Source organism: Trichosurus vulpecula, chromosome 2 (genome assembly GCF_011100635.1).
Source record: "Trichosurus vulpecula isolate mTriVul1 chromosome 2, mTriVul1.pri, whole genome shotgun sequence".
In the NCBI taxonomy this organism is placed as follows: Eukaryota; Metazoa; Chordata; class Mammalia; order Diprotodontia; family Phalangeridae; genus Trichosurus; species Trichosurus vulpecula.
In genome coordinates this window covers 15351303-15412250 of record NC_050574.1, presented here as the reverse complement: position 1 = coordinate 15412250, position 60948 = coordinate 15351303, and the positions used below count along the sequence as shown (strand labels likewise).

Genomic DNA, 60948 nt, shown 5'->3' with positions numbered 1-60948 from the left:
TGACAAGTGGGTTTTTCCTATTTTTACATTGCCTTCTGGTTCTTATAGATCTGAGAAGATTTCTTTTATGGTTTCTTGGAATATGGAAGTCAGATTTTTGGTTTTGTTATAATTTTTGATAGTTTGATGATTATTAAATTCTCTCTCCTTGACCTGCTTTCTAGACCCTTTGCTTTTTATCATAGATAATCCATATGGTCTTCTAATTTTTCAGTCTATTAACTTTCTTCTCATATGTCATCTCTCATTGAGTCATTGAGTTTTGTTTTCTCCATTCTATTTTCCACTATTTGTATAATGTTTCCACTTTCTGTTCTAAGCTATCTATTTTCCCACAACCCCCCCCCCTCCGAGAAACTTTAATAATTCCATTAAAAATTTCTTGATTTTTTTCTTCCATTGAGTGTTGAAGTCCTTATGGTCAGGCCTTACCTTTTCCTGAGACTCTACTTGTACCTATTATGTACTTCGTTGCTTCTTCTGTGTTTACCTCGTTGAATTCTTTAACCAACAGTATTTTCCCACTATACTCAAAGTTTTCTTCTGTTTACTTATCTTTCCAAGCTCAGGTCCTAGATTGTTGCTTTGAGACATCTTCACCCCCTCCATCCCTCTTGGATAGGAACGGGCAGTCCTTGCCTCAATCTGTCCACTTTTCAATTTGTATGCTGCTGCCAGAGTTCTAGATGGGGTCACTGTCACCAGGTCCTGCCCTTTGCCAGCATCAACCTCCTGTTGGTTTCAGCCCCAAATCTGCCTTATTCTTCTTGAGCAATCGCCGGCCCCGGGATGTGGCCCTGACAGGTCTTGACTGGATATCAGAGACTGCCTTGGTTTCATGACTCCTGGAGGGCCCTATGGTACTGGCTGTGTAGGCACAGCATTGTCTTCCTCCCTGCTTAATTACCCTCCGGGAGTTGGCCCTTTCCTCTGCTGTGGCTCTGATATAAATTCTGGCTTTAGTTCTCTTAAAGGGCCCTGAGTCTTATGTGCTCTGCCTGGTCTTATTCCACAGTGAGAGGGTAAGTAGGAGGTGACACTTGAGATTAAATGTGAACGAAGTTATGTTCCTGTGCAGCAAAGGTAAGAGGAAACATATGTGTTATGTGGGGGCCATTTGGACTGATACATGGAGGGAGGATATGAGATGTTGTTTATGAGCAACAGTTTGGAGGCCATTTTGACTAGAATAGAGAGTAAGTTAAAGTAGTATTATGAAATGCCACTGAAATGGGAGCCAGATCATGGCTAAAAGGTTGCATTCCATGGGGAATCACTGGAAATTTTTGATTGGGGGCTGGAGGGATAGGGCATATCTGTCTGTAAACTTTGCACAGCCTATTTGCTTTTCAAATATTCATCTTCCAACTTCATAAAGCATCCTGAATTTGCATGAGGAGATAATTCTGGACTAATGGCCCACGTTGTTTCTTTCTGTAAAGATAGTATTTCCAATTTCTGTGATCCTCTCTTTTCTTTCTTCAACTACCATATGTGATCTTTATTATATTTTTGGGCTAGTTTCTTCAATTACTGAGGCAGTTTGTAATGATCTCCCCCCCCTTTTCCTTAGCTTTTTCAATTTTGACTGTGAGAGTCCTGTGAATTCTTTCTTATTGCATTTTGCCCATGTTTTGGGCCAACCCTAGCAAATTTTCTGTAGCTATTTCTTGATATATATATATATATATATATATATATATATATATATATATATATATATATATATATATATATATATATATATATATATATATATATATATATATATACAGAGAGAGAGAGAGAGAGCAGGGAATAAGCATTTATTAAGTGTCTACGACGTGTGCCAGGTACTGTGCTAATCTCTTAATATTGTCTCATTTGATCCACCTAACATCTATGGGATGTACATGCTGTAATCACCCCCATTTTACAATTGAGAAAACTGAGGCCAAAAGTGGTTAGATGACTTGACCAGGGCCACAGTTAGTAAGTGTCTTAGGATGAATTTGATCTCAGGTCTGCCTGATCTCAGGTCAGACAAGATTTTAGGCCCATGCTCTGTCCATTGCACCACCAGCTGCCTTGAGATTCTCTGGGATGTTAGTAATCCCGAGTCTGCTATAGGACAATCCATCTTCCAAGTGTGGCACAAGGATCTGGGGGTTTTCCGTAATTGAGTGATCTTTTGAGCCTGCATTTTCAGCTGCTTTGCATTGTGGACAGCCTCACCACCCCCTTTTTATAGTTAGCCAAATCACACAATTAATAGTGTATTCTCTAGGGCCTTTCTCTTCAGACTCCTGTTGGAACTAACAACATGGGTCCCCAGGGCTCAGCTGCTACTTCTGCCCTCAAGGCTCTTGGAGTAGTCTTGAAAAGTATCTCTTCTAGTACTATTGCTCCTGGGGTCTCATCAATGTGCTTCCCCTGTTGATCAGTGAAAATCAATCAATTCACCAGATCTAATTAGCTTTAGAAAGGGCTACTTACTAAGGTGGTTTGATAAGAATAGTTGACACAAAAATTTCCTTCCAGAATTCTCTGGATATACCTACAGAGTCCAGGGGGAAAGTTGGATCCAGCTTAGGGAGTGACTGTGGCAAATGGGTAAATTCACAACTCCTGATCTAGGAAGTCCCATTGCTGGAGTCTTCAAGCTGTTCCCTTTAGTTTAATGCAGCTTTTCTGCTGGGTTCATTGCAATCTTGAATCCACCATTTCTCATCACGTCCAGTCAGTCTCCATTATCCAGTGAATCCTCGATTCCCAATACAGACATCACAACCAACTGCCACTCTTCTGGAGACTCTGCTTAGGATATCAATGAAAATGTTCAATTTTCTGTCCCTCTGAAGGGCCTTCTCTATCAAGGTGGCAGAGGGAGGGGGTGGGGGGAAGTCACCAAGGTGCTTTCCTCTTCTCTTCATCCCAGTGATTTCTTCTAAGAGGCCTGAGGAAGGGAAGGGAATAAGCATTTATTAAGCGCCTTCTGTGTACCAGGCATTGTGCTAGCACTTTGCAAATATTATCTCATTTGAGCTTGAGCAGGAAGGATTCTATCCTAAGATACCAGACACTCAAATCAAAGGGGTTCTAGACCGGCTTATTAATTATATGTCACACACAGAATGTGACCAAGTAGTATACAGAATTGTAAAGTGCATACTGAGTTTCCTCAATAATCTGAACATACTTCCTGCACAAGGTCATTTCAGTTCATTCAATGACTCTCCAGGTTCTAATCCACATTAATTAAGGACATTTTTCCACAGTTACTTTAAGGCCTATGATTTGATTTAATGGAGATATGTTCTCACCGGATTAATAGCATATTATCTCTCATTTTTGGTGTGTGAGATGTGATTTGATTGATTGACTCACTGGAGCCCTACCCCATCAACACCCAGATTTTCAAATCAATTAACCAACATTTACCAAACATTTACTATATGCTAGGCACTGTGCTAAGCACTGGAGAAACAAAGAAAAGGTGAATCTTTTGTGACAGTTTTGGGTTTTCCACAATTTGGAGTGAATTCCTCATGCTAGTTAGTTCCTTCCATCCTTAAAAAAACATTTCAGAATCACAGAATCTGAGATCTGTGCCAGGTTGAGGGACTTCAGAGGCACTTAGCCCAACCCTTTCTTGACCAAGATTTGCCACTGTTATATTTGACCAAAAGTTATTCAGCCTGGCTTGGGGACTTCCAAAGGAAGGGAAACCTTACACCTTCTAGAACACCCCATTCTACTTTAGGATAACTAATTGTTAAGAAGTTTTCCTTAAACTGAGCCAAGATCTTCCTTTCTGCAATAAGTTTCCTGTAGCAAAGTTTGGAATGAAAGATGCTTAAATTTAAACATTTTCATGGTAATCAAATTTGGAAGCTATACACATATTTGTAGCTTTCTTTCAGTGGAGGGAATTAGATCCGTGGGAGGGAAAAGGACTCCAAAGTGAGATTTAGGGAGTATGACTCATTTTGATCTTGGAGATAACCAGATACCAAATATTGTTTCTAAATGATAACTGATACCCAACTTATTTCAAGCAGTCTCCAATACAGTACAATTTGAGGATAATAAAAGTTTTATAATTTCTTTCAAAAAGTTTGAATGACCTTTGATCCATTATGGGAAGGGAAGGGAATAGGGGCATGAATAAGCATTTATATAGCACCTACTATGTGCCAGGCATTGTATTGAGTGATTTTCACAAATATTATCTCATTAGTATCTCATTATCCCATTAGTATAATATGAATAGTGAGCAGGTGAGTTGCATCAAAAGGCTGCTCAAATAACACATACATTTCACAAATTTTATTCATCTCAGCTTACTGAGGTCATCTCTGGGCTCTTTTGGTCTCTTCTTTGCAGCAACTATTCTGCATCGCTCCTCTGAGAAATAGTGATTGCCACAGGCATGTCTTGACCTTTGTCCATTTCTCATTTTTCAGAGTCAACAACTTTTTTGTTTTATTAGGTCTCTTGGAAAGGCAAACAGTGTCTTCTTATCTTTGTCTTTTATCCTAATTGGGTTTATAAGTGTAGGGAGTCTATTAAATCATCTTAGACCAAGCAATCAATTCAATTGTAGAGGCTTGTCTGGATTTAAATGCCCAATTCCAAACTACCTTGCTGGTTTTATACAAGTCCCATGGGGAGTGACCAAGTATCTTTTCCATCAATTTGAGATATTCTTCCGATGCAGACTTTTGCACCTAGTATAAAGGCTCTGATTCTTTTTACCTGGTTAACATAATAAGGGATCAGTGGGTTGGGCTGACTGTTCCATTGTTTCTCCTCCCCTACTCAATAGACATCAATTTTGTCTTTTGTTTTCACCATTTTTTTTCTTATCTGTGAGATAGTCAGTTCCACATTTTTCTGTGATATTCAGTACTTGCCTTCCAACTGTCTTCTGGAAGGCAGTATTCATGATTTACAGAAATGGAACTTTCAGATCTAGATCATTCTCCACAAAAGTTTGAATGAAGTCTCTATGATTTCAAGGAGCTTTAAAATGAAGACACTGAATCCAGTTATCTTACACATTCCTAGTTTTACACTTGGCATTATTGCGGTTGTTCAGTCATGTCCAACTCTCTGTGACCCCATCTGGGATTTTCTTGGCAAAGATATTGAAGGGGCTTCTCCAGCTCATTGTGAAGATGAAGAACTGAAGCAAACAGGGTTAAGTGACTTATCCAGGGTCAAACAACTAGTAAGGGTGTGAGGCCAGATTCGAACTGAGGAAGGTGAATCTTCCTGACTCCAAGACCAGCACTCTATTCTCTGTACCACCTGGCTGTCTTTGGCACAGCAGGCTTCTGCAAATGAGTGATTATACAATAGATCAGCATGCTCACTGGGGAAGGAAAAAGGAGAAAACCCACAAATAAGACTTAAGTGTCCAAATGAGATTTATTAAGGAATACTCCATATAGTTTACCAAAGCCTCCATGGGACTGGAGACATGAGGTAGGCATGATAGGGTTCGACAAGTCTGCATCCAGATTGCGGTGGAATAAATGGGACCTCTAAAGATGCCTGTCTAACTTTTCACTTCTGTATATGAAATGTCCCATATCTGACTTTTGTTAGGGATGCTCTGTCAGCTTTGGAGGGTTGAAGGGCAGTGATTCATGGGGAAGCAAGGTATTATCTGTTACCTCTCTTTCCAGACCTACATTTTATGATTTTTGAGCATGCTAATGAATTGATGGGACAAAGAAGGGAGAAAAAGAAGCTGACTCATTCCATGACTAATTTAGGGTGTGTCCTTCTTGAGATAAGACATGACTCTTCTTCGAGGCCTTGAAAGATTTCTGAGAAAAATCTGTCCTGTACAAATTGTCATGAGATCATTAAAAAGAACAAACATGTCAATCATTCCTGAGTTTTTGATTTACCTCTCTACTCTTCCAAAGAAGTTGCCAGATTATAAAGTGAGTTGGTTTACCTTCATAGAATCTCAGGATGCTAGGATCATAGACTGAGAAGTAGGAAGTAACTTAGAGGCCACTGCATTCAACCCCCTCATTTGATGGATTCTATGGATGAAGGAAATAGTGCGGAGGAAGGAAGTGACTTGATCAGTGTCATATAGTGAGTATCTGCAGTAGTATTTGGGTGCAAATCTCCCAGACTGCAAAGTTAGTGAACAAAAGACTTTCTGTTTTTTGTGTATTTGTAAGAATATAGCAAAACATGGCTTTCACAAATTGCTTGGTTCAGTGTTTGATGGGTGAAATTTCCATGTGGAAAAACAAACCACAGAATATATCTGAGCAGAAAAAGAACACTTGGGATGGAAGTGTTTGCTTCTTAGAGATTTTCGCTATCTGTATATATGGGGGAATAAACCCTTTCAAACTTTGAGAGGCCAGGTTAACAGAGAAAATGACGTTAAGTCTATCTTCTTTTTAATTCTGGGTGTCCTAGACTGTAGAAACAGCTGAAGCTGCTTTATCTTTGGCACATAGTTTCTACTTTTAAAAGTTTAAGAGGTGGAAGGTGGGGGGTGGGGTGGGAAGAGAGAAGTAGAGACACACGGAAATGCAGATACAGAGGAAGACAGATAGACCCTTTTAGGAAGCTTCTGTTTTCCTCTCCACCCTCCCCCCCTTTTTTTTTGGCTCAGATCTTTCTGTGATCAGTGGAGGTTGCGAGGCCAGCAAGCATGGCTATACCCCAGGTACTGTCATAATTTCTTGGTCTACTTGGTATCTTCCAGGTAACTTAATGGGATTGAAATGGGCACCTTGGGGCAGAGGAGTGAGGATAGAAATGAAGTGGTTGGAGATGTCAAATAGAGCCTTAAAAGCTAAGGGGAGCTGTCAGGGGTGTGACTTTAAGGAAGTGGGGGTTTATGGCTCCATCTATGTGGACATTGGCTAGGGTGAGGGGTTACTGGGTAGAAGGCAGTCTTACTAATGGGCCTCTATAAAGGGCCTCTACTAGCCTCTGTCTTTTGCAGCAAGTTGCCTTCAGTGCCCAGAGTCACCCTGGCCCATGTGATGAAAGGTAAGAGGCGGGGTCGCAGGCAGATGTGATACCCAACTTGATATGGGGGTGATTTGGTAAAAAGCAGAGAAGGTTCAGGGCCAGGTTGATCCATGGGTGGCAGATTGGGAGCCTGGGCTAGAAACTGAGAAGATGAGGAGTTTCAGGCTGATGCTGGAACTTCCAGAACTAGCCAGTCAACTCAGGGTGAAGGGCTTGAGCCCAAGGAGCTGGCCATAACAAGCCTCTTAATATTCTGGGCAGTTCTGATATCAGTATCCATGTTGGAATCTCAGATGAAGAGAAAGCAGCAGTGAAAAAACGGGGTGAGGTGGTCCTGAGAACCCTGAAGAACTTGGACCTTGATGTCAAAAAGGTATGGGGCCATGGAGGCCATGGTCTGGGTAGAACCCAGGAGCATCTGGATGCTTTGCAGAAGGTTCCCTGAAGTAGATACTTGGGACTTGCCTGACTCTTTATTGGACTCAATTCCAGCCTTTGCCTCCTTCCATTTCCTGCTTTACTGATCCCTGATCCACTGTCTTTCCAGGGTGTGGACCCTGGTATCTTCCCTTCTGGTACCTTTACAGGTCCTCCTCTTTCCCAGGAGTAAGTCATTAACCTTTTTCTCTCCTCCTTTCAATGGGAATTCTATCACCCTTTCTCCTCTCTTTTTCCAGGGTGTGAATTCTCACTCTCTTCCTACCTCCTAGAGTATAATTTTCTCTATACCTTACCCAGATGTGCAGCCTACCTACCATTCCTTTCCCCTGATATAACATTTCCCTCTCTCATGTCCCTTCCCAGGAATGAACCCTAGTAAGCTACTTTCACTTCTCCTTCTACTGTGCCTAGGTCCCTGTGGCTTCTGTGCTGGTCTCTGGTGGGGGCCTGAGAGCTGCCATAGCCTGCCAAGGTGTCCTTAGTGAGTTGAGCCGAGAGGGGCTCCTGGACATGGTCACATACATTGCAGGGGTGTCTGGCTCCATCTGGTAAGAACCTGTCAGTGTGTGTGCTGTGTCTGGGGAGGGAATCCAGAGCTCCACTGGGAGGAAGGGAACCTGGGTTCACAGCCAGGCTCTATACTCCACAAAATCCCACTGCCCAAACCCCTGAAGTCTCCTGGTCACACTTGCTAAATGCTAAATACTGAAAGGGTTTCTGTGGCAATAAATGACAAGAACTTGAGTTTGAGAGGAGGAATGGGCTTTGTAGATGACAAAGCAGAGTTATACTATAAAGCACTTTGGAAACTAACCAGCTATGTAAATAATGCATTGGGTTAATAGTTTTCAGAGTGGAGGGCCATCCAGGCCTTTGTGAACTTCTAAGCACTTGGAAACCACAATAGAAGGGAGGAAGGAAGGAAGGAAGGAAGCATTTCTTGAGGAACTATTGTGCGCCTGGCACTATACTAAGCAGTTTTACAAATGTTATCTTATTGGATCCTTACAACAACCATGGGAGGTACATTCTATAATCCACATTTTATAGTTGGGGAAATTGAGGCAGGCAGAGGTGAAATCATTTGCCCAAGGTCCCATGGCCAGTAAGTATCTGAGGTCGTATTTGATCTGGGGTCTTCTTGACTCCAGGGCTGGTGCTTTTTGCAACTAGGGTGCCCCATTATGGTCTAATGGTTTGTAACAGATCTTTCACCAACTAGGCAGACAGATTCTTTTCTCGTTGTTAGGTGCATGTCCTCCCTCTGCACCCAGAGCGATGGGTGGCAAGATCTGGAGAAGGCAGAAAATGAGCTCAGGAGGCGGCTTCAGGAGGATTCCTGGAATTTCTTTGTTGCCCTGGATGGGCTCTGTGATGCTGCAGAGAGGGATGACTATTCTCTCACTGACTTCTGGTCCTATTCCACTGTCTACTACCTTACAAAGGAAGTAAGCTCTCCATGAGGACCCAGGGGAGCTGAGAGCAGGGAGAGGTTTCATATCAGGGTGAAGGTGCTCCCATTCTATCCCCCTGTTTGGGTGGCTGCCCCAACCCAGGTCTCCTGCTTGCTGGAGCCTAAACTAGCATTTATTAGGCACCTACTATGTGCCGGATACTGTGCTAAATGCTAGGGCTCTGTTGGGAGACCTCAAGTTAACTTTTTGGTGGTAAGGCAGGGAGTATCCCTTCCATCCTGAACATAGTCAAAAGAGCCCTAGTTTTATAGTCAGGAGACCTGGTTTCAGATTCTGTCTCTGCTGCTGATTCTCTGTGGGTTCTTGAGCAAATGACTTTCCCTCTCTGACCCTCAGTTTCCTTACTTGAAAAATGACAAGGTTGGGGTAGCAATAAGGTTCTAAGATCCTTTTCAGTTACAAACCCTGTGAATTGGTAACCTCTTGGCACCTCCTAGCTCCATGGGGGACACAACTCTCTGAATCCTTTTTCCATTTCTCTGTGTTGAATCTCTTCCTCTTAACCCTATCAGCTTCCAGGTACCTGTCTGTCCCACATGAGAGAGAAATCTGAGATGGGGACCATGCCATATCCCATATTTGCCACCATCAATCATGACCTCAAGTCCAGCGAAAAGGAGAAGACTCCAAGTGAGCATGGTCCTTGCATCTCCCCTGGAGGAGACTTGGAGGGTGGCAAGATATCTGTCCAGAAGGCCTATTTTGGGGAGGCAGGGTATGGCCAGGGCAGAGACCTGGGAAGATCTCCATAGCCCATGGACCTGAGATATTTTTGAGGAAAACATTGCAGAATCTTCACAGAATTTCAGAGTTGGAGGGGTTCTCAGTGACCATAGTCCAACCTGTACCAGAACAAGAATCCCTACTTCACCCTTCCTACCCAGTGGGTACATTCCCCTGATTGACATGCAAAGTCCTTCACCACCTGGCTCCTTCCTACTTTGCCAGCCTTGTCATATTTAACTCCTCTCCACATACTCTACAATCCAGTGACATTAGGCATCTGAAACACTCACGTTTTTGTTACCCAAGCTACTGTCTCATGAATCATGCCTCCCACTCATTTTGTGTTTGAGAAGCTGGCTTTTGCATCTCAAGTATAGGGCTTTGCATCTCCATCAAATTTCATCTTCTTAGATTTAGCCCAATATTTTTGTAGGTAGCCTGCTCAAAATTTCTGGGATCTTGACTTAGTTGTCTGTTGTGCTGACTGGCTATCCCTCCCAGGTTATGATATCTGCAAATTTGATGAGCAGGTCATCTGTGTCTTCAGGTAATTGATAGAAATGTCAAAATAGTACAGGGACAAGTGCAGATCCCTGAGGGACTTCCCTGGAGACCTCATTTCAAGATAACATTGAATCATAAATTACCCTTTGAATCTGTCCGTAGAAATAGTCCTGAATTTCTAAATTATATGATCACCTGGGACACATATCTCCATCTTTTCCCCAAGAATACTTTGTAAAGTGATTTACTAAAGTCTAGGGAAACCTATTTAAAACATTCCCGTGATCTGCTGGTTTAGTAACTGTTCAAAGGGATTGAGGTTAGTTTGGCACAATCTGTTCTTGGTAAAGTTATACCTCCTTAAATTTATGACCTTGTCATAACTTCTCCCCTCTGTAGATCTGTTAGGTATTGCTAACACTATTATTATCCTTCCCCTCCTCCTCCTCCTTTAACCATCTCTATTAATCCATCTAGCATTTTCCCCAGAATCAAAGTTGAATTCTCTGGACTATATATACTTTATAGATTATTCCTTGTACCCCACTCCACTTTTAAAATAAATCCTTATCTAGTACTGTGGCCTTACTCTCATTCTCTGCAGTCTTTAAGAGATCACTGAGAGGGCCTCAGCCATCCCTTCCAGCAGTCTTTTTCAGTGCCAAAGGATTCAGGGTCAGGAGACCTGAATTCACTAAGTTCAGAATGGTGTTCACTTACTATCTCTCTACATATGTTGAGTATCAACACTCTATTAGAAATTTTCATTTTGTCTTTTATAGTGCAAAAAAATCTTTCTTTGGCAGAGAAAATAGAAGGAAAATAAATGAGCCATCTCTTCTTCCTCTCTCTTGTCAATTATCATTGTGCCATACACCCCTAGCCAGTAGCGATGCCATTTCTTTGATTTTCCTCTTCCTCCAACATAGCTACCAACTTTTTCCCCCATCCCATCTTTAGGCTCCTTTGCCAATCTTTGTTCATTCTGAGCTGTGACACTCCTGACAAAATTCTTACAGACTGTTCCATGACCTTCTATTCATCTTCTGTTGCTTTTCTGTTGCTTCTCTGCTTTTATCTGCCATAAATATATTTTACAAAACAAGGTACATAGGTTACTTCCTTGTGCATCCATGGTGGTCTCTTCAGATGGTTTTTTATTATTCCTCCTCGTCAAAATTGTTTCCTTTTATCTTCAGAATTTTATCCCTGCGATTGCCCATGGCTCCAGGGCTGACTTCCCCTGTAGTATTTTAAGCATCCTACTCATCTTTCCTCAGAACCCTTGGAGATCTGCTTTTCACAAATCGGATGTGCATGTTGGAGTATGTCCGACTTTCCTCTCCTCTATCACAAAGTCCAGGAGGGAGTGGTCACTTTTCAGCAAGGATCCCATCATTTCTATGCCAGCAACTACTTCCTTCCTGTTAGTGAGAATCATTTCCAGCATAGAATTTCCCCTTGTTGTTTCCTCAACCTTTTGAAGGATGAAATGAACACCAAGGTGAGTCAAGAGTTTATGAGCTCCTCTGTTTTTGGCAGAGAGGAAACTCCATCAGTGATCCATATAATCGAAGTCCCCCATCACCACAGTATCCTATCTTTGTGCCAGGTTTGTGATCTGTTCCCCGAGCTCCTCATCTATTTTCTCTTTCTGCCCAGGTGATCTGTAGTATACTCTCATACAAATATCTCCTTTTTTTCTCTCTCCATTGATTTACATCCAAATGCTCTCCACCATGTTGTTCTTCCTCGGGTTTTCTTGGATTCCCTCAAAAGGACATATGTTAATATATAATGTTGCTCCCCCACATTTTATTTATCTTGTTTTTTAAAATAAACATTGTATCCTTCTAGAACCATCTTCCAGTCAGGGATCTCACCCTGCCAAGTCTTAGTTACACCTATGAGTTCAGATTTGCCTTCTTGCATAACTGTATGACCCTTGGCAGATCACTTGATCTGATTTATTTATATACAAATGTCCAAAGATAAGTTACTACTGATGTTTTTTCTTGGATTTTTGCCTCTTCTGGACTTTTGGGTGCCTCAGTTGCTATTCTTCATTATAGCTACTCTCTTGGATATCTAGCTTGGAGAAGTTATCTATACATATATATCTATATATGTATAGACAGACAAATGCATGGGTATGTAGCCAAGTTTCTCCCTCCCCTATCCTTTTCTGTTGGGAGCCTTTTTGATTATATTTACAATGTACTGGAAAATACATCCTTTTAAGCTTTTTTAGGTATATTTTATCCCCAGCTAGTAGCTGGTCATTCCTATATTAATTTATGGTCCAGAAATTCAAATTTCATTCTTAGAGATCAGCTTTGTCAGTTGTTTATTTCTCACATCAGTTTTTCTCTTTGGTACCTCTTGTCAATAGACAGGAAGGAGAAAAACTACCCACGTACCCCTGTGGTCTTTAGTTTCCCCTCCCCCCCCCAAGACTTTGAAATATTTGGCTATACTTTCAAAAAATTTCATCTGGCCATAGTATTTGTTCTTGGATTGCTGGAATTTGGTAGTGGTTATCCCTTTTCACAAATCTTGGACAGTTGTCTATTATACATAAGATACATGCTCTAAGAAGACAACTGACCTACTTTCATGCTGTCAACGAACAGCTGATTGAGTAAGCCTCAGTGGAGAGGTATTGAATGCCTCTACTATTTGGTATTTTCCCCAATCATTATTGAGTGATCTCACCTGATAGATATTGTGGATCTACCTTAACATTTCTCCAAGAATATACAGGTGCTTCTTCACCAAATGTACATTTAGCTTCCTCCTCTTCTCAACTTTGCTTTTGTGGTTTCAAATGTGTAATGGCACCCCATCCCTTCCTCATCTTTGTGGCATTCTTCCATTCTCCAACTTCCTTATACAGGTCAAGTTTCCCCTCTGCTTCTTCACATCTTTCTTAAACTTTTAATTTTCACATTGAAGCCCCACTTCCACTTTTACAGGAATCACTTCTTTTCCCCTCACAATGTGGAGCATGGAGATGAATTATTTGAACCTTTTTATCACTGCATCATGTTTTGTTCTGGGTACCATGGTTTAAAAGGGACATTGAAAAGATGGTCAGAGGAGGGCAACAAGATTGGTGAAGGGCCTCGAATTCATGACATGTGAGGATTAGTTGAAAGACCTGGAAATGTTTAGCCTAGAGAAGTGAAGACTTGGGGATACATGACAGCTGGCTTCAGATATATGGATGGTTGTCTTGTGGTGGAGGAGTTAGATTCGTTCTGCTTCATCTCAGATGGCAATGAGGGAAATTTACAAAGAGTGATTTAACCTTGATGTCATGAAAACTCCCCTATTATGTGAACTCTTTAGAAGTACAGTTACCTCCCTCCTGCCCCGGTGCCTTCCTTGGTGGCCTCCCTGTTAAGTCGGCATCTTCCTTGGTGGTGTCCCTGCTGAGGAAGCACCTTCCTTAGTGGTCTCCCTTGGTAGCCTTCCTGTTGAGGTGGTGTCTTCCTTGGTGGTGTTCCTGTTGAGATGGAGACTTCCTTCTCTTTAGAAGTATTCCCAAGATGCTGGATTGCCCCTTGCCAAGTATATGAGGGAATTAGGGTTAGTGTGAGTGGATATTGGATTATATAACTACTGAGGGCCCTTCTAACTTTCACAATTTGTCATGTTGCTAAATTCTCACGGTTTGTCATGTTATTCTTCTCTCCTGAGAAGAAGAGCAGCCTGCATTTTAAACATAGAAAGCAGTCACTTGACAGTTGCAGAAATATAAACATCACATATTCATTGTAGTCATTATGAAAACTTTTCCATTCTCCATGCTTGTTGAGATCCTCAGCTTCTTTAAAAACTTTACTTTTTGGTGTTTACAACTTCTATCCTAAATGCCTTGTTAAGTGAACAATGGGGTGATCCTGACTGACCAAACTGGTTTTCTCCCGCTGAGCTTGGTCCAGTCTCCTTTGCTGATTAGGTCCAACTAGTTGGTGCCAGAGAGTTATTAGGAAGAGACTTCTATAGTGAGTAGATCTCTCTGGAAAAAGTAGGTGATAGGAAACCTGACGTGGGAACATGTCTTAGTGTGAATGTAGCTGGAAATAAAGTCCCAGGTTGGTGTGATTCTATCCTTGTGGAAACTCTAGACCATAGTGTGAATTTTTCTGGGTGTGAATTTTATCCTGTTGTGACTTTTTACCAAAGTCACAGTTTTGTTTTCTTTCCAGATGCCTGGTTTGAATTCACTCCTGATTGGGCTGGCTACTCAACACCTGGTGCTTATGTCTCTACCACTCATTGTGGGAGCAAATTTGAGGGAGGTAAACGCATCCAACTAGAACCTGAAAGGGATTTCTCCTACCTGAAAGGTAAGAACTGAATCTATGTTCCCACACGTGGGAGAGCAGCAGGAGCCATGGGGTTGTCCCTCCTTCACATGTTACTCTCCCCACATTTGGCATCCAATTAGAATCCTGGTTCCCAGAGATTCCTCACCTTTGGGGTGAGAGAATGGGAGCACCTTGAAAAGGCTCTGTAGAACTGCGTGAGATTACTTCCTGATGTGAACCTCGGTATGAAACCTTGTTAACTCTTCGTGTAATTTGGCAACCAGATGTGAAACACTCTTTACTTCCCTGTCCCTACTGTTAACTTGGGTTTCTGTACACTTTACTAATCTGAAGGGGGAGAGGCAAGGCAAATGGACAGAGCAGTGTTCTTTTGGTACTTAGATACAAAAGGTCAAATGAGAACCCAGCCTTTAATTCCTTTCTGTGATATTCTCTTCCTTCTCTTCTCTACAGCTTTATGTGGCAGTGCTCTGGCTGACATGAATACTATTCTCAAAACCATCAAGGGTAGGTGGGAGAAATAGGTTTTAGAGAAGGAAGGAAGGGGGACAAAGTGGGCTTTGAGGACAGGGTGGGTCTTTCTTAACCCCTAGTGAAAGAATTTCCATTCTCCTTGTAGATTTCTTCTGCAAATTTATCAATGATTCAAGCCCCCAGGAAAAAATGCTGCTTGCTGATCCTGAGGGTAAGGACCTGAACTTGTATCCTCACATGCCTTGGGATGGGCTTGGCTTTGGATATCAAGGATCAGATTTTTTTGAGGCAATCAGGGTTAAGTGACTTGTCCAGGGTCACACAGCTAGTAAGTATCGGTGGCCAGATTTGAACTGAGATACTCTTGCCTGCCTTCAGGACCAGTGTTCTATCCACTGTGCTACCTAGCTGCCCCAAGGATCAGTTTTTAAAAGGTTATATTGGGTTATTATGACCACATAAATATACTCATCTTGCTTGAAACTTTCATAAGATGGATTATGTGGACTGGAATCAGTGGCTCTTGAATTACACCTGACAGCCCTACCTTTGTAGGCAGTAGGAGCCATGCTCCCTAACTATGTTCATTGTTTCATCCCTTTGAGATTTAACAGGTCAACTTGTGAAATGATTTTAAGGAATCCCAGTCAACTGCCTTAGGTTTACAGGGGACCAGAGGGAAAAAGGGACCATTGGCTCTTAAACATGAAGTATTTACTAAATAATAAGGCAAAAGCAAAAGCAACCATAACATTTACTCAGTAGTAGCCAAATACAGGAAAAATGGAAAAGTTACAGACTACCCATGAGCCTGGATCACACTCCCAATAATAGACATTGTGTCCCTCAGGGAGACAAGGAAAGAGAGAGTGAAGTGGATGTACACTTACTGATGTCAAGCAGTAAGTCAAGTGGAGAAACCCATGTGCCTGGGGCAACAAATGACTTTGGAACAGTCTTCACAATTGTTGATATCTTTAGTATATACCATGCATCACTTGGTGGGCAAAATCAGTTTTAAGCTAGTTGCTCTCCTGTTGAGTATAGCCATTTGACTGCTACTCTTGGGCTACTTAAGCAGTGTCAAGTTCTTTTTTAGCATATAGCTGCCAGTGTCAAGGCCTTCATAAAGTGTTAGGCTCTTTTAGAAAAATATAATGTATACCCTGGGTGTAAAGCAGTTGCATTGAGTCTAGAACCAGTGGAGCTAATCAGGTGTATTTTCTATGAGCTACTCAAACTATACAGGGCAGTAAAGAGTAACACAGACACCCCTGAAAAGTTTCCTTTCTCACAAGTGGCACTAGCTGACAATGAACCTAAGAACTCTTTCCATCGAGGGAGGACCCTGATGTTCTCCAACCACCTTCAAGCACCTACAGAGCTCTTCACTAATCTAACGGCTACTGACTTCAGCTGCAAAGCCTTCCTGTCAGCCCTGCTTAGTCCCTGTCAGCTTCTACATCCTGTGTTTTGTCAGGTGCTTCTCTCTATGCCTTCTTTTCTCAGCTTCTGACTCCTCCTGTGCTCAGCTTCTTCTATCCTATTTTCTATATCTTCTGGTTTTCTCTATATAATTTAGAATGCTTCAAATCAAGGACTCCTCATTAATGGTGACACATTTTTATCTTATGATGTGAAACTAAAAAATTCCATCTTTCTGGCAAGTGTGACCCCAATAGTTCTTATATGACTGTTCCATGCCTTCTAAACAGGTATTGGATTTATAATTTCTACTTAAAGCTTCAAATTGTTTACATAATCACATATTAATGAGTTAGACCACAATGCCCTGCAGTTTTCCTTACCTCTATTAATCTGTCTTCCATCAGGCTCTGTTGATAAGTTTATGTGAGAAGCAGTTTTCTCTCAACTCCACAGGACAGCTGTATCTCTCCTCAAAAATTTTTTTTCAGGGTTGGGTTTCTTCTCAAGTTCATTTTGTCATTATCTTTGACATGCATACTCTTTTTTTACTCCCTTAAGCAACTAAAAAGGTCGCATAACAAAGGGAGAGCACTTTATACATGCAGCACTTAGAGTAGTTCCCTGTGAAGGCACTGAACTTGGGGTTGCTGTTGGGGCACTACCATGTTGGAAAGCTAGAGATTTACTAGAATATATGAATCTCACCCAACTGTCTCAAGACTCACAGTGACCCTGTTCTTTAGCTGCCCATCTTGCCTGAAATTTTCATGAGCTGGATTGTATGGAAAGGACTCAATGGTTCTTGAATCATCCCTGACCACATGACACCTTGTGTTCAGTGGGAGCCACACTCCTTAACTATGTGCCTCATTTCATCCCTTTGAGATTCAACACATCAATTTGTGAAATGGTTTTATGACAATCCAGTCAGCCCCCCTCAGTATACAGACAAGAAATGCCAAGGCAAACACCCTTTGCTGTTACTGGATAGGCTAACCCCCTTGCCTTTACATTTGTAATGTCTGAAAACTGTACTGACCATGAGCATGGGCATGATGTTGTAAGCAATTCTCTAGGGCTTTAAATTGCTGAGAAAGTGACATCCTGCTTTGGTGGAGGGAGTTTTCCTCTCCTGGGTATTCTCTATATCAACAAAATTACAAATTTAGTCCTTATCCCTATATTTATTTTGCATATCATCATATATGTACTGGTGGTATCCTCTGGTAGAATGTAAACTCCTTGACAATAAGGATTCCTTTATTCTTGTATTTATAACCCAGTACCTAGCACATAGTAGGTTCTTAATACATGCTTGCTTGCTGTTATGGTTGATTTCAAATACTTGAAGACAACCAACATAACTATTCTTCTGTTTTGTTCTATTTCTTACTACTTGAGGAAATGAAAGAGAATTGGGCTGTGACATAGCATTTCCCTCCACCATCTTTATGATTTTAAAAATAGTAATAATAGCTATAATTATCACTCCTATATTTGTAGTGCTATAAGGCCTACAAATCACTCCACCCATCAGAACTTGGGGAATAGATCATACAAATGTCATCTCCCTCATTTTAGATATCAAAAAACTGAGGCAGGCTAGAGACGGAAGTGACTTAACTAATGTTACACAAGTAGGAAATGTCAGAGCTAGGATTCAAATTCAGTTTAAGGTGCTCTTTCCACAAAATTTGCTACTTTCCATAAGGGAGGTATAGGATGACTCTGAAGAAGAATTTGCTTGTAGGATGATCAATTTAGGTGATCAAAGGATGTCATGAATTTCTTCTCTCTAAGTATCTTGGTGTTGGTACATCTTCTGAGGATGGCTTAAGGGCTAGAATTATTGACTCCTCTTAGGACCTTCAGTCTTGGACCAGTTGGCATCTACCTGTGAACAGATAAATTTCTCACCTTTCAAGGCAACCTACCTGAAGAGAGGGTTCTCCACTTTTCAGCCACCTCTGCTCAGCCCGTAGGGCCTGGAGGGATATTATTTATATTGTGCCTTTTTTTTACTAGGAACTACCTTGAAAACCACCATGGATCAACTATTCAACTTGGTTTACACCTTCCTAACAAATGGAGACTGTCTGCCCATCCTGGAAAATCTACAGTGTATAATGACAGGTAAGAAGAGATGGTGGTAGTTCCTATAAGGTGTTCAGTACCATGGAGAGAGCCCCTCCCTTGAGCAGAAGCTCATAGTCAAAAGTAGAATGACCCTTAGATGCATCTTGCAGAAAAAGAAATTGAGGGATTTGTTTTAGAACCAACAAGACAGCGAGAACCAACAAGGCAGAGCTGGGAGGTGATCCAGCATCTTCTGACTTCAAATCTAGGCTTCTTGCTTCTCCACAAAGAGGGTTTAATCCTGAAGCGTGTATGTGTGTGGGTTATCCTTTACTTAGGTCTTTTATCTTTCATCAGCTCTACCTTCAGGAAGCCTTTGAGGTGATGAACAAGACAAGACTTTTGGGCAGCTATTAGTTTAAAAGAGAAGACCATTTTCTAAGATTCCCTGTTGTGAGGTTTAGATACAGTCCAGCCCTTGGGAGATCCTGTAGTCTGAGAGAAGAGCCATCCCTGTGCTACCTTAACAGTTCTGGCTTCACAATGTAGACCTTTTTTCAGAAGGCTCCCAGTTTAAGGGAAGGGATTTGGCACCTGGCTGAGATAGAAAACTCACTTCTGACTGCATCCCACTGTAATGCTCTGTAGTGACACAGCCTTACACCAGTGATATGTGGTAAGGAGAGAGAGGAAGAAGGGAGCATGGGGGTGGGAAGGATTGCAGCAAGGCTAAGGATATGTAAGAGAGGCTGACAGTATGGGTACAGAAGCAGAGAGAGGGAATAATTTTTCAGTTTTGTTCTCAAAACTCTTGAGGACTACCCAAACTGCCTCAGGTACCATGTCCTCCAAAAACACTTGACAAAATTTCCTGGCTGAAGATCCTCTGTGAGGCCTAAAGGAAGCTGGCTAAGGTGTTGACATATCCAGTCAGGGTACACACTTCTTGTTCTATCTTCTTCTAGATTCGTTGAATTTCTAGGTAAAGGGCTATGACTGAGACACTCAGTCAGCATATAGGGAGCACTCATGGGGGTAGGGACTGATGCATCTTCTTTCTGGCCCCAGGGTGCAAATATTTTTATGAGGCTACAGCATTGATCAACCAGATGATTGAGTGCTGGGGCCAGACTTCTCGAGATCAACAAAGGCAGCTTACTCAGGACTTATTGGGAAAGTCCTTGAACCAAGATCTGTTGAAACAGAGTGAGTGAAATTTGAAAATTCCCCTGCAGGTGCACTTGCACCTTCTTGGGAGGGGGGATAGCTGCCCTCTGTCTAATGTTAGATGGCCAATGTGTTCCTCAGAGGCAGGTGAAGACAGGAGAGGGTGGGATGCAATCAGCCCAAATTCTACACAGTATCATAGCTCAAGGACCATCTGAGAATGCCTCTTCCAAATCCCTTTTCTTCATGGTGGTGAAACTGAAGCTCAGAGAAGGGTAAAGTTGGCCTAAGTCCCAATTCTTAGACTAGAATATCCCAGGATCCCAGGATTTAGAACTATAAGGGATCTTAGAGTTGAATTAGCTCAACCTCTCCATTTTTCTTTATTTTTATAATTTATTTTTAGCTTTCAACATTCACTTCCACAAGATTTTGAGTTCCAAATTTTCTCCCCTCTCTCCTCTCCCTCCACTCCAAGACACCATGCACTCTGATTACCCCTCCCCCCAATCTACCCTCCCTTCTATCAACCCCCCTTCTCCTTTCCCCTTCTCTTCTATTTTCCTGAAGAGCAAGATAGATTTCTATACCCCACTGCCTGTATATCTTATTTACCAGTTGCATGTAAGAACAATTTTTAGCATTCCTTTTTAAAACTTTGAGTTCTACATTCTCTCCTTTCATCCTTCCCCACCCACCCTCATTGAGAAAGCAAATAATTTGATGTAGGTTATGTGTTGTCATGTAAAATACTTCCATAATAGTCATGTTGTGAAAGACTAACTATATTTCCCTCCATCCTATCCTGACCCCCATTTATTCTATTATCTCCTTTGACCCCGTCCCACCTCAAAAATGTTAGCTTCTGATTACTCCTCCCTCATTTGTCCTCTTTTCTGTCATTCCTCTTCTCTTATTTCCTTCCCCTTTACTTTCCTGTAGGGTAAGACAGGTTTCACACCCAGTTGAGTGTGTATATTAACCCCTCCTTCAGCCAAATCTGATGGGGGTAAGGTTCACTTATCCCCTCTCACCTTCCCCTCTTCCCCTCACTGTAAAACTTTTTCTTGTGTCTTTTATGTGATATAATTTACTCCATTCTACCTGTCCCTTTCTCCTTCTCCCAGTACATTCCTCTCTCACCCCTTAATTTTGTTTTTTAGATATCATCCCTTCATATTCTACCCATACTGTGCCCTCTGTCTACATATATACACACACCCACACATACATATTCCCTCCAACTACCCTAATATTGAGAAAGGTCTCATGAGTTACAAATATTATCTTTCCAAGTAAGAATGTAAACAGTTCAACTTTAATAAGTCCCTTATGATTTCTCTTTCCCGTTTACCTTTTCATGCTTGTCTTAAGTCTTGCATTTGAAAGTCAGATTTTGTATTCTGTTCTGATCTTTTCATGAAGAATGCTTTAAAGTCCTCTATTTCATTGAATGTCCATTTTCCCTTGAAGTATTATACCCAGTTTTGCTGGGTAGGTGATTCTTGGTTTTAATCCTAGCTCCTTTGATCTCCAGAATATCATATTCCAAGCCTTTCAGTCCCTTAATATAGAAGCTGCTAAATCTTGTGTTATCCTGATTGTGTTTCCACAGTACTTGAACTATTTCTTTCTGGCTGCTAGCAATATTTTCTCCTTGACTTGGAAACTCTGGGATTTGGCTATAATATTCCTAGGAGTTTTCCTTTTGGGACATATGTCAGAAGGTGATTGGTGGATTCTTTCAATTTCTATTTTACCCTTTGGTTCTAGAATATCAGGGGAGTTTTCCTTGATAATTTATTGAAAGATGATGTCTAGGCTCTTTTTTTGATCATGGCTTTCAGGTAGTCCAATAATTTAAGAATTATCTCTGTTGGAACTATTTTATAGGTCAGTGGTTTTTCCAATGAGATATTTCACATTGTCTTCTATTTTTTCATTCTTTTGGTTTTGTTTTATAATTTCTTGATTTCTTATAGCGTCATTAGCTTCCATTTGCTCCATTCTAATTTTTAAGGAATTATTTTCTTTAATGAGCTTTTGGATCTCCTTTTCAATTTGGCCAATTCTGATTTTTAAGACATTTTCCTCATTGGATTTTTGTACCTATTTTGCCATTTGGGTCAGTCTATTCTTTAAGGTGTTATTTTCTTGAGCATTTTTGGGTCTCCTTTAGCAAGCTGTTGACTCATTTTTCATTATTTTCTTGCATCACTCTCATTTCTCTACCCAATTTTCCTCTACTTTTCTCACTTGATTTTCCAAATCCTTTTTGAGCTCTTCCATCCCCTGAGACCAATTCAAATTTTAGGGGTTTTGTGCAGCTCTTTTCATAGGTATTTCTAGGGACCTGTAAATTTTTAGGTCTTCCAAGTTTGTTTGATCAAAGAAGAGGTGTTTACTCCTCTCTTGGTCTGTGCTCTGGTCTGTAAGTGACCACAAGCACTCTTTTCTGCCTTGGAACTGTGAGGATGATTCCTTCTCCACCACTGCCACAAGCTCTGCCACACCAGCGTTCCTCTTCGCCCCAGAACCACCACACAGGACTGCGACCCAGATCCAAGCAAGGGGAAAGCAAGAGAATCCTCCCTCAGCACCAGCAAAGAGATCTCTACAATCCTGCTCTGATCTGCCCCTACTACCTATATGCTGCGAGCTCTAGAAGCAGTCACTCATGCCACCGCCACCTTTGCTGCCCCAGGGCTGGGGCTGGACCGAGCTCTTCTCTCACCCATGTCAGACAGAGTTTTCCAACTGACCTTCTACATTGTCTTTGGTATTTATGGAATGAGAAGTCTGGAAAACAACACAGCTGCCAGTGATTCAGTCCCCTAAGGCCTAATCTGCATTTTTTGGGGTCCCATTTGTGCTGGCAAGGTCCATTCTGGACTGCACTCCTCTCTCAGACTGGTGCAATAGACCTTTCCTGTTGACCTTCCAGGTTGTCTTGGGCTGGAAATTTGTTTTGTTGTCATTTTGTGGGTTCTGCTGCTCTAGAAATTGTTTAGAGTCATTTTTACAGGTATTTGGAGGGGTTTGGGGGTAAGCTCAAGAAGTCCCTGCTTTCACTCTGCCATCTTGGCTCCACCCCCAACCTCCTAACTTTAGGGAGAGGGAAACTGAGGTCCAAAGAGTATAAATAGCTTGGGCAAGGTCACATAGCCAGTAAGCATCAGAGCCATGTCTCAAACTCAGACCCCAGTGCCCTGCTTTCTCTCCACAACTTATCTGGTTTTTTGGTCCTTGCTTTTCCCAACACTGGACTCCTTTTGTAAAGATATTTGATTCTGATTCTATTTTTTCTTCCTCTAGGCAGTGTCCCATCTTTCCTAAAATTTTTATGGAAGACCATCAACTGTCTCTTATCATGGATATGGGGAACAACACATAACTTTCTGTATAAGTATGGTAAGGTCTTTTTTAGGATAACAACATTTGAGTAGAAAAGGACTGGAGTGCTCATGCTTATCCAATCTACATCTGGGCAACTATATATTATCTCTGGCATGTGGTTGTCCCCTTTCTGCTTGAAGACATTCAGTGATTGTGATAACATCCCAAGATGGCTCATTTTATGTTGGGACAACTATCTTTGTTATGTTGTGTCACATCAACATGCATTTATTAAGAACTTGCCATATGCCAGGCACCGTGCTAAGCACTGGAGATACAAGGAAAGGTAAAAAACCCAGTCCTTGCCTTCCAGGAATTTGCAGTTTAATGGTGAAGACATGTAAACAATTACATACAAATAAGATAGAGACAGGATAAATTGGGGGAAATCAAGAGACAACAATCACTAATATCAAGGGTGATCAGGAAAGGCTTCTTTCAGAAAGTGAGATAGCTTAGACTTGAAGGAAATGAAGGGAGCCAGGAGATTTAGATTAAGAGAAAGAGTGTTACAGATTTGGGGGACAATCAATAATAATGCCCAGAGTCAAGAGATGGAGCGATATGTTAGGAAGTCTTTCATCATATCTGGGTGAAATTTTTTGTCATAATATTCCCCTCTCTCCATTGATTCTAGTTCTTCTTCCTGGGGTCAGGCAGAACAATTAAATCATTCTTTCCTACATCCTCCCTTCAAATATTTGAAGACAGAATATCTTCCTCTACCCACCCTACCTCTTTTTTATCCCACCATATGTCATATTTGGAGCCCTTTTGGAATGGGAGACCAGAAAAGAACTAAGAGACTTGAGAGAAAAGGTAGGGGTGGGAAATATGGAAAGGATTTTAAGGGGGCATCCATAGAATGATTTCTTATTAGTGAATGGAAGAGAACACGTCTCTGGTTGATGGTGGGTGAGGCCACAGGTAGCCATAAGAATGAATAGACTCACATCTCTGAGGTTTTGTTGCTTTCTAGGCTATAGCTCATGTGATCCTGAATCAGGAATGGGTTGGACCAGCTCCAACTCTGAGATTCTGTGATTTTGTGAGGGAGTCTCTGATATTTGTTTTTCTACCGAGGAGACATTGAAGACAAGCTTCTCACAAAAAAGAAAAATATATATTTGATGGATGCTGGCTTGGCTATAAACTCTGCCTATCCCCTGGTCCTGCCCCAAGTGCGGAACACCGACATCATCCTGTCCTTCGACTTCAGTGCAGGGGATCCATTTGAGGTAGCAGGGAGTATTCCCCTCTCAAAGACTCTAGTTGGGGCAATCAAGCAAGAAAGAGCCCTTGCTTGGGATGTGAGGCTTGAGTCCTCATCCCCAACTCATGGTATGACTTTCACCCAGTCCTTTTTTCTCTCTTATTAGCCTCACTTTCCCTCTCTAGAAAGTATAATTTTGAGAGAAGGCTTGAAAGTCTCTAGAGACACTTTAGGCTCTGGAACCCTCAGGTGGTAGCTATAATGGGTCTGTGTCCCCTCTTCTCAGACAATCAAGGCTACAGAGAAGTACTGCAAAGCTTGCAATATCCCCTTCCCTCCTGTGGATGATGCTAAGCTTGACCAAGAAGCCAAGGCTCCCTCTGACTTGTACATCTTTGAAGGAAAGAAGCCACCTGTGGTCATGCACTTCCCACTTTTCAATAAAGTGAATTGTGACAGTGAAGGTAGGGGTTTGGGCTGCACAGCCACTGAGGTGTCTTGTACTAGGTTGGTGAAGGTGGGTTAAAGAGTATTGTGGTACTGGGTTCAAAGGGTTTCCTGTCATCTGGAATGCTCTCTGTGGGGTTGCAGGCATGAGCTTTGGTGAAGGTTGCTTACCTGGCAAAAGAGAGATGTTACTGGCCTCCAGGTTACCCTAAGTTGTAATCCCTACTTCTTTATCATCCCCTATACTTTAGTCCTGCCTGAAATGGGATAATGTAGTAGCCAATGTTCTAAGGGCTTAAGTAGCTGCCACCTGTGTGGTGGTGGTGGAGAGATTTGAGACATATAAATTCTCTAGGCAAAGTAGCTTGGGTGAAGGGACTTGTATTGAGCTCCATCTTGCCCGGGGGATATTCATTTTCTTCTAAACATGTAGCAAGGACCAGGCATGTTCCCAATGTTAGCATGGGGATGTTTGATTTGGCTTTTGGATTTTACCCATCTCACAACAGCCTAGTCCCAATTGCTAGCCAGGACATTGGAATCTCTAGAAGTGTACATGAAATTTGGTTTTCTGAGACCTTTCAAAAGCTATTGTCAACCCTGTGCCAACCCTGTAGCCTGGCAAGCAGTCACTAGTCCTTAGTGTCTTGGTAATCCTGGGCCTAGGTGTACCTACCATGGTGGATGTTGGGGGATGAGGAGAAATACTTTTTGTGCTTAGAGAAACAGAGGCAGAGGTAACAGAAATAGAGAATCAAGCCACAGGATGGCAATGGGATGTTGCCAACCCAAGCTTGAGCAGAGTAACGAATTGTGGTGGGGCCCCCTGCCCACAATTTGAATTCTCAGGGTTAGTATGTTTTAGAAGCATTCATGACTCCACTTCTTTCCTGATCTAGCCAGGTTCTCTAACCTTTTCTGCCATTGGCATCTAGGTTTGCACCAGTGCCCATCTTACAGCTATTCGCTATCCTCCTTAACGACTACCAGAGTTTAGCGTGAGATGGGGCAAGGGACACTCTCAGGATGTTAGTGCTTCTGGCCTATTAGGTCCATGTCTAAGAAGCAGCACAGCAGTGCCTGGCTTAGTTTCTTTGAATCCTATTTGATCGTGAGTAAGGTTGGGAAGAACTAATTCATAATTTCACACTATCCAAGGGATACGAGTCAAATCAAGTCAAGTGTACTTATTAAGTGGGTACTATAATGAGGCCAGGGTCAGCTAGATGGGGGCTGCTCCTTTCAGGGGAGGGAAGAAAATGGGGACTAAGTTAGGAAGGTCCTGTCCCAGCCTTGTTCCCACCAGTTTCCCAGGTTTGCCCATGGATCCCATTCAGCTATGCAGGGTGGAGTTAATATTGTGACCCGCCCCTCAGTGCCCTCAGCAGCAGCTTGCAGGTCTCCCCTTGCTTGGAGGCTTGCTGAGTTATCAGAAATAACTGGCAGCATTAGTTCCATTTTCTAATTTAGTGAACCTGATAAACATTCAGTGCCCAATCCAGTACCCAACAGTGTCACCAGCTAAAGGTCAGAATAACTACAGACCCAACGGGTTGTTCCCTCCCCAGTGAGTTGTACCACCTATAGTCATTGTAAGACATTTCACAGGCCATCTGTCTAAATATTTGGAAGTTGGTAACTAATTGCAACATTAGCAAATGCCCCACAATTTTGTAGTATTAACACAGTCTGTGGATTGTCTCCCCCTTGTATTCAGTAAACTCTTGCTATGTTTCTCCAAAACTTTTAGCTCTTTTTCTCTTATTACCTGCCCAGCCCAACCTTCTCCCTCCTCAATACCACATGACAGACTTGCATCACATCAAACCGAACATGAGTGGGACAAATTTATATCTGCAAAATTTCAAGCTCTCAAACATCTCACTTTTCATAGTTCAAAGATTTAGAACTAAGAGGGACCTCAGAAGCCAGGAAGTTCTTATCTTACAAATAAGGAAACTGAGACCTTGAGAGTGCTAGTGACTGGCCTAAGGACAATTAGATTGTAAGTAGGAGAGGCTGGATTTGAACCCAGGTCTTATGAGATTATGAATCCAGCACCTTTTCCCACTATCAATTGCATTAATTTGTCCATTTTGAGTCAGAATTCTCACATGTTTTCAAATTGCTCACAATGTCTCACCCACTAGGGTGCTTCCCATACCCTTATCCGAATTCACACTAAGGAACCAACAGCTCTGGTATTGAAGTTGAGAAATACTGGAAGCCTCCCCACTTCTCTGATAGTGGTCTCAAATCAGAAGCATCATGTCTCAACTTTCAGCTGCTGTTCCATGGACTCAGTCAACAGGAGGCTGACTCAGGTTTATAGACACAGCTGCTGACAGAACAATGACAGAAATACTGGCTTAATAACAATAGCTAGCACTTGTGTAGTGCTTCAAAGTTTGCACAGCAACATATATGTATTATATATGTATATGTATGTATGTATGCGTGTGTATATATATGTGTGTGTGTGTGTGTGTGTGTGTGTGTGTGTATATAATCTTATTCAGTCTTCACAACAACCCTGTGATGTGGCTGCTCTTCTGATCCCAATTTTACAGATAAGGAAACTAAGGCAGATGGAGGTCAAATAACTTGCCCAGGATCTCATAGCTAGTAAGTGTCTGAGGCAGGATTTGAATTCAGGTCTCCCTGACTCCAGGTACCACATTCTATCCACTGTGCCACCTACTAAGTTAACAAGCATTTAGTGTATGCCACACATTGTGCTAAGCAGTTGGTATACAATGAAAGACAAAAGGCAGTTCCTGCTTTGAAGGAACTCAGGGTCTAGTGGAGGAGACATGCAAACAGCTATATACAAATAAGATATAGACAAGATAAGTTAGATATAACCAACAGAGGGAAGCCGCTAGAACTAAGGGGAATCAGGAAAAGCTTCCTACAGGAGTGAGGTTTTAGCTGAGACTTGAAGAAAGCCAGGGAAGCCAGGAGGCAGAGATGAGGAAGGAGAGAATTCCAGGAATGGGATTCATAGCCAGTGAAAATGCATGGAATTGGGAAATGGAGTGTCTTGTGTGAGGAACAGCATAGAGGCCAGCATCACTGGACAAAGAGCATACACGCGCATGTGTGTATATGTGTGTGTGATAAAAGTGTAAGAAGACTAGAAAGACGGGTGGGGAGAGGTCACGAAGGGCTTTGAACAGACAGAGGATTTTATGTCTGTTTCTATGGGTGCTAGGGAGCCACTGGAGTTTATTGAACAGGGTAGAATGGTGTGACAAGGTCAGAGCTCTGCTTTAGGAAAATCACTTTGGTGGCTGAATGGAGGATGAATTGGAGTGGGGAAGGACTTGAGACAGGCAGAGCCAGCAGTGGCCTATTGTAGTAGTCCTGGTGTGATTTGATGTGGGCCTGCCACGTTAGAAGGGAGAAAGGAGCATATTTGGGAGATACTACAAAGGTAATATTGATAGGCTTTGTCTACTGATTGGATACAGGGGATACGAGATGGTGAAGAGTTAAGGATGACTCCTAGGATGTGATTGGGAGGATGGTGGTTACAATGGACAGTGACTGGAAAGTTAGGAAGAAGCAAATGTTTAGAGGAAAGGCTGTTCTGTTTTGGACATGCCAAGTTAAAGATGTCCAATAGGTGGTTGGGGATAGAAGACTGGAGACCAGGAGAGAGCTTAGGGCTGAATGAGTAGGTATGAGAATCATCAACATAGAGAGATGGGAATTAAATCCATGGGAAATCACCAAGTAAAATAGTACAGAAGGAGAAAATGAGAGAGCTCGAGATAGAGCCCTGTGGGACACTGACAATTAGCAGCCATGACCTGTCTGAAGATCAAGCAAAGGATATGGAGAATGAGCAGTCAGATGAGCAAGAGGAGAGCTAGGAGAGAGTATCACCCAAACCTAAAGAGAAGAGAATATCAGGAGATGTGGATCATTGATGATATCAAAGGCTACAGAGAGATCCAGAACTATAATTGAGAAAAGGCCATTAAGAGGCAATTAAGAGATTATTAGTCACTTTGGAGAGAGCTAAGCAATAAAGGGATGAGGCAGAGGGATAGGGAGAGAGATGGGGGAAAGGGAGAGATGGAGGAAGGGAGGGAGAGGCAGAGAGAGAAAGAGAAGAGAGGAGAGAGAGAAAGAGAGAAGGGGAAAGAGAGAGAGAGAGAGAGAGAGAGAGAGAGAGAGAGAGAGAGAGAGAGAGAGAGAGGAGGGAGAGATGGGAGAGAGAGGGGGGAGGAACAGGGAAGGAGAGAGAAGGAGAGGGGAGAGTGGAGGCAGTCTGGAAGAAGTTATAACGGCTCCTAAGTTATACCTAGTTTCATGTCAGAAGGCAAGCAGGATGAAGAGGTGCATCATGGCCAGGTCCTTTGAGGGATGGTTGAAGACATGAAGTATTTGTAAGTAAAAAGACTTTGGGAGGTATCATCACTGTCTTCAAATATGTGAAGGGTTGGAGATATCAAGACATACTTTTTGTTGTGCCACTGGGGACCTTTGATTTGAGGTTGGGTGATCACAGACCAGAAAGGGCTACTTGGTAATATCATGGTTTTCTGTTTCTCTCTGTCCTAGAGGTCATTAAGCAGAGACATAAGACATATCAGACATTCCGATTCACAAACTATTCTGATGCCGAGGTATGTCAGCTCCTGGAGGACTCAAAGGCAAATGTCAGAAACAACAAGGATTGCATCCTCATGAAGATGTGTGAGCTGGCAGAGGCAACCTCATAGGAGGCAGCCTCACTAGCTTCTGCCCTCACAGATTACATACATGTTGGGATTATCTCCTGTTACCTGGGAGCAGCTGCCATTCCTTCTGTCCCTTTGGGAGAGGCACCCATTCACCTTCTCAGTTAAATGCTTCAAGTGGCTGAATTTTGTTTTAGGGCCCCAATATTTTGCTTTGTACCCTAAAGCGTCATGCAGCTTACCCACATGCTATTTACTCCTTCCTGGGCCCAATAAAATATTGCCTTAGCTCCCAGGAGTCTCTTGTTCCAACCTTCTGTTTTATTCACTGCTATTTGCAGAAGCTTAGAGTTGGCACAAGGCGTGCTGATCCCAAGGTCAGGACACATGAGTTTGAGTCCTGGCTCAGACACTCTATATATGGCCCTGGGTCACTCACCTGGTTTCTCTGAGCTTGTTTCTTCATATATAAAACAATAACATTTTTGTTAGGTGTGGTTGGGAATATGACATGATCAACAGGCACTTATTAAGTGTTTACTGTATGCTAGATACTGGACTATGCACTGATATGTTAGGTACAACACAAACTACGTTGTCATGAGATAGAATAATGTAATAAGGGCAAAGGAAAGATGTAGAAAAAGGGTTATGGGAAATTTTATGGGGAGGTACCACTCTTATCTGGAGGTTGGCAGAGAAGGCTTCAAGTAAGGACATGATCTCATGGACCTTCAAGGAATGGAGGGCATTCACAAGCTTGTACTTGGGAGAGTTCACTCCAGGAATGTAGATATATCATGGAGAGGGGAGAGGGAAGGAGGAGAGCCAAGGAAGGGGAATTGTCAGGAGGTGATGAGGCTGTGAGACAAATGAAAAGCCAGAGAGACAGTGTTTCTGAGTAACTAATAATCTATTAATTAGTGTAGTTGATAATCAACACATTGATAGTCACTGGTTCTCTCAGTAACCAGACATCTAATGAAGATACTGAATGACTTAATATATTTTTAGAAAAAGGGGTGCCCCTGATAGATGAAAAATCAACTTGCATTGGTGAACAATTAATGAAGGGGTAGACTTTCAAATAAGGAGGTGAGCTGAAAGCCCTCAGCCCCTCCTGCTGAGAATGTGAGTTGATCATGAGATTAAGTCACCTCCGGTAATCTGGACAAAGAAATCCACCCAGAGCTGGGTTACCCTAAATTCCAATGGGTGCGGTGTTGCTGCAAGGATGAGGGGATTGATGCTTTAGGGCCAGAATTTGCCTAGATTAGATTCTGTTTACAGTCTGAACAGAAGTAAGGTCTTCCAGTTGGGTGATGTCATGCCGAAGATTGAGGAGCATGTTCCCGGAGGATTTGTGCAATCTCATCTAACATCAATGGCTTTCAAAGACTGACTGACTGACCCATTGGGGTTGGTTCTTGAATGAGGAAATAAAGGGAAAAATGTTAATCTGAATTAAAAAATTCATTATTAATATAATAGAAAATAATTTCTCTCAGGTGGACATAAATAAATCCCAAAGAAATAAATTCTAGTACAAGATGGCTTTATTAGTGAATTCTATCAAACAATCAATAATTAATTCCAATATATTATAAATCATGAAAACAAAGTCTCTTACCAAATTCTTTCTATGAGGCAAACATGGTTTTGACACTCCAATTAGGGAGAGAGAAAGTAGAGAAAGGAAACTGTAGACCACTATCTCTAATGGATATTGATGCAAAATTATTGAATAAAATTTTAGCAAAGGGCATATAACTACATATCTTGATGATTAGACAGAATGACCAGGTGAATTTATACCAGGAATGTGGGATTGGTCCAATATTAGGAAACTATAAATATAATAGATCATCTTAATAAAAACAATAAAATCACATGATTATGTAGGTACAGAAAAAGCTTTCAAAAATACGATGCCTCTTTATACTAAAAATATTAAAAAGCATAGCAATAAATCCACTAAGACGGACAGATCTACCAAAGAGCAGAGGAAGAATGGAAGAATAATAGTAGTTGGGGATTCCCTTCCAAGGTGGTAGTTAGAGCTGTTAGTTGATCTGATAACAGTTTTTGGCCTCCCTGCTCTACATGGAGTGGAGGTCAGAGTCAGAGACTTAGCCCACCCACGGATCCAACTTCAGTAAGTTTAGTAAATTGTTCTCATAACAATTAGAGAAATATCGTATCCTTGGGGGCATGTATTCAAGGTAACTCAGAGAATCTGCCCTTATCAAAATGAATAACAAATACCCATTTTTGGTGATTCACATGGACACAATTGGCAGCATCAGAGGGAACCTAAGAAATATTGTCGATGTTTATGAAGTCTTTGGCAAGAAACCGAATATTAAAGAGCATGGGCTGTGTTTTCCTCGCTTTTGCTTATTAAAGGAAAGGGATTCAGAGGAGAAAATTGAATTTGGGGAGTGAGCACCTGGATAAGAATGGGGCATCTGAGAATGGGATGTGTATTTCTCAATCATAGTTTATAATATGGGATTGACAGATTTCTGACCAGAGATGGAGTACACCTAACCAAGGCTGGTAAGAATGTATTGGCCAGAGAGCATGCAAATCTAATCCAAAGACTTTAAACTAAAAAGAATGGGGGAGACTGTCTGTTTGTATTCTCTCTGTTAGCTAATATACGGAGTAGCCTCAAAGGAGAACTAAGAATGGGGGCTGAGACACTCAATTCACAAGACTAAAGATGCGGCCTTAAACGTTTTTACATGGAAACCCAGAGTTTAGACAACAAACAAGAATTAATTCAAGAAGGGCAATTTGACTTCAAAGATATAACGGAGTTGGTGGAAAGAGACCCATTCCTGGACCATGGCTCTGAATGGTCATAATATTCAAAAGAAGCAAGATAGATGGAGGAGGGTAGCATTGTACATTAGCAAGGTACGCTCACGTGAGGAAATCTAGGAACCAGAGGGAGAAGCATGATGAGAGTATTTGGGTGAAGGTCGGAAGAGGAAAAGAAGAAGTGGTCATTATTGTAATATACTACAGACCACCTGTACAGAAAGAAGTAGATGAGGACTTTGGGAAGCAGACTACAAGCCTGGCACAGAGGAGTGATATAGTAGTGGTGGGGTGCTTCAGTTCTCCAGATATTTGCCTCATGTACTCTTCCTTCCTCTCTCTCTCCCTCTCTCTTTGTCTCTAAGTCTTCTTTTCTCTTTCTGTATCTCTATCTCTGCCAAAAGTAGAGCTGGTAAAAACTTGACTCACCTTAGCAACAACCCCCTCCTTCAAAAGAGAGCAAAGGGGAAATTTTCTTCTGGATCCTATTTTCACTATCAGGGAGATTTGGTTTTGATGGTAGAAGTGAACATTTCATTATAGTGTTTGTGAGAGAGGAGATGAAACTTGGATGTGGTTTGACATACACCCTCAATTTTATGAAAGCTGATTTTAATGAGTTCAGAGGAAAGGTAATTATGATCCTATGCAATAAGGTGCCTCAGGGGAGATCAGACCAAGAGAGATGTGAGTTGCTCTAGAAATTCTCAAGACCCAGAGGGAACCAATTCTGCTGAGGAGGGGAAGTGGGATTTATCTGAATTGTCCAATGTGTATGCACAGGGAACTCTCCAACCAATTTAGATTTTAAAAAGACATGTACAGAAGATGGAAGCAAGGCCAGGTAGTTGAGTGTGAACACAGGTGTGGCACAATCCTGTAACACAGTGTCAGGAATGCTAGGCCTCAGAATGAGTAAAGACCTTCAAAGGAACTTAAGGGCAACAAAAAGTGTTGTTTTTTTTTTTTTACAAAAATTGTATTGGGGCAGCTCATGCTACTCACAGTTGTTGTTTGCCTTTCATTCTCAAAGACTGAGAGTCTTTAAGTTAAAATGGGATGGTCATGTTTAAGAGGCATTAAAGGGAGGTTTCTCTGTGGTTTGGGAAGGAAGAGTATCTCTGAGGTCCAATACCCTGTGACCCTGAGTCTTTGGGCTGCTGTGAAGACAAAGTCCCAGAGCCAGGTCTCAGGACTCTTTTCTGAGTATTTCTCCCATTATAAAGATGGCACAGTCCAGAACAGGATTCTTGATAACATCGCGGTTCCTCTGTCTCTTTTCATTTTAGCAGTCCTCAGTGAGATGAACAAGACCTATGATAGAGAGGTTTGTCAGTTGTTGGAGTACCCTAGGGCAAATTTCAGGAACACAAGGAGAAGATTATGAAAAAGATCCATGCCCTGGCCTGCCTGGTGGCTTCTGCCAGGCGAGAGTCACACCCATAGAAGCTGTCATTAGGGTAACTGCTGGTCTTTTTAATCTGTTGCTCATCTGCGTGTTCATGATGTGCTACTTTTGGCTGGTTATCTTCTTAGGCTCAGGGACTATATCTGTCTCCCATTTAAACCCCTCCCCAGCAGCACATGTTCTGTGATACCTCTCTAGGCCACAATATTTGACCTGTACGGCCCTAGCCCGAGTACCAATAAAGTGTAGACTTTGCCCCCAGAATAGTGTTCTTTCATCCTCCTGCTCCACTTGGCTCTAATGCAAGAATCCTTGGAATAAACGAATTAAAAAAAACATTTGTCACTACACTAAGCACTGGTGATACGAACACCAAAGGAGATAGTCTTTGCCCTCAAAGAGTTCACATTCTTCTTTATTTTGTACTTAATAGTATTTTTCCTCCAATTACATGTAAAGATAGTTTTCAACAGTCATTTTTGTAAGATTTTAAGTTCCAAATCTTTCTTTCTCCCTCCCTTTCCTTCCCCCTCCCCTAGACAGCAAGCAATCTGGTATATGTATATGTACAATCATGTTAAACATATTTCTACATTAGTCATGTTGTGAAAGAAGAATCAGAACAAAAAGGAAAACCCTGAGAAGAAAAAAACAAAAAAAACCCCAACAACAACAAAAAAGAAAATTGCATGCTTTGATCTGCATTCAGACTCCATAGTTCTTTCTCTGGATATGGATAGCATTTTGCATCATGAGTCTTTTGGAGTTGTCTTAGATCATTGCTTTGTTGAGAAGAGCTAAGTCTATCATAGTTGATCATCACTCATGTGAGGAAATCTAGGAACCAGAGGGAGAAGCATGATGTAGAGTATTTGGATGAAGGTTAGTGGAGGAAAAAATAGAAGCAATTGTTATTATAATATTCTACAGACCACCTGTACAGAAAGAAGAAGTAGCTGAGAACTTTGGGAAGCAGACTACAAGCCTGGCACAATGTTGCCATTACTATGCATGATGTTCTGGTTCTACTCACTTCACTCAGCCTCCATTCATGTAAGTTATCAACTGGGCCAGAACTAGCCTCTAACCTGGGAATGGCCAGAGCTGAATAGGGCAGGCCAGTGGCAGGTGTGTCAGGGATTAAACAGGAGTTTAATTAACTTCAGAGTGAGGAAAACATTTGTAAGCAGAAGCTCCGCCTTCTGTGAAGGAGGGCTTAACATGCTAGTACAAAGGCAGGTCTTATATACACAAAAAACCACAAGTGGGCTGGACCATGACACCCTAATTCTTAGCAGTACCCATGGCAGGTTCATGCATGGATAATGCAGCATTCCTGGGTCCTGTTGGAGCAGTTCTTAACTTGATTGTCTTAAATATCAAAGGTCATTGGGCCTTGTGATTATTCTGTGGGCTACAGAACCAGAGTTATCATGATGGGAGCAGGAGTGCAGTACCAGAGGTTTGGCTAAACAAGAACAGAAATTCAGGAATTGTTAGCAGCATGTTGGCTTTAGGCAGCAGCATGTTGGCTCTCGGGTCCCTGGGAAATCGAGGGAACTCCAACAAATCTAACAGTTATTGACTAACATGAAAACCGTAAATCCCTCAGTGAACATCTCATGCTGGTCAAAGCAATATACTCTGCCAGAGGGTGAGATCATCCAGAGTGCAAAGGATTGTTGTTATGCCAAGCTCAGGGCACAGCCTGCTTGCTGGGCCTTAGCTCTGGGAAACAGGGTATCTCTAAATACCCTGACATTTTACCCTTTTGGTCAAAGGGAGGAGTCCTGAAAGAAACCCTACCCTTCTGGCCAATAAAGGAGAGGCAGGTATAAACCAAGATGACATGGGAAGTCAGTTGCGCCAGGACAAGATGTTGCCCAGGGGTTAGTCCCTTGAGGGAACTTATTGGGGATATGTGTCTCAGGTATCATTGCTATCCATTGTTTGCTTGCAAGCAGAAAAGGGTGGGCAAGAATATAGAAGGAGAAAATGCCAACACTTGCTTGAATCAGGGCCTTGGTGGTCGGGTGCATAATTACACACTCACAAGTTTGGCAGATGCTGGAGTAGTCAGAAGTACCTGGTAGATGCCCTTAAAACAATGATTGATTGCTAGTTAATTATATTGTCAGGTACAGATCAAATTACTTAGAGGTTCACAATGGACTAGTTCTGAAAAGGGAGATGTAAACCTCATTATTATTTTTCTCTTTACAGACTAAGAAACTGGGACAAACAGAGATAAGACAACTAGCCTAAGATTACACAGCTAATAAGTTTCTGCAACCAGAACAGAGAAAGGTGAGCTCACTAAGGCCAGAGGCTGGCTGACTCACCCACTTTGTACTGCCAACTGAGAAGCTGCCAGGGGCACTTGGACCTTCCTAGGCAGCAGTTGGGCAGGGACTGTTGAGGGCTAGGCCTGCTCTAGATACTGACTGATTGGGTTTTGGGGGAGGGGGTATGGCAGAGGGCACTGCCTAGGGGCTGGGATGGCTGGTGCCAGGACCTTCCCATTGGTGGTAGTTCCTGGTGGCAGGCGCAAGGGAATGCTGGCCATGGGGCCTGACCCCACCCCCCCACAGCTGCAGTAGCTACTGGGGCTGGGTGGGCAGATACACTGCACTTCGGTGGTGCCTCCTGCGCTTGCCCAGAGGGGCAGGCTGCAGGATGCCTAGGGGCATAGGGCTATTATGGCCACTGGCCAGTGTGGGGCCCTGATGTGGCTGCTGTCCCCCCTCCAAGGTAGGGCAGAATGTAATCTAAGATTCCCTCTAATCCTCCAGCATTCTCTTTTCTTAATCTGATCTGAGATGAGAGGGGTTAACAGAGAGACATGGGCTATAATGGTCTTATTAGTAATCTCCACAATTGAAATTCACTCATGACTCTGCAGGAGTGGAGTGGGGTAGGCAGAGGGGTTTATAACTGAGAGTGTGCACCAGTGTTAACAAGAGAGACACCTCCTGCCCCTTTATGAGCAGGGAAACATCTCCAATAGGAGTCATGAGGATAATGGGCATGGTCTGAATATCCTCCTCCCTGTGCCACCCTTCCTGCCTTCGCTCTCCAGAGCTGTGTCATGTTGACTGATTAGGGGCTGTGGGGAGAGTCCCTTAATGCTTTTGTGGGGTGCCCCCTTTCTTCAGCATCTACCCTAGCCTTTATTCTATATTCTGTTGTCCAGTGGCCAGGTTTCTAAGCAAAATCCTAGCTTGCAACTCTTATCAATAAAGGAACCATGCTTTCCTTTCCTAATGGTACAGAAGGGCGTTGTGGACTAGTTTCATCCCCTTCCACTAGCTGTGGACTTAAGGGGGAACCCAACATCAGAATGTTGACAATCAGAAACTGTCAGCTTAATTTGTTTAGAGATAGGCCGATGAAGACTATTAACAAAATAGGATAAAAAACTGAAAAGTCAAGGAAAGGTTAACAAGAGGTTGCTATAAGGTGCAAACTGTTGACCTGGTTTTTTTTTCACTCTTTTCTTTCTCGTATGACTACTCAACAAGCTTTCCTGCATTACTCTAGAACAATGAGGCTATTAATCTTACCAATTACTTGAAAAAAAGCTTTTATAAGATTTAATCCTTATTTTTCCTTAAAACAAATTCTACAGAGTGGTACCCCCAAACTTAATAAGATGTTTCAGAAGAGAGTGAGTTCCTGGAATTACTCCAAAGTCTCAGGAGTTCTCTCTCTTGTGATCTTAAAATGATTAATTTCCAATCTCCTTAATGATTTATCTCCAAACCTCTAAAATCTGCTAAGATTTTTTAGTGGTTCTACAAACTTTATTTCTGTAATTCCAACTTGGACAAATGTTGAAATGACAGAAAAAAGTGCCTTACAAGATTTTCTCTTTTCTTTGCTTTCTTATAACCTAATCTCCCACGGAAAGCCCAAAGTGTGAAATAGTTCTGCTCTTAAGAATCTCACAGTCTATTTAAATGATTGAGTGCAATATCAATTAAGTTGGGACTTTCTTACTGTTTTAAAATGATTAATTAAGTGTCTTTGATTGAATCTTACTAGGTGCTAAGCCCCAGACCCAAACCTCTATCTACTAGGTACTAAGCCTATGTGGGTGTGAATTGGTAACTAAGGTGGGGCTCCAGGTGGGGCCAATGAAGGGAGGTCTGATTATATCTTTGCTCCCAAGTAGGCCCCAAACCCCTAGCTATTAGGTGCTAAGTCGATGTGGGTGTGAAGCCCTCAAGGTCCTGGGGGGGGGGTGCTAATTCCAGAGCCAATAGTAAGAGCTTAAGTTCTGGTTGCTCAGATGACATTTGATGATGGCTAAAGAGTACATAAAAAGGGAAGACAGAGCTATTTGCTTAGGGCTCTCACTCTTGGTGGGGTGCTGATGTGGAGACTCTGGGCAGCCCTCCAGTTTGTAAACCCGCATGTTGGGACTTTGTTAAACTCTGGTAACTATGCATTAAGATTTGAATCAGATAAGGTCTGTCTGTTAATTTTTGTAATTTGTTTGTATTTGCTTTGAAGCTCAGGGTGCTGGCCTCCCCCCTGAACTGAGTGAATGATATTTGTATACTGGATTAAAGTAAGATTGCAAACCCCTTAACATTGCTTTCCTTAGTAAAGCAGATCAAAAGAAACTGGGCTTGCAGCATTCTGTGAGCTGGTTGTTGTTGGTTTTATACCCCCACAGCAGCTGCTAGCCGGATTGTTGCCACATTGAGTCGACATGCAAACAGTTAAGCACGAACAAGAAAAATTGGAGATAACCTCAGAGGGAAGGCACCAATATTGAGGGAGATCAGAAAAGGCTTCCTAAAGAAGGTGGGATTTTAGTCAGAAGTTGAAGGAATCCAGAGAAGTTAGGAAGTAGAAAGGGGGAGAGGTCCAGACATGGAGGAGAGACAGAGAAAATGTCCAGAGTGGGTGGGTGGGGTTTCTAGTGTGCGAAACAGCAAGGAGACCAGCCTCACTGGATTGAAGTATATTTTGGGGGAGGGTAGAAGGAGTAAGAGACTTGGAAGGGGGAACAGCTTATAAAATACCCTAAAAGCTAAACCGAAGTTTTTCTATTGGATCCTGGAGGCAATATGGAGCCATAGGAGTTTATTGAGTAAGGTGGTGACATAGTCAGATTTGTACTTCGGGAAGATCACTTTGACAAATGAATGGATGTAACAACAATGCTGCTACCAGCTGCTGTGGAGGTGTAAGGTCAATAACACCAGCACACAGGAGGGCTGCTAGCACAGGTTCTTTGATCTGCTTTTCTAAGGAAAACAACTTTAAGGGGTTGACAATCTCACTTTAATTAAACATACATATATCATTCACTTAGTTCATGGGAAAAAGTTAGCACCCTGAACTTCAGAGAAAACCCAAACAGAAACTACAAGTAGAAATTATATAAACAGAGCAAATAACACAAATTAGCAGACAGGGTTTCTAACTGTCTGTCCATAGCAATACACACATAGTTACTGGAGACAGAAGCACCAACATCTGGGTTTTCAAAGCTGGGGGGGGGAGGTGCTCCTTAACAGCTACCCAGAGTCTTATCTGGCCAAATCACATGAACACTCTTCCAATGAGTGAGCCCCCAAAGCAAAATGGTAACCTCTGAGTGTATATACACTTCTTCGGGGTCAGAAGGCATCACAATCATGTGATTCAAACTCATGTGAGTTAGACTTTCTTGTGACTTAAGCAGGTCATCAAGGACTCTTTATTCAATCAAAGATTCTTGATTCAAACAAAGGCAAGACTCAATCAAAGGCACTTGAGTGCCTTAGTGCTGAGAAGCACTCCAAAAGAAAAAAACAGCAAAAAGCCCCACTTTGCTTTCCCTTACAATGGAAGATGGACAGGAGTAGGGAGAGACTTGAGTTAGGGAGACCAACCAACAGGCTATTACAATAGTCAAGGAGGGAGGATATGAGGGCCTACACTAGGGTGGTAGTGATGTTAAAGAAAAGAAGGGAGGCATATATAAGAGATGTTACAAGGTAGAAATCACAGGATCTGAAAACTTATTGGATGTGGGGGAATGAGAGAGAGTAAAGAACCAAGACTGACACCTAGGTTTCAAGGCTGGGTGCCTGGGAGGATGATGGTACCCTCTACAGTGATAGGGTTATTAGGAGGAGGAAAGGGTTCGTGGGGGAAAGAAAATGAGTTCAGGTTTCAAAATGTTGAATTTAAGTTGTCCGTAAGACGTTCAGTTTGAAATGTTCAATAGAAAGTTGGAGATGGGAGCCTGGAAGTCAAGAGAGAGGATAGAGCTGGACAAATAATCCAAGAGTCATATGCTTAGTGATGATAATTGAAACCATGAAAGCGGAAGAAAGCAACAATTGAAACAGTATAGAGGGTGAAGGGAAGAGTACAGAGCCTTGGGGGACACCCACTATTAGCAGGAATGACCTGTACGAAATCCAGCAAAGGAGCCTGAGAAGGAATGGTCAGCTAGGTAGGAGGAAAGAGCAGCATCACAAAGATTGGGAAAGAAGCAAGAAGTGAGTATCAAAGGGAAGAGTGTGAATGACAATGTCAAAGGCAGAGAGGTCAAGAAGGATGAGGATTGAGAAAAAGCCATTAGATTTGGCATCTAAGCTATTACTAGTAGCTTTGGAAAGAGCTGTTTTAGCTGAGCGATAAGGTCAGAAGCTGGAATGCAGATAATTAAGAAGGAAATGACAGGACAAGACAAGGAGGCATTGATTGTAGACAGTTTCCCCTAGAAGTTTATCCACAAAAGGGAGGAGATACATCAGATGATAGCCAGGGGAGATGGATGGACTATGGGAGGGTTTTTTGAGGATGGAAGAGACGTGGGTATGGTTCTAGATAATGAGGAATGAGCTAATAGACAAAGAGATATTGGAGATGAGTGGGGGGAGGGGATAATGGGGGGCAATCTTCTGGAGAAGGTGGGATGGAATGGAATGACTTGTATAAGTAGAGGGGTTGGCCTTGTCAGAGAGACTTTTTAGTCATTAGAGAGTTATTACTCTCTAACTGGGGCCATCATCACAAGCCATTCATGTTTCATGACCACCATTCCAAGGGCAGAAATACAACCAACTTGGGGCCATTAGTTTATGAGTCTAAGCCTGTTGCAGTCCCCAGTGGTTTTATCAGCAACAAATAAGACAATAAACAGGTATTTATAAAGAGCCTCAGCCACTATCTTGCTGGCTTCCTCTGACATTTGAACCCATCAAAGATGTCACCACCTGGACAGTTCCATCTCAAGATTCTTATTCCCCTAAGATCAGGAAAGAGTGAACACAAAAGAAATAAAGGCAGCTATGTGCTTGCAGCTTGTGACTGGGGTGGGGGTGGGGGATGCAGAGGACCCCATCTCTTCATTCTTAGGCTTCAAAACTGGAAGGAAGAAGGAGAGGTAGGAGACCAGTATAGTCCATTCATTTCCAGACAATGTGGTCTCTTGGATTGGATCCAGGTAGGGAATACCTGTGAATGCTTTAGGGGCTCGTCCCCACAGCCCAGTACACCATCATTATGCTAAAGTATCTCTGAAGCTAAAGTATCATCTCCTTAGTTATGGTGGTAGGGGGAGGGGGTAAGGGAGGGTACAGAGTCCTCATATTCATACTCATATATGTATACAAAAGTAAATTCTTGGAGTGCCCCTTCTACCAGACAGGCAGGGAATACTATATCTTTTTATCATCTACATAAACCTCTTTTCTACAGAAACAAAAATCTCTGACAGCAAAGGGGAGATGAAAAAAAAAAGATGGAGACCTATCTCTGGATAGACCTTTCTGAGAGAAACAGACAGACAGAGACAGAGACAGAGAGAGACATAGAGATGAAGACAGAGATAAAGAGACAGTGAGGAGAGACAGAGAGAGAGAAGGAGAGAAGAGAGGAAGAGACAGACAGAGAGAGAGAGAGAGAGGTAGGCTACTTACTTTCCATGTACTCTGTATATGTCTTGTTTATACCTAGTTATTTTACATGTTGTTTCCTACATTAGAATGTGGGCAGGCACTGTTTTTGTTTTTCTTTGTGTAAGTGCTTAGCACAATGCCTACACATAGTAGGTGCTTAATAAATGCTTGTTTCCTGACTGGTGGGCTATATAAAATCAGGGAGCTTTTCACAATTGTTCACAATCATGAACAGTTCCAAATAAAATAACCAAATAAACAGGAAAAGCAGTAATAGATTTATCAGAGGCTGAAACACCAACATGTTGAATAGGAAAGACAAGGAAACAGGAAGGATGGGAATAAGCATTTATGTAGTACCTACTGCGTGTCGGGCACTGTGTTAAGCATGTCTAGTAATATTATCTCATTTGATCCTGATGAGAACCCTAGAAGGTAGGTACTGTTATTATCCTCATTTTATAGTTGAGGAAACTGAGACAAACAGAAGTTAAGTGACTTGTCCAGGGTCATACAGCTAGTAGATGTCTGAGCCTGGATTTGAACTCAGGTCTTTCTGACTCCAGGACCAGTGTTCTAGATAGCATTGTGCCTCTGGTGAAAAGTGACTACATAGCCTGTAGGAGAGACTCAATCAATAAACATGTATTAAGGCCTATTATGTGCCAGATACTCTACTAAGTGTAAAGATGCTAAAGATACAAAAAACAAAAACAAACAAAAAAGTAAAAGCAGTCCCTACTTTTAAGGAGCTGACATCATAATTGGGGAGAAAACAATACATTGTCAATTTATATTACTTATAAGTGAAGGGAGATTCATTGTTCATGGCTAGGCCTTGCCAGTGTAATAAAAATGACAGTACAACATACATTGATTTAAAAATCCAATTTCATATTAATCAAACCATTAAAAAGTTACTTTCCAGAATGAATGGACAAATGAAAGAATAATTTATTAAGTGCTTGTTATGTGTTAAGCACAATGCTAGGGGCTGAGGAAACAAATACAAAAGCAAAGCTGTCGTATAATTATTTGGCAAGTTAGTAGTTAGAAATATATCAACAAACTTTCCCAGAATGGTTTGGAGACCTGCCCAGAACAGGATCCAGGGCCAATGCAGGATGAGTGAGAGATCTTGGGTGACGATGGGGCTTATTTTGGCTGTCCCAGAGCTCCCTTATCTCTAGGTCACAGGATTCTGTCTTTTCCTCTTTGGACCTCAGTATGGAGAAGTTAGGAGTTAGGCAAGTAGGGGATGGTGTTCTAGACTCCTTCTTTATTCTCACAGGTTGTATCCTGGATGGTCAATGAAGGCAGAACACTTCCATGCTGGAAGGAATGCATAAATAGACATGGTTGTATGTCTCCTCCCATCGTTGCACTGAGGAGGAAAACCAAGGAACACCAAGGGAAGGGGAAAAGACTTGCCCAAGGTCACAGAGTAAACTGATGGCAGATTTGAATTCCAGTACAGGTTTGGCTCCCAGCCCAGCTCTCTCTCTGTCTCTCTATCTCTGTCTCTCTGTCTGTCTCTGATTCAAAGAGTCTTCAGATCAAAGTGAACCACAGTGACTTAAAAAGCCTAAAGATATAACATGCCTCCTACTGATTGGCAGATAAGTCATGGACTAGAGATGTAGGAAGTGTGCATTCTCAGACAGAGCCAGTATGTTGATTTGTTTGGCTAGATTGTGTGTACGTGTGTGTGTGTGTGTGTGTGTGTGTGTGTGTGTGCTGGTGGGTAGAATAACTCTCATGACTCATTACTGAGTCATTTGTCAGTCCCCTCTAGCCTTGGCAGTACCTTATCAGAAGAAGTGACTTCCCCAAGGCAATCCCAAGGGTTGGGCCTCTTCTTGGTGAAGTGGTTTACCAGCTGAGAAAGGAGACTTCTGACTCCCACTTTAGTTGGATCTTATTCTTAGGCAGTGGTGGCAGGGCAACCAAAGCCAGCTTTGGTCAGCTAAGTTGAAGGGATGGTGAATGGGGCCACAGGGGAGGAGAGCAATTCACTCCATTCAGGAACAATGACTGAATTGCTTTGATCATGGTTCATGGTTGCAGAACTGGAGTGGGGTTGGGTGCCAAGGAGATGGCTAGAGAACAGACAGCAAAGTGAAGCATGGTTGGGCAAAAATAACGTAAAATTCATCTGTAGTGGGTGGAGAGGGGAAGGTCAAGATTTTATTTTTGGAGGGGGGAAGGCAGGGTAATTAGGGTTAAGTGACTTGCCCAAGGTCACACAGCTAGTAAGTATGTCACATGTCTGAGGCCAGATTTGAACTCAAGTCCTCCTGAATCCAGGGCTGGTGCTCTTCTCACTGTGCCATCTAGCTGCCCTGGGAAAGTCAAGATTTAAGGGGAAATGATGGAAAAAGTAGTAAGGAATGTGTCCTGCTTCCAATATCCACATTGCTCTTCAGAATGAGTAATCATTTCTGGCACATGAAGAACATGTGAGCGGTCCATTACATTCCCTACTTTTTATGATGAGCAGAAAAGTATCAAGAGTTTTTCATCCATCCATATTTTCTTTTTCTCTTGATACATTTTATTTTTATATCACATTTATCTTTGAATATATATTGCTCTCAACTCTCAGCGAGTCTTTCCTCACAATGAAGATTAAAAAAGAAAAGGAGAATAAAATTCTAACAAAACAAAACAGCCCTGCACAACCAACCAACACCTCAACTATGTCTGAAAGTATACGCAATATATCCATGCCCATATTCCCTTTCTTCCCACTTCTGCCACGCAGGGAGGGGGATGTGTTTTCTCAACTCATTCTGGGCTGAGCTTGGTCATTATAATTATGCACATTCAATTTCATTTATTTTGTGATTTCCACCATTGTAGTCATTGCATATACTTTTTTCCTGGATCTGCTTACTTTACTCCTTGTCAGTTCACATTTTCCCACAATTCTCTTAATCTTTCTAGGACATCATTTCTTATAGAACAATAATATTCTAGGACATTCACATACCCCAACATGGTTAGGCAGTTGACTGGCACCTGCTCCCACCTCTCTTAATTCTTTGCAGAAAGTACTGCTATTTGTATTATGGTGAATATGGGGTCTCATTTTCTGTCTTCCATTTCCTTGGGGAAAATATGACAAGCATTAAGATTGATGGGTCAAGGGTATGGACATTTCAGTCACTTTTTACAAGTGATTCCAAATTGCTATCCAGAATGCTTGGACCAATTCATAGCTCCACTAAAAGCGTGTTAGTGTGTTTATCTTTTTGCATTCCCTCCAACACTATTTATATCTTTTGTCATCTTTGCTAGGTGGAAAGCAAAACATCAGAGTTGTTCTAATTTGCCTCTTTTATTACTAAAGATTTGTAGCAATCTTTCAACGGTTGCCTATAGATTGCAATTCATCTTTTGAGGTAACCTTTTCCTCATATCATTTGACCAGTTATCCATCAGAGAATGGTCTTATATATGTAGGTTAATTTATGTACATATATTCATCTATTTATTTATTTATATGTTTGAGTATTTACTTTTTTATTTTTAAAAATGATCTGTCAGTTGATAAGCATTTATTAAGTTCCTTCAGAGTGAACTGGGTTTAAGGTTTTGTGAAAGAAAGAAAGAAGAAAGGAAGGCAGGAAAGAAGGCAGGAAAGAAGGAAGGAAGGAAGGAAGGAAGAAAGAAAGAAAGGAATCTAGCCAATAAACTCCATGTTAAGTGGGCAGCTTCTAGTCATCAAAATTTACCTTCCTTTGGAGAGGAGAAGGTGAAGGAGAGGGAGAGGGACAGGATGAGCAGAGTTACCCAACTAGCTGGGTCTGCTTTCAAGTAGCTCAGTCTACTCACAGGGGAACAATAGGTCCCTGCCCAAGCTCCACTTAATGGCTGTATTTTGGGCCCTTCTGCCTTAGAGTGAATGGTAACTGAGTCAATGGTAACTGTTTCTCTTTGGAACTGCAACCCTGAGGGCTTTCCCCTCCCACCTTGATTTTTTTTTCTGATTAAAGGGGCCATCCTTTGACTCACTGAATGGGTGTTACCTCACTCTGAGTACATGAAAAGGCCTTAGCCTAAAATGGCCAGGGTCCCCCATGGCATCCCAGGTCATCTCCTATCATCCTGATGAATATCTGGTCACTGGACCCAGATGGTTCTGGAGGAGAAAGTGAGGCTGGTGACCTTGCACAGCCCTTCCTCACTCAAATCACAGTCAACTGCAAGTCATGTCATTTCCCTGATGTCATGGTCCTCTTCAAAAACAAAGGAGAAATACAACACAACAACAATTTATTAAGCTCCAGGCACTGTGTTAAATCTTTGGCCTACAAAGAGAGACAAAAGACAGTGCCTGCCCTCAATAAGCTCACAATCTAATGCAGGAGAGAACATGAAAACAACTATGTATTAGCAACTTATATATAGGATAAACAGGATATAATTAACAGAGGGAAGGCAGCAGAATTAAGAGGGATCATGTAGAATATGGGATTTTAGCTGGGATTTGAAAGAAATCAGTGAAACCAGGAGGTGGAGATGAGGAGGGAGAGTATTCTGAGCATGGGGATAGCCAGAGAAATACCCTGAACTGAGACAAGAATGTCCTATGTAAAAAAACTACCAGGAGGCTAGTGTCAGTGGATTGAAGCTTATGGCGGTGGGTGTAAGCTGTAAGAATACTGGAAAGGTCACAGGGCTAAGTTATGAAGGGCTTTGAATGCCAAACAGAGGATTTTGCATTTGATCCTGGAGGCCAAAAATTAGGCCACCGGAGTTTATTATTATTAGGTGTGTGTGACACAATCAGACTTGCACTTTAGGAAAATCACTTTAGTGGCTGAATGGAGAATGGACTCTGGGAGAGACTTCAGCTAATGAGGGCTTGCACCACAGCAGTAGCAGTAGCAGAGGAGAAAAGGAGATAATGCAAAGCTGAAATCAATAGGCCTTGACAACAGCTTGAATATGGTGGGATGAAAAAGACTAAGGAGTCTAGGATGACCCCTGGCTTGTGAGCCTGAGGCACTGGGAAGATGAGTGCCCTCTATAGTAACGGTTGGGGGGGAGATTTAGGGGGAAGATAATCATTTCAGTTTTGGGGACATTGCGTTTACAGTGGTTCAGTGGACAGTCCCAGGCCTGTAGTCAAGAAAACTTGAGTTCAAATCTGGCCTGACACTCATTGGTTGCGTGACCTTGGAGAAGTCACTTAACCCATTTGACTCAGTTTCTTCATCTCTAAAAGGGGATCATAATAATATCTACACCTCATGGTTGTTTTTGAGGATCAAATGAGATAATATTTGTAAAAAAGACGTTATTGGTCATTTTGGAGAGAGCAGTTTTGGTGGAATGATGATGTTGGAAGACTTAGGGGGTTAAAAGGAGAGTGAGAGGACAATGGTTAGCTCCTGATTGTAGAAGGTCTTCTCAAGGGCAAGAGATCTAGGAAGACAGTTAAATGGGGCTTTTTCTAAGGATGAGGAAGACAGGGACATGTTTATAGGTAGTACAGAAGGAGCCAACAGACAGGGATATGACCTTTTGTCATTGAAATCAAGTATCTATTTGGAACACATTGAAGAATGTACCATAATTTGTTGGCCTAAGTTTTTTTGACAAAGTGTTTTCCAGTTTCCCTAGCAATTCTCATAATATAGGGAGTTTTCCCTTTAAACCAGGGATGTAGGGCAAAGCCAAGATGGCAGCTGGAAAGCAGGGACTTACTTAAGCTCCCCACCCAGGTCCCTCCAAACACCTGTAAGAATGGCTCTGAACAAATTCTAGAGATGCTGAACCCACAGAATAGCAGAGGGAAGCAGGTCTCCATCCCAGGACAGCCTGGATGGTTGCTGGGAATGGTCTATCACATGGAGCTGGGAGCAGAGCGGAGCAGAGCCCAGCGTGGGCCGCACCAGGACCAACCAGACTGGGAGCAGGGTGGCACAAACCCCAGTGCCCTGAATCAGTGAGCTGTGGCAGTTACCAGACTTCTCAACCCACAAAGGCCAAACACAACAGAGAATGTTAGTGGGAAAAGCTGCTGGGACAGAGTGAAAGGAGTTAGGGGTCAGTCACCGCCCCAGGGGTGGTGCAGAGGTGGTACAGCTCTGAGGCTGCTTCCAGAGCTAATGCTGCAGTTGCTTCCAGCCCCAGGCCCACCTGGTGGGAGAAATTAAGTGGAGGATTAGAGTGGGAATGCAAAGCCTGCTTTGTCCTGCCTGGATCTGGGCTGCAATCCAGGTTGGTGGTTCTTGGGGGAGAAGGAGCGCTGGGGTGGCAGAGTTTGCAGTGTAGAAGTAGCTCTGAAAACAGTAGTGCAGACCCTCAAGCTTGGGACAAAGTACTCTATACTCTACAGGCAGTCATACCCCGACAAAAAGATTAAGGGTCAAGTAGTTGGCTGGGAACATGAACAGGCAGCAAAAAAGGACACAGACTCAGACTCAGACTTTGGAATCTTTTTTTGGTGACAAAGAAGACCAAAACATACAGCCAGAAGAAGTCAACAAAGTCAAAAAGCCTACATCAAAAGCCTCCAAGAGATATATGAATTGGTCTCAGGCCATGGAAGAACTCAAAAGGGATTTGGAAAAGCAAGTAAGAGAAGAAGAGGACAAATTCAGAAGAGAAATGAGAGTGATGTGAGAAAACCATGAAAAACAAGTCAATGACTTGCTAAAGGAGACCCCAAAAAATACTGAAGAAAATAACACCTTAAAAAATAGACTAACTCAAATGGCAAAAGAGCTCCAGAAAGTCAATGAGGAGAAGAATGCCTTGAAAGGCAGAATTAGCCAAATGGAAAAGGAAGTCCAAAAGACCACTGAAGAAAATACTACCTTAAAAATTAGATTAGAGCAAGTGGAAGCTAGTGACTTTATGAGAAATCAAGATATTATAAAACAGAACCAAAGGAATGAAAAAATGGAAAACAATGTGAAATATCTCATTGGAAAAACCACTGACCCAGAAAATAGATCCAGGAGAGATAATTTAAAAATTATTGGACTACCTGAAAGCCATGATCAAAAAAAGACCCTAGATATCATCTTTCAAGAAATTATCAAGGAAAACTGCCCTGATATTCTAGAGCCAGAGGATAAAATAGAAATTGAAAGAATCCACTGATTGCCTCCTCAAAAAGATCCCTAAAAGAAAACTCCTAGGAATATTGTCGCCAAATTCCAGAGTTCCCAGATCAAGGAGAAAATACTGCAAGCAGCCAGAAAGAAACAATTTGAATATTGCGGAAACACAATCAGGATAATACAAGATCTAGCAGCTTCTGAAGGGCATGGAATATAATATTATGGAGGTCAATGGAGTTAGGATTAAAACCAAGAATCACCTACCCAACAAAACTGAGTATCATGCTCCAAGACAAAATATGGATTTTCAATAAAATAGAGGACGTTCAAGCTTTCTTAGTGAAAAGACCAGAACTGAATAGAAAATTTGACTTTCAAACACAAGAATCAAGAGAAGCATGAAAAGATAAACAAGAAAGAAAAATCATAAGGGACTTACTAAAGTTGAACTGTTTACATGTTTTACATTGCTAAATGTTTACATTCCTACATGAAAAGATGATATGTGTAATTCATGAGACCTAAGTAGTAGGGTAGCTGAAGGGAATATATATATATATATACATATGTATATATGTATGTATACACACACACACAAACACACAGAGAGCACAGGGTGAGTTGAATATGAAGGGATGGCATCTAAAAAAATAAAATCAAATTAAGGGATGAGAGAGGAATATATTGAGAGAGAGAGAAAAGGAGAGATAGAATGGGCTAAATTATCTCACATAAAAGTGGCAAGAAAAGGCAGTTCATTGGAAGCGAAGAGGGGGTAGGTGAGGTGTAATGAGTGAATCTTCCTCTCATTGGATTTGACTCGAGGAGGGAATAACATACACACTCAATTGGGTATCTTACCCCACAGGAAAGAAGGAGGAAGGGGATAAAAAAGGGGGGACAATAGAAGAGAGGGCAGATAGGGGGAAGAGGTAATCAAAAGCAAACATTTTTGAAAAGGGACAGGGTCAAGGGAGAAAATTGAATAAACGGGGACTGGATGGGAGGGAGCGAAATATAGCTAGTCTTTCACAACATGAGTATTGTGGAAGGGTTTTGCATAATGATACACATGTGACCTATGTTGAATTGGTTGCCATCTTAGGGAGGGTGGGTGGGGAGGGAAGAGGGGAGAGAGTTTGGAACACAAAGTTTTAAAAGCAGATGTTCAAAAAAAAGTTGTTTTTGCATGCAACTGCAAAATGACATATACAGGCAATGGGGACTAGAAATCTATGTTGCCCTACAAGAAAGTAAGGGAAAATGGGTTGTGGGGGGAGTGGGGTGACAGAAGGGAGGGCTGACTAGGGAATGTGGCAATCAGAATATATGCCATCTTGGAGTGGGGGGAGGGTAGAAATGGGGAGAAAATTTGTAATTCAAAATCTTGTGGAAATCAATGCTGAAAACTAGAAATATTAAATATATATATTAACATAAACCCGGGTTGCTTAGCCTTTTTTTGTGATATGGACTCTTACCAGTCTGGTGAAGCCTATGAACCCTCTATGGCAATCAGACTTTTCACTGTTCTTCCTTTTTGGGATGCTAAGACTATCAAGTCTCCCCTTTCTTTGAATGGGTGGGAAACCTTTTGCTGTTTTTGTTTTGGAATGTTTCTCAGGTATTTCTCTGCACTGAGGCAATCAGGAGTCATTGACTTGTATATGATGTGAAGATGGGGATGGGGATCTTTCACACACTCAGCCTGGGTGAGATCAGAGCCGTGAGGGCTCCAATCAGGATATAATTGAGGGGAGCTTGGTGTTTGACTTTTGGGGCTCACTCATGGAAGGAGTTTTGAGACTCTGAGCAAGCCATTGTAACTGCCCCACCCCCAACCCCCCCAGCTTTGATAACCCAGACAGATATTGGTGCTTCTCTGGTAACTGTGTATTGTGATTTGATCAGACAAGGTCAGCTGTTGATGTTTGTAATTTCTGTTTGTATTTGCCTCGAAGTTCAGGGGGCTGATCTTTTCCTCCTTAACCAAGTGAATGATATATGTATGTTTGATTAAAGAGATTGTAAACACCTTAAAGTTGCTTCCCTTAGAAAAGCAGATCAAAGAACCTGTGCTAGCAGCTCTTGTTGGGTCTTATACCCCCATAGCAGCTGCTAGTTGCATTGTTGCTATAAGCCCTTCTTGGAATACTACTTTTTAAAAAAAAATTTAAAGAAATGCTACATTTCATTTAGAGGTTACTGAAAATAAAGATGGAAGTTCTCTGCCCCCACCCCCCTTTAAGAATTCATGCTCCTAGATCAAGTTCTTAAAGTTTAGGGACAGCTAGATGGCCCAGCGAGTAGAGCACCAGTCCTCCAGTCAGGAGGACCTGAGTTCAAATGCAGCCTCAGACACTTGACACATGTACTACCTATGTGACCTTGGGCAAGTCACTTAACCCCAATTGCCCTGCCAAAAACAAAACAAGTTCTTAAAGTTTATTTGTCATTATTCTCTGTATCAGAATTGAAGAATTCTCTTCTTGAGGGAAGAGACTATCAGACTTTGTGTTTGCATCCCCAGGGCTTAGCACAGATGTACTTAATAAATGCTTTTAAGTTTAATTAGGTTTGATTGTTTCTTATTCTTGCTTTAGTCTAGTCCACTCAACTACTTTATTAATGGTCCCAAGGAGTATGATGGTAATTGATTTTCAGTGTCACTTGAGGTCTAAAAGTGCCATTTCCCTTTCATTTCTATCATTTATTTATCTATCTACATATATTGATACATATGTATTTATATATGTATGTATATGTATAAATATCAATATATGTTTATGTATCTATATCCTTTGAGATTCCAGATCTTGAGGTCCTCCAGTAATTTTGTTCTTTCTCTGCTTCTATAAAGTAAGCCCTTCGTCGTTTTACTGGTGCAGGGCTGCATCTAAAAATGATGAGTAACTTCAAACCTCGAGTCAAAACCATCACTTTGCCATTTTTGTTGGGTACCATGCATTGTCTGATCCTCTCACTTTAAATTCACTGTTATTTTAAAACACACATACACACACACACACACACACACACCCGCTCTCTTTTCTCCACCCCCCCCTACCCCTCCCCCCTGCGCCGCAGGGAAGGTGCTTCGTGCACACTTTCTGTTTGAGGGGTGGGTCAGGAAAAATTCCAGAGGGCTGGGGAGGAAGTAGAGGCGTTCTGCCCTGGGGAGCCCCCCGGGTAAGGCACGTTTAGGGGACTCAAAGCGACGTCCAGCTCTGCAACTCAGCATCTTAACAGTGACACCTCCGAGCCTCAGTTTCCCCATTTATAATGGGGGGGATGAGCGAAGTGACCTCAATGATCACTAAACTGCTTCCGGTTCTGCATTCCATTACTCTGCAATCCCTTCCCCGCCTGGGCCTCAGGTTCCTCATATATAACAGGGCTGGGCTGCCCTCGACGCGTCCACGTGTCACCAGCCTTGTGGGTCCATTAGCCAGAGAAGGGTGAACCCTTTTGGCCCACATGCCTCGACTGCGCCTGCGTACTGATCCAGCTCCGCGCTCTCAGTCCCCCGCCCGCCCAGGCATCTCTCGCATGCGCGTTGCGACCCCGTAGTCACGCTGCACTTCCAGTCACGTGGTACTGCAAGGTCGAGCCCGGGAAAGCGGAAGTGTGGACTGGCTCGGGAAGCGGGGGTTCGGAGGGGTTTGAGGGGGTCGCCATACGGATGTGAAGGGCAGAAAAGTGGGGGGGGGGTGAGCAGCGAGCTGGCGGCCGTGGCTCCGGTGAGTCCCCAGCTTGGAGCCTTAGCCTTTACATGGCCGCCACCCCTCACACGCATGGCAGAATTTTTTCCCGGCCCCGGCCGCCGCCTAGAGTGGGCGAGACCATCTTCTCTGCACGGGGATGGGCGCGTGCGCCTCTAGTAGGGAAAGACCATTGTCACGGAGTTGCGGGGGGTGAGGCGCCGAGTGTGGGACCGAACCAATGAGTGAGCGGGACAGGTGGGCGCTCCCATTAGCTGGGGGTTGGGCAGGGGGTGGTTGTGCCCATTGGCTGGGGGGAGGGAAGGGAAGGACAGGACGGGTTGAGGGAGTGCAGGACTGGATGGGTGAGGCGGTAGAAACCACTGTCTAAACGGGAGGGTGCTGAAGGCATCTGGGTATGTGGTGATGTACAGGACCCACCCACTGAAAAGCTAGCTAAGTACCTGTGGAGGGGCGGGTCTTGATGTGTGAAGATCGCTGGGCGGGGCAAGCCCATATATGGAAGTCGGTGGGCGGGATCATTACAGACAGTGGGGGGTGGTTTGGGAGAGACCATTGTGAGTGTAGGGGGAGGGTATCACCCCCTTTCCCCCAGCTGTTAACTGAGCCCCAGGGAGGGGAAGCTGGAAGGAGGAGGTGCTTTAAAGTTGGCAGATAAGGAAAGTGAAGCCCAGGGAGATAATGACTTGGCCCAGGGCTCACGTCAGTTAAGCTTATGCCTGTGCAGGATTCGAACCGGCTCCCCTGGCAACCTAGCCCCAGAGCTGGCTGGGGAGTGGGCTGGCGGTTGTGGGAGACCAGGCCCCCTTACTTTATAAGGCGTGTATGGGGGAACCTGAGGCAGGAGAGGTGATTTGCCCACACAAGACTTTTTGCTTACACAGTGTTAAACCTGAAAGTTTGGTTGAAGGAGGCAAACAAGCTAGGTGATAGAAAAATCCATGTTGTTTATTATTTTCCCTTAAAGCATAGCTAGGCTAACTTACTCGTACGTACAAGGAGTCAGAGCTTAAGCTCTGGCTGTCTGAACAAAGGAATGAGAATACTTATATACACTATTTTATCAGACCCAGCAAGCCTGTGTTACCTCACCTTTATGACCTCCATGTATGTTTAACCATGACACAAGAAGAGGATTTCCCTTAATGGAATAGGGTTGTAAAGAATGTTGACAAAGGTCAGTTACTATTAAGCAAGGTAGTCTCTCTTGGGGTTAGGGTCTCATCCCTTAATGGCTGACAGGGGGAAGAATGTCCTTAGGTCAATCTGATCTGGTCTTTTCGACAGAGGTAGGGGTATTCTGAGTTTACTCAGAGAACAAAGAGACTGTTAGGATCAGGCTTTTCTTCTGGTTAATCAGTTCAGGCTCTGAGTCTTTATTGAAATTACAAAAATGATATAAAATGGTATAAAATGTTCCACATTTCCTCCTTTTGGTCAAAGGCAAACTGAAAGTTTTGCCTGAAGACCAATTAAGGTATGGAAAAACGTCTGTCTTCCTCAGGCGTGAAGTTCTAAAAAAAATCCTTATCTAGGTGGCTTCAGGTTTATCTTTCTTCTTCCTGTGGTTGGACATCCCCAGAGATGGGCAGTAATTGTAAACTAATTGTAGACAAGCAGAGGGATCAAGTTGCAAGGGGGATCAGGGCAGGGAGCATAATGGGGAAACTACAGCAGCTAAGTAAAATAAGCTAAAGACACCAAAGGTACAGGTAAACAGTCTTGGGAACACAAGGGACTCAGAAAGGGAAAGTTCTTCATTCAGATTCTGGTCCGGGCTCTTGGGCGGGTTGCCTGCATCTGATGCTGTCCCCTTCAGGCTCCTTTGAAACCAGAGGGCAAGGTGTCCTATGGTCTCAGATGTCCACTTGGGAGCAGGGGCAGTCCTCAGATGTGACAGAAGGAGCAAGGAGTCCATATCCACAAGTTGGCAGCTATAGAAGTAGTCAGATCTGACAGGAGCTCCCAGAACACATATGATTTGATAATTGAGAGAAAAACAGCACAACATAGGTCCCAGCCACGCAGGGCTAAGTTCAAACAGTGAAATGAATGGTTCAATATCCCAGTCATGCAGGGCTAAGTTTAAACAATTAGAATAAAGTTTCTTTCATAATTCACAAAACTGCACAATTACATTGAGTCAGGTACAGACCAAATCACTTAGATGGTTCACAATAGACTGGTATTGAGAGGGGGAAATTTACATGTAACATGTTTTACATTTACATGTTAGATAACCAAGAAAACTTAAACATGAACCATACAAAGTAATGCAATCATTATTAATAATGTTGAACATCATAAATTTCCTTGTATCTCAGTAACACAGTACATATAACATCATAAACTTTTAGTCATGCCATATCTCTTTGATGGCATTTACAAAATAACCCACAAGCCATTTTTAACAAAGCTTAAAATGTTTCTAATTTGATTCCAGCAATTAATTGCACAATTTGTATACAAAGTAACTTTAAATCACAGTTACATATTCCCAATGTCTATTTAAAGCAGGACTTTTTTTTTCAGATGCCTGATTGTAGTTATCTGGTCCCTAGATAGCAAAAGAGAGTTCTGCTTCTCTGGTTCAGATCTAGAAATTCTCAGACAATTCTTACTTAACATAACTTAGTACAATCACTTAAATTTGGCTCTCTTTTTTTTGAAACTTCAGAGTATTTCAGTATCATCTGCTGTTTCTATCCTTACCTAAATTTTGTACCTGGTATAAGAAACCTTAAAAGTGTGAAGGTCCAATCATAAATTGAACTCATCCTCCTTTTAAAATCATCAGACAGATACTTTACAAAGGAGATATAATTCCACCTGTACCACTATCTTATACAATTTTTTTGTGCAGAAATCCACATTTAAGATCTTATTACCAAAACACACTTATTAGCTTGAATTTCCATGATTGATAAATTTTGGAGCCAATCATACACATCTGTATATAATTCTTAAGGGAATCAATCCGATCCTGTTATTTTCCTCAAAATTTGCTATTCCCTTTCTTTTTTATTAGACATTTATCACATTACATCTTTGCCTTATTACTTTGTCTCATCATTTACTCGTTTTGGAGGATGTTATCTCTGTATTATTTTAATTTTTATTTGGCTATGAACACAGGTTAAAATTGTAAGCTATTTATTCCTGCATCCTATTATAATAACTCAGAGATATTCCAATATTCATCTATTAATAGATTTAGCATTGTGCTTACAAAACTTCTTGATAATATAAATTTGCTATAAAAGGAAAGAGGGACAATGTCATATATCTTAACAGAAGGAAAGAACTTCCTTAGCTCTCTCTGATTCCAAGCATGAGTCATATCTGATACCTAATCACATAGCCATTAGATGCTGAAAGCAGGGCTTAGGAGTAATCAGGTAGGGGAATTTTCCTTTTCAGAAAGGAAATAGCAGAATTGGGAAATAGAGTCAGGAAGATCCTACCTAGGCTGTGTCCAAGGTCGTCTTCAAAACTTTTTCCCAGGCACAGACATCTACCTTTAAAAATTCTCAGCCTGTAATGCCTGCCATTCTACTATTGGCTTCATGTGACCCATCCCTGTAATCAGAGCTTAAAACAATTATTAAATTGTAGTCCCATAAAATCTTAAATAGCAAATAAATATCCTTCAGATAGGACTGTCCCAAATTTCATTGAGCTAATAATTATCAAATTAAGCTACATAACTTTTCTGTCTTCTAAAATACTTTCTCACACTCTTTCTCAACTTACTTAAACCATCTGAAACTAGTATTCTCTTGGGACAGGAGAGGCTTAGCTAACTCCCATTTGTCCCCAGACTTTCTTATCTGCCTTTCGTATTTCCAATCAAACCTTTATTTACGTTTCCAAATCTTACAAACCCATTATTCAGTCTTCCTTTACATTTCAACCACAAAACAAAATAGCTCATAAATTAGTGATTTTTACTGACATAACTATCTGTACTGGAATCCATTCCAGCTTAAACAAAGCAAAGAGGTTAATGACCAGCCTCACAGGCTGATGGATTTATGTCCCCTGTTTACTCATTCTGGAGGAAAGGGACACTTTAGGAATCAAATCTTATACACATTGATAAGCTCTAACTCTTGTTTAAAATCACAAAAACATTTTTTCAGAACGTTTCTAGAATTATTTCCCTTCCTTAAAAACAGTTTAAAATTTATCCTGATGTTAAAAGGAATACTCACTAAACTTTTCTGAAGACAATTACTTAGAAAGTTTTAAAAAAATAGACATCTTCTTTTTCCTTAAAGCAAATTAACCCTTAAACACTGGAATTCATTAACTAAGTTGGTGGAAAATGTCCTCCTTCTCAAAGTATTTATACAGAATTTCTAGATATCACGAAATTCCTTAGTCAAAAAGGTGTTGTAATGGGGAGGACACTTAGTTTCTATAAATTACATACCCAATTAAATTAACCTTATCACAATAACAGAGTTTACCAGGACCTTAAAAACTTTCTCCATAGGAATTCCTCTACACAGAAACTTTACACAAGATGGATAAGAATTCATGGCTAGGTGGTTCAAAAAGTCCTTGCTTAAGTTAACAACCTCAATTTCTTAATCTAATAACATTTGGATTATAAGAGAAATTGTTTTTCCTCTATCAATATAGGTAATGCAGTGTTAACCAAGTTGCATAATATAACAAGTTTAGAAATATAAATACACCACAAGCAATTGTCATTTATTTTAAAACTTGAAATAGAATCTAATTAAGTACCAATCAAGTGATCATAACAGAGTTGGATAAGCAAATCAAATCTGGATTCATAATAACTAATGGTAACATTTTAATTTCTAAGGCCCAATACTCTTAGCATTGTAAAAGATTATCTATAAAATCACATTTTCCTTCAATATTGCTGATACATCTGTTTGCCAAATTACACAATTTAGAAATGTAACAATGCCCTAAACATAATTATGCATTTTAAAACTGGAAACAACCGATTTATCAATTTAGGTGAACGAATTTCTAAATCTCCATGCACAGAGAATCTTTCATCTCATCATTTGAAACCATAACTTTAAATCACCACATATATTCTCATAATAGAAAACTTTTTCACATAGGAAGTCTGTTCTCATGGTTAAATATCAGTATTATTAATTATTTCTTGTTATAACCAAATATAATAGCTCCAAATTGTCAAATTTTATCACATCCCTTTAAAAACCCAATTCACATATATCAAAATCAGATGAAAATGGCTATAATATCATTTCTTACCACACAATGGTCTTCTCAAATTTCACAATCTAAGAGAATTTTAGAAATACAATGCAATTTTAGAAATACAGAAACAATAATTTTCAGATGACATCAATTGCATTTCCACATTACCACATATAGAAATTATTCAGCTTGTTATTTTTGGTATTTAAAAACCACTTCAAATTAACAATTACATTAATTTAAAGAGAGATAATAATAATGTTGTGTCTAACATATACCAGACGTTATGTTAAGCATTTTACAATCATCATCATTTTGATCCCATAACAACTATCATTATTATTTTCCCTTTACGAATCAGGAAACAGGTCAAACAGAGATTAACAGAGTTTTGCAATTGGAACAAAGAAGTGTGAAGTTACCTAGAGCAGAAGCTAGTATCCCAGTGGTGACAATTCTGGGAGGCAGAAAGTCCAAATCTATCTACCTTTCCCTTCCCCCACAACTGCAGAAGTTACTGAGCCTAGGGCAGTTTGCAGCTGCTGGGGACAGAGTGGGCAGAACGCATAGGACCTGGGTGACATTTCCAAGCTTTGCCAAAAAGGATGGGTTACAAAGGTACCCAGGGGCACAGGACTGTCATGATACTGTCAGTCTGTGAATTTCTGTCTTTCTCCTCCTTTTGCCAGGTGGGGAAAGATGATTTAAGTTTTCCATACAGTTCTCCTGCATTCTCTTCTCCTAATCTGATCTGGGATGAAAGGAGTTTGTTTTAGTTGCTCTAACTTTTACTGCAGCCCTGGCTTGGTCAGAGACAAGACAACAATGGTGAAAGATCTCAATGATTGTAACGCCAGTAAACTTCACCTTTTGCTCACTCCTTAAAAACATTTTTGCACTTAAATCGAAGGGAAAAGATTCCTTCTTAACTCTGGGGAGGGAGTGGGGAATGATAAGTGATCAGCACTGGGAGGAGGTGTTTCAGCAAGAGTGTGCTCCTGGAGTGATTTTACAGTCTTAGGAGTTCTGTCTCAAAATCCAACTAATCAGTTTCCAAACTTTTAATGAATAATCAATCCCAGAATCTGCTAAAATGTTTCAGCTCTATTTTTTTTCTGCAAGTCCAAGTTGGCCAGACCAGACATTACAAAAACAAAGAGTCTCTGTTTCCCTAACTGCAGCCTTAGAATTCTCTGGCTCCCTGTGTTTCAGATTTTACACGGTATAGACATAGAGCACATGCTCTCACACAGGCAATTCACAGACAATTAACAAAACAAATACAGAACAAATACAGACTGAGCTCAGAGTTTAAACAACAGAGAATTAGAAGCTTTCATGAGTTGGCTGTTAGCACCCCTACGGTCTTTGGGGAAGCCTTGGTGTTCCTGATTTTTCTGACTCTCCATATCCTATCCCTTAGGAAGGGGGAAGGGGGAAATGGAGGAGGACTAGGGCAGGTAAGGGAAGGCTAGGAGTAAGGATAAAATGCATTTATCCTCCCCATAATCAGAGCCTTTAAGGGAAGGAAGCAGGAATAGGGCAGAAGGCAAAAACAGAGCCCTTAAGGGAAGGGGGAGAAAGGGGGAGGGAGGAGAGAGAGGAGGCAACGGCAGCAGAACAGAGTTACCCCTCTCCAGGTAGAGTAGGTACTGGGAGGCAGAGTGGGAGGGGGTAACAGCAAAGTGCAGTTTTTCTCCCCCAGATCCAGGCTTCCAAGGGAAGGAAAGGAGGGAGTGGAGGAACTGTTGGACTTCTAATTCTAGCGTTTGATTGATCAATAGCTAATTTTCTGGATCAATCGGTGTTTCCAGGGGATCTTTGTGCGTTTGACTGCAGATCTGTGTTTTACCACAGATTTGATCCCTGCCCCCAGAGCTAGCTTAAAGGGAATTTTAGGACTTCAACCAATTTTGTGGGAGTCCTTTTTGGAAGCTGGGAAGAGAGATAACTTACCCCCACCTTGTCAAGGCCAAAATTCCAGGAAAAATTAATCCTGTGGCGCCCAAAGCGTTGGCAAGGTTGGGCTGCATTGTCCCGTTTCCATCATTTCCATCTGAAGTTCATAGCACCATAACTGTTAAACCTGAAAGTTTGGTTGAAGGAGGCAAACGAGCTAGGTGATAGAAAAATCCATGTTGTTTATTATTTTCCCTTAAAGCATAGCTAGGCTAGCTTACTCGTACGTACAAGGAGTCAGAGCTTAAGCTCTGGCTGTCTGAACAAAGGAATGAGAAGACTTATATACACTATTTTATCAGACCCAGCAAGCCTGTGTTACCTCACCTTTTATGACCCACATGTATGTTTAACCATGACACAAGAAGAGGATTTCCCTTAATGGAATAGGGTTGTAAAGAATGTTGACAAAGGTCAGTTACTATTAAGCGAGGTAGTCTCTCTTGGGGTTAGGGTCTCATCCCTTAATGGCTGACAGGGGGAAGAATGTCCTTAGGTCAATCTGATCTGGTCTTTTTGACAGAGGTGGGGGTATTCTGAGTTTACTCGGAGAACAAAGAGGCCGTTAGGATCAGGCTTTTCTTCTGGCTAATCAGTTCAGGCTCTGAGTCTTATTGAAATTACAAAAATGATATAAAATGGTATAAAATGTTCCACAACAGGCAGTGTAGTCAGTAAATGTTGATTAAGTGCCTACTGTGTGCTGGGCACTGAGGATATAAAAAGATGCAGAGGATCTGCCCTTACAGAGCTTACAATCTAATAGCAGGAAATAGCAGGGATGGATTTGAACCCAGGGGCCTCAGCCTTTCCACGGTTCCCCCAGGTCCACCTTCCCTCCCAGTCAAATCAACAAGCATTGATTAAACGCCTACTGTGTGCCAGACAGTGAGAAGGAAACCCAAGGGCTGTGCCTTGCCTAGGGCCTGGCATGCAGTAGGCGCTTAATCAGTGTTTATTGAAGGAATGAAGGAAGGAGGGAAGGCAAGGGAGCAGACTTCTTGCTGGTGTCCCTGTCCCTGGGGGCCCCATCTCTGGTCCTGTGGCCCTGGAAGGGAGGAGCAAAGACAAGCCATCAGAATGGTGGCGCTGCGATCATCCCTCTGTCCTTCCATCCTATTAACAGCCAAAGTCTGCAGGCCTCTCATTATTGTCCTCATTTTTGGATGAAGAAACTGAGGCTCCGGTGCCTTGGCCTGGATGACGCAGCTGACCGGACTTGCAGTGGGTGGGGGGCAGCACTCTGTGGCCTGCGGTACCCCCAGCTACAGTGTCCCCCCTCATTGTACAGACCAGTTGTCTGGGGCTGAGCTTCCCAGAGAGGCCTGGTTCCAACCTGCCCTGCTCCAACAACCCCTGGCCTCAGTTTCCTCACTGTTGAGTGGGGCTCCTGACACCTGCAGTACTCACTCCTGGGTGGGGAGCCCTGTGTGACAGATGCAGGTGACATCGGTCCTCCAGGCCA

At 42.1% G+C, this 60948-nt stretch overlaps 2 protein-coding genes across 2 annotated transcripts in view; both read left to right on the top strand.

The window, feature by feature from the left end:
- The first annotated feature begins 6670 nt into the window (after window positions 1-6670).
- On the top strand, window positions 6671-29413 carry LOC118838979 (cytosolic phospholipase A2 gamma-like). The gene is made up of 15 exons (XM_036746362.1): window positions 6671-6685; window positions 6968-7014; window positions 7258-7369; window positions 7849-7985; window positions 8687-8885; window positions 9425-9542; window positions 14357-14497; window positions 14933-14986; window positions 15099-15164; window positions 18407-18514; window positions 19526-19663; window positions 22940-23035; window positions 24104-24258; window positions 24520-24697; window positions 29253-29413. The coding sequence occupies exons 1-15, from the start codon at window positions 6671-6673 to the stop codon at window positions 29411-29413; spliced, it is 1725 nt and encodes a 574-aa protein (XP_036602257.1).
- Window positions 29414-52313: 22900 nt separating this feature from the next.
- LOC118836272 (zinc finger protein 3 homolog) overlaps window positions 52314-60948 on the top strand; it is a 23194-nt gene continuing 14559 nt past the window's right edge. Inside the window, exon 1 of the mRNA XM_036743605.1 lies at window positions 52314-52331. The gene's annotated coding sequence lies outside the window, so the exon portion shown is untranslated. The remainder of the gene's footprint in view (window positions 52332-60948) is intronic.

Excerpts from the sequence above, each read along its gene's own strand:
- LOC118838979 (XM_036746362.1), top strand. Across the intron at positions 14,987-15,098 it reads TATTCTCAAAACCATCAAGG|ATTTCTTCTGCAAATTTATC; the intron begins GTAGGTGGGAGA and ends TTCTCCTTGTAG. Across the intron at positions 24,259-24,519 it reads GTGCAGGGGATCCATTTGAG|ACAATCAAGGCTACAGAGAA; the intron begins GTAGCAGGGAGT and ends CCCTCTTCTCAG.